Source organism: Parasteatoda tepidariorum, chromosome 5 (assembly GCF_982258835.1).
Source record: "Parasteatoda tepidariorum strain Cologne lab strain chromosome 5, Ptep-v5.0, whole genome shotgun sequence".
Lineage (NCBI taxonomy): Eukaryota > Metazoa > Arthropoda > Arachnida > Araneae > Theridiidae > Parasteatoda > Parasteatoda tepidariorum.
In genome coordinates, this window is record NC_141759.1 from 27,454,049 (window position 1) to 27,526,137 (window position 72,089).

Sequence of the window (72,089 nt, forward strand, 5' to 3'; positions counted from 1 at the left end):
AATATGACGTTGCAAGAGCATTGGATTTGATTGGACAACTAAAAATGGCGCGTTTTATGCTGACATGCTCTTAACAAATTCAACTCGAGATGAAGAATTTTCTCTTTTGTTTTGCTGTAGAAGAAAATCATCTGCTAGAAAGAATGTTTATTATTCTTTCATCAGTTTCTTTAAATGTAAACATAAAGACGTATATTTGTTATGGTTTTTAGATAGCATTTTTTTGTATTTCTTATTGCTTGTTAAATGATTATTCAATAAGTTTTGTTTTCCTCGTTAATCACGATTTAAGAAAGCAAGCTAAAAGAAGACTGAGCAATGTCGTTTCAAGAGTTGGCGATGTTGATATTAGTTAGCGCTAGAAGCTTGGCATCCATTTGGCGTGCACTTAGGTGCAAACAGGTTCTCTCCATACGGGTAATGGTTTTTTTCTTAATTTTGCAACAGATTGAAGGTATGTCATTCCATTAAGAACATTAATCTACGAAATTAAAGATAATCCATGCGCACAACATTACTGCATCAATTACAGACCTAGTTTTATATTTGTTATAATTATTTTTAATATTAATTTGATAGCTATTTGTGAAAAGAATTTTACTCATTTTTAATTTGGTTAAAAATGCATACATTACCATTGTGCACATATTGTTTCATAAAAAAACTCGCACGATAGTGCGGATTGGATCTTAACCCTTTCGCGCCGACTGTCACAAATACGTGACAACATAAAACCGTATCAATCAGGGTAAAAATATAATATCAAAATATAAAATCAAAATATAAATCAAAATATTTCTTTACCAGTTTGTTTGCGGGCGTAAATTATATATCTAAAAATTCAAAATTTTTCTTACTATTATTAAATATAATTAAAAAAAAATTTGGAAGTTAGTACCTGTGTATTAAACACAGAAAGTGACGAAGTTTCTAGAGCAGGGTTTCTTAACCTGTGGTTCATGGACCCCTTAGGGGTCCATGAGTCATAATTTAGGGGTCCGTTAACTTCTCCTAATTTTTAAAACGTTTGGATCAATAATATTTAAATAACGTTGACTTTTTTTCTAAACGGTGAAAATACATATTTGAAACTAGGTGATCGAGATACCCTAAATTCAGTGCGGACAGCACACAGCCCTCTAATATCCCTGTCATATTTTTAACAACCTCCACTAACCGGCATTCAGTTTGCACCATCAGGGGCAACCCCCTGATGACGTCCGCTGTGCTAGTTTTATCAACCCCTATCAAGCTACGTGCATTTGACACCTTGTCCAGGTTACTAGATCTAGAAGTTTTTACTAAGAAGAAAGCCCAGTTTTTGAAATCTGGAACATTAACCAAACTTGCATTTGGTATTTCGTGAAAACCTCTAGTTGAGGCATTACTCAAAGTTGCATATCGTATTGTCAAAAGCAAGAAACCGCTTAGTATTGGAGAGACGTTAATTAAGCTTTGTGCGCTGGATATGGTTGAATTAGTTTGTGGACTGGAACAAAGAAAAAAACTTGAGGATATTCCATTATCAAATGATGTGATACATTCAAGAATAGTTGAAATTTCTTTAATATCTTGAAACAGATCATCGATAAATTGAAAGCATCGACATTTCCCTTTAGTATGCTACTGGATGAAACTACAGACATCTCGAACTGTAATTAGCTTCTTGTTTTTGTTCGTTGCGTGTCTCACTGAGGAATTCTTATTTTGTGAGTCTCTTTTGCGAACTACAAAGTCAGTTAATGTTTTAGTAATGTTAAATGTTTTCTTTACGAAACACGACTTCGACTGGAAAGAAAAACTTCACTCTCTTTGTACAGATGCAGCACATGAGATGCTCTGCAATAAATCTCGTTTTGCCCTATTGGTAAAAAGTCTCCTAATAGACATGCACTAGCTACAAAAACTCTTCCAACCAGCTTAAAAGAAGTATTATCAATAGTTATTAAAACTGTGAATTTTATTAGAAGCACGAGGACAGGTTTTGAAACGAATTTTCATGTAGGGGACAGAAGTATCACTTTTTCTAGAAGAAAAAGATAACCCACTCTGCGAATATTTCAAAAAAAAAAAAAAAAAAAAAAAAAGAAGATATCTTTAACCATGTGAACAATATAAGTCTTTTAATTCAAGGGCCTGATATTACCATTATGGATGCACCTGAGAAATTACAAGCATTCTTTTTGAAAATGCCACTTTGAAAAAATAGAACTCAAAATGAGATATATGCAAACTTTCAAATGTTGGACGAAGTTCTTTCAGAAAATGCATCTCGGTAAGATAATTTATTACTGAATAACTTAAAAAATGGAATCTGAACACCTGGAGGTACCTCAAGTTTCCTGTAAAAAATATTTTATTTTGGATGAGATAAATATAAAAGATGAGTTGGGGATTCGTAATCCTTTTCTTTGTGATATTGACTGTATCGATGATATAAACCTTGCTAAAGATGAGCTTATTGATCTTAGAACAAAGTTCTAGCTAAAAATGGATTTCGATTCAAAAACACTCGGAGAGTTCTGGTCTTTTGTGAGAGAAGCCTACTAATTGCTTGTAAAGCGAGCTATGGCAACTATAATTCCGTTAGCTACAGTGTATCTTAACGAAGCCGGATTTTCCACACTTGTGACAATAAAAACATGTGATTGAATGTTGAACATGATATGCGCGTTGCTTTGTCGAAAACTATCCCTCAGTTCAATTTATTAATTAAGGAAAAGTAGCAACAACCTTCACATTAAAAATTTTAATTTTAAAAATTTTGTGCTCTTAAAATAATAAAATTAAATGTTTTCTAATAATTGATGTTGTTTTCACAATTATTTTTTCCCAGGGAGGGGGAGGGGGTCCGTGACTCCTCAAAAAATTTTAAAAAGGGTCCATTGTGAAAAAAGGTTAAGAAACATTGTTCTAGAGAGATAGTTGAAGCGGTAAAGTGAAATGCATGTCAAGTTATCCAAGATAAAGTTAGATTAAGTATTTAATTTTACCAGGGTTCTAAATATCGAAATGCAGCTATTTTATATTTAAAACGTAAAGAGAAATCCAGAGCATGGTTGAAGATTTTTCTTTTTGTTGCAATCTTCTTTCAAGGACTAGTTAGGCTTTAGGCTCTCATAAAAAGTTGCAAGTATATTGTAATTAGGTGTAGGAAAAACTCGTTGTAACAATTGCAATGCAAGAATATTAAAAATAAAATATTTGCTATCAAGAGAAAATGTGTTATTACTACACACGGAATAAATTAGAACTTTTTTACGAACTAATATAAAAAGGCACAGATTGATTTCCTTTTTAATTACAATTCACTTCTTCTGCAGTTTTTTCAATAATGGTTTGATACGAATTTTATCGATACGATTAACGTATCGATACGATTAACAGCTTGATCCGGTTTTTTTTTAAATTTTCAAGCTATTTTTGATCTGGAAATGACTACCCAGTGTGTTATTTATTATAATTATTTTACTAAAAAAATTTGTTTCATTCAATGTTTTCTTATCTTTAATTGGTGTATTTCTCGTGTGTGTAATCCGAATCAATTAAAAATGTAAATAAATAATTTTATTTTTCTTTTACATTCCATTTTTTTTCTACATAAAAAGAAAAAAAGTATAAGCTTGTATGCAAACTTTATATATGTTCTATTCAAAATAGCGTTTATATACATAAACACGCAAAAGTTATTGTTTTGATATATATATTTTTTTATATAATTCATATTTTTTAGCTTCCCGAAATAAATATTAAAAAAATAAACTTAATTTACATATTCTATTTTCCTCTGCTCTAGAAATTAGCTTTTCAGTACAATTAAAGTACAATTAAGTTTAATTTAAATATGTTAATTTTTCCTCTTCTAGTAATAATCTTCCCGTAATAAATAATAGAAAAGTAAGTATAATTGAAATATTTGAATTTCTCCAGTTCTTGAAATTTAACTTTCTGTAACAAATAGTAATAACAGAAAAAAAAGCTAAATAAAATATTTTAATTCTACCTACCCTAGAAATTAGCTTCCAGTAATAATTAATAAAAAAAGAAAGTTTAATTTAAATATTTTAATTTAGAAATTAGCTTCCCTTTATAAATAATGTATGAATTTAATATAAAAATTTGAGGTCCTGATTACGTCATATCGCTGAAAATATGTGCCGTAATCGGTCTATTGTGTTCTTTAAGGTTTCTTCCTTAATCACTTAAATATCACTTAAGTTTGTAATACAGGATTTCAGAGCTTTATTAATAAAAAATTTGGTTTAATTATGGCGATGTGCTTGTCGAAACTCTCAATTTTAGGATCTTTTTGGAGGTCTTTGTCCGAAAACTGCAGTTCTTGCCAACTGCTCCGGATTTGACAAGATATTTTAAAAAACAGTAGTAAATTGCAAACTAAAATTTGTAGATTTTTGGTTAATTTTCATAACTTTCTTAAAGGCTCAACTTGTTTTAACTGTAACAAAGTGACGTATTATATAAGTCGAATTTACTAAACCTAGAATCATACATTTAAAGACTATCACTCGAAAATATTTATGCGCTGTCCATGTTGGCATCTCTGCTAAATATATGTTTTTAAAATTATAATATGTTAGTAGTATATATGTGATAGTTACTGAAACAGTTTTTCAGCCAGTTAGTGGCCAGCCAGTAACTGGAAAATGTGGGGAGCTGGCCAAGCGGAACGCCTTGAGTGCCTCTAACTGGCTGAAAAACTGCTTCAGTAACCATCACATATATACTACTTATGTTATTGTAGAGAAAGTTATTTGCTTCTCCAAAACTGATTGTATTATTGAGCAATAGAACCGAATTTTGGACTTACATAAAACCACCATTTGGGGTCAATTTAAACATCATGATAAAATTATGTTGTTCCAAAGTAAATAATTTTTCAATTGATGAATATCGTTGAAAATACAAAATATAAGTGTTTTTGGAGATTAAATTATTTTTTTTCATTAGTTTAATAACAAAATAGTGCATTATTGTATTACCGATTATTCATTTGCAGGAGCGCAAGTCATACGAAAATAAACAAAAGATACGATTATAAACAACACTTCCCTATCAACAATTTTACCTTGGCCCTAGTAGGGCCCAAAATTGGCTCAACATGGATCCTATAAGAACATAAACCGAGGGAGCAATATTGCGATGCTTAGATTTTTTAATATTGGTTCTAGAATGGCCTATACAGGGCCTACAATGGCCAATATAGAACCTATATTGGCTAAATAGTGGATATGAAATATCGGGTGAATCTGACAATTCTACAGAGTGTCCCAAAACGACCCCATAAACTCTGCACAGCTAGATTCCTTGTTTGGAGTACATAAAAACTGCCCAAAGAAGCGTTCCTTTACGATTCATAGTTTACGAGAAAAATACGAAAAAAAGTATGACGTCACTGCCGGTGCAAGAAAAAACACTTTATTGAACATATAAACAGCTGTATACTTTATACTAGAGCCCTTGAATTAGACAGGCCGACTCATCATCTATTTTTGCTCCAAAGAGCTAACATAAGCACAATGCTAACATAACGTTAACTTGTGAACTTTTTTGCTCCAATATTGCTTGATAGGTCAGCTCTGATAGTATAGGAGCCTTACTTTACACAATTGAAATCAGATGGTCAAAGTGCCCGCCTTGCATGTCGAGGCAGGCTTGAGCACGCCGTGGATACGTCCAATAAAGTGTTTTTTTCTTGCATCGGCAGTGACGTCTTACTTTGTTTTTCGTATTTTTCTCGTAAACTACGGATCGTACAGGAACGCTTCTTTGGACAGTTTTTATGTACTCCAAACAAGGAATCTAGCTGTGCAGAGTTTATGCGGTCGTTTTGGGACACCCTGTATATAGGACAGATATTGGTTGTAAAGTGGTTTTAAAATATCGGGTGTATCGGAAAATTCTATATAGGGCCAATATCGAAAAAATAACTGCCGTTTGAGCCCTTATTGAGCTAAGATACGTGCATGTTGGCCCAATGAGGGCCTAAGTTATTTTGCTGCTGGAAAGACAGCTTAAAATCAATAAATTGGTTTTTAGCATCTCTCACAGCTATCAGTTATTCTGTCAATTGCGATCTTAAAAGGCGCGTTTCTTTTATTTTAGAGATTTAATTTTATTAATTGAGCGCTATCTGATGCGCAAAACACTAATTTATTGTTGAAAAGCACAAGCATTAATGTATTCCTCATAATTTATTCGTGGGAAGCACTAATTTATTTTTTTAAAAAAGAACCTGAATGAACTCGCAATGCATAATTAGGGTGACAGAAGCTTTCTCGAAAACAGCATTGAGGACAGCAATATCACAAACTTTGTAAAAGAAATGCAAGCCACCTGCAAGTTTCACATAATATAGAATCCTGCAAGTGCTTAGCATCTAGTGTGGTTGACCTATGACAAATTTCTTTCTATTCTAGAATAAAACAGTGCTTCGCTATACTGTCGTCTGCAAGCAAATTCATATGAATACCATTCAGAATTATGTCATTCTTTATCGTTTGCACGCAGCATCGTAAAAGAATAAGAAAAAAATTGGCAGCCGGGATGGCACAGGTTACTAAAAACGTAAAAGAAATGGTAGAAACTAAGCTCAGTTTAGTTTATTTATCTCATAAACTTTTTTGTCGTATGATTCACAATTCAAATTATTAATATTTAAAACAAAATTATTATTGAGAAAACTTTCAATAGTAAACTGAATGATTCTGCAAGAAAAAATTGTTTACATATATACCTTTTAATAAAAGTTTGAATTTTATTAATCACCCATCTTTGTATTTTTAGTCCCCTTTGACAGGAGAACAATAATACTTTTCATCACATGATGGTTTGTAACTGAAATGACTTCCAGGTCATGTAATTGTTAACATAAACTGGATTTTATGTATTTATTTTGAATAAAACACTTTACGTCAAATCTTATATTTTCTGCGTTAAATATAAAGATATGAATTAAGAGTGGTATTATCACAATATGAGGTATAGTTCGTTCACCAGGAGTTGGCACTTGACTCCACCTTCCAGGAAGAAGAATTCATTTCAGCGCGGAATAAGAGGCGAAGCGTCTCCGAGCTTGAAATTGAGACAACCCTGAATACGCGCCAAACTCAAACAGTGAATTCTTTTTCAGTCACTTCGCTTTGTCATCTGCCATTATACCTTTCGTTACTCTAGCTAATTCAATATATTTTAAATTTAGAAACTGCTGTCTTCCAGCAAAATGTCTCAAAAAGGACAAACTATTCACTCAAAAGAGAGAAATATCAAATTTATGACATATTTAATGTTAAAAAATGCACATGAAGTTTGCGAAATAATTATTTTTGTCATATGATCGCCAAATAGCAACCTTGCTCAGGATTGTTCACATTCTTCTCCCAAATATTTCGAAATAGTATCACCGGATACCACGTGATGAAGGCGGAGCCAAGTTCCAACTCCTGGCGAACGAACTATATATTTAGTAATTTATGTATTGTTTATTTCATATCTTTATTTCTAGGTCCACTTCCACGGTAACGACTTATCAAGCTTGCATAAATTCTATCCGCCGGAAATTCTGCCCAAGGAACTGGGAGGTCACTTAGGCGAAAAAGAATTCGAAGAATTCCGTACCTATATTCTAAGTAAAGAACCTTTCATAGAAAAATTGAATAAATACGTCTACAATGGACATGATTCATTTTAAGATGAAGAGGAAAACACAAGACGTAAAATTCGTCTTCAAGAAGAAAATCTAAAAAACTTGACTTTTTAAAATGACATTTGTTTTTTTAAAAAGTCAAGTTTTTTAATGACATTTGTTTTTTTAAAAAAGCAAACGTTTTACTGTACTCGATTAGAATCAAGCCCCTACCTACTTTATATTTTATACAAATTTACCATTTCATTTCCATAATATAGAAGTTTGAAAGTTACATTCAGGTAGAAAGTGAAAAGGCACAGAATGTGAGACACTGAAAAAGACACAAATGAGGCAGTGAAGAGGCACGAAACTGAATTGTAATGAAATTTTGAACATTTTTAGTCACCACATGTTGTAGTTTTAGCCGTTCTTGGCAACCCTCTCTCTGTAAATTTTACAAATAACCAACTGAATTGCGGAAATTAACTTGAACATAAAGTCTATAAAATTTGCAACAATCTCATAAAGCATTTGTCACCACTTATTAATTTTTTTAGACTGTGGCAAGTCTGCAAACATTATTAAATATAATTTTACGTTTTAACTTTACTACCACTTTTTTATTCAAGTAGAAAGTATTTGAATTTTTTATATTGAATTGTATGAAAATTATATTGTATTTGCAATATATAAGGGTTAAATAATGTTGTAAATTTGATTGTTTGTTGTTTAACCTCTTTGAGACGGGCGAGACATAATCAGAGTAGTAAAAGATACAACTGGTTGCCCAACTATTTTTATAGCAGTTTATTTGAGGGCGGGGTAATAATAGTTGGCTCTATTTAATTTGCCACTACTTATTCCAATTAAAAATTGTATAAATACACTTGTAACACACACAGATTGAATGTTTTAGATTTAAAGTTAAAGTAAAAATAGTTTGTCAAATTAGCTATGCCCGAACTTAAGCTATCGCTTTTTATTTTTTACTATCCTGATTCTAATACATTTGTGTCTTGTCTGTCCCGAAAAGGTTAACATAAATTAGTTGTTTTTTATATCGATTAATGAATTAAAATATTTGAAAATTCATTTCAATAGGTAATAAATGTAGTTTAAATCTATGGTTTTTAATCATGGAGGTTAAGACCCTGCAATTTTGTGACCAACGGCATATTTGGCATCAATGTGGTCCTTACTATTAATTAATGAGGTAAAATAGTATTTAAAAATTACATTATGTGTGTCTGTTTCTTTAGTACAACTTTATTTATTTGTCATTAATTACGAATTCATATTTATTTAATTTATATAAGCTGAATACGTTATGCATATTTACAAAATACTATACCTCGACTATTAATATATGTTATTTAATATGTCGGATTCATGATGCGAATTTAATAGTTAAATTCCTGTAATGAAATTTTTTTGATGTTTTGTTTATATGTTTTATTATCTGCTTGTACGTAGCAAAAACGTGTATGTTGGTTCATAATAAACTATTATATTAGTTAAAATTTTCATCATTACGTTATTTTTCTTTTTTTTATTGGTGAGTTCAACAAGAAAATTACAAATTACTGAAATGTTTAAACAATTGTAAATTTTAAGTAATCAATAATTTTAATTACTATTAACTTTTAGAATAATGAAAAAAATTTCAAGAACTAAGTTTTTCATATAGGCTTGGAGAAAAAATTAATTTCGCTTTTGTCTACCTAAAAACGTAGAAAACCTCAACGTAAAATATTCGACGCATAATTTCGGCACGGAAGATTTTCGATAGTGATCGAAGAAAATACGCAAGTGATGCGTCCCACGTTTTTCGTTTTAGGTCTGACAAAAAATAAAATTACGTTCCTTTTATTTTTTTTTTAGCTCACTTGAAACGTAATAGTTTTTTTTTTTTTTCAAATTTTTATTTTATTTTATTTTCCTCTTTTCAGTTTTGAGACTTTTTTTTACTTCTATGTTGGGACTTACTCAAATTTCAGTTGACCATATGTTTTGCTTGCCGTAGATCTTATTGATCTTATTTTCAAAAACAACCGACGTACTATTTTTTTCTTTCCCTAATATCATTAAACTGCAATTTTGTTTTACTATTGAAATATATAGTATACCATGTATTTAAGCTATAGAGTATCATGGGTGAAAGCCCTTATATAGCAAGACGGAAAAGAGAAAAACCTGGTACGTAAAACATTTCATTCCAGCATTTTTTTCGAAAAAAATGAAATATCTGTAACTATCAAGATTTCTTTTATAATTCTGGCATATATATAAAACTGCTTCTTTTCCAAGATAAAGTAGATACTGTTGAAAAATTAAAAAAAATATTAAGTAAACTCCTCCCCAAAACTAGCTATAACTGAAATGGTTTTACTACCAGCCTTTCATCTTTTCCGTCTCGCTTTCACCCCTGTAGAGTATGCACTAAGCATGCATTAAAATACTTAGTGTATTGAAATATATGCCAATATGAAAGCAAAATAATTTTTTTTTTTGAAGTCATATTTATTGATGAGTATTGCACTATTACGTATTCATTTCAACAGTAATGATCATATAAGACCGAACAGTAATCATGATAGACCTCGGTATCAATCAAATGGTTTTGAGTTAACACGTTCACGCCGAGGTGACCCACCGGTGGGTCACGCTAGAGCCCCTGAATTAGACAGGCCGACTTATCATTTATTGTTGGAGCAAAGAGCTAACATAAGCACAGCGAATAAATATTTTCAAGTGGTAGTTTATTAATTGTAATTCTTGGTTTCATAAGTTCGATTTAGTAGATTTTAATCCACCACTATTTCTAAACAATGCGTAGGCTTATATAATTCACCATTTTACATACCTGCCAACTCTTCCAAATTTTCCGAAAGATTTTATTTTCATATTTAAAGTGGTAGTAATTATATACTATTTTTTCTTTTATAATCATAGTTTTTAAACGATATTGATCACCACTATTCTTACAAAAATTAAGCACATATATTAATATGCGTTACTGTCATGGTTGTTAACTTAAGTTTTCTCAATTACAACGTATTTGTTTGCTTAAAATTGAAGTTTTTATTCCATTTTAATACCACTGGGAAAAATAATAATGAAAGGGATTAAAAGTTGGCAGGTATGATTTTATAGTGCTTATTGCATGCTTTACGTTTTTAAAAGCAGGCAAATATTGTCAAATATTTGCAAAATTTACTTTGTAGTTATTTACCGCTTTTTAAATTATTTTGGCATGTCCGCAGCATTTGGCATCTCTGTAATAACGTAACGAATACTGAAATAACGTTAACTTGCGAACTTGTTTGCTCCAATATTGCTTGATAGGTCAGCTCTGATAGTATAGGAGCCTTAGGTCACGCTAGATTGTCTCATCGGGCTGCGCACCGGAGTAAAAACTGGTAACAAATAAATTTCATTTTTTAGTTTTTTTTTTCCGGGAATAATAAAAATCCATAACTACCCATTGTTTTTAACGGATGCAATTTTTATATTGAATTGCTTCTTCGCCGTGATAAATTTCCTTACAGTGAATTGTTATTGATGAGAATAGATTAACTCCTCTCGAATATTATCTAATATTGAAATAGTTATTCTACCAGTATTTTCTCTTTTCCCGTCTCAGTATTTTCACTTTTCCCGGCTTGAACGTGTTAAAACATACCTTTTCTGCTGAGTTTACATTTAAAAAGAATCTACTTTCCATTTCTCTTAGTCTTAAGACCGTAAAAATATACTTTACACCAATTTTTCCACCACTTCTAATTCAGTATGTCATTTGTTATTGCCATACGCTCTGATGAAATACGTTTGAATTAAATTGGTGACATAATGCAGATTTCAGTGAATGTATAAAAAGATTATTCCTCCGTGGAGGTCACAAAACATATTCATTGGGTAAGTATTATCATTATACTTTCAGGAGTTTCAGTCCTGAAAATTAATCGCAACACCAAGTTTAATTAATTTAAAAGTTAGTTTCTGCAATACTTAAGGCTATTTTCCGGCTAATGTCTTTACAAGTCACTTTTGGCTAGTTACACTCAGTTACTGACTTGCGAAACTCAGTTTTTCACAATCTTAAGTACATAGATTCTTGTATTCGTATTCATAATCGTAGTTCTGAGAAATAGAATTTCAAAAGAAATCGTATATTTAAAATTTGATTTTTCTCAAATTCTTCTCAAGAACTAATCGACGGATTTTGTTGAAATTTTGTATTTTCCCTTAAAGCGTTACATCATTTTAAATTGTGTAAAGATTTGTGTACCTTGATATTCAGACATTTTTCGACAATGGTAAAATTAAATATTTCATGTATTTAATTTTCTTTGTATACTTGAACTTTATAACTAGTTGTAAAAATCTTTCGATTCACTTAAAAAATTAACGAGATCGATACTGCGAAACTAGAAAAAAGTAAAATTTACATTAAAGGTTCCGAAATATTCGGGCCATATTTCCCCGATTGCGGCTACTCCCAATATTTTGAGAGTCAGATATACATATCTGGCGAAAAAAATGGTATGCAGAGAATGTACGTTTTTGTGTCCTAGAATTTAAAGATCCAATCAAAAGTTATTCAGATTGACATGTTTATTTTTAGCCCAATGTACAATGCGTTAGTTAGTGCAGACGATGTTTCAAGCTACGAAATCAGACACAAAAACGTACATTCTCTGAATATACGTATTTTTTCCCCGACTGATTCGGATTTCTGACCCCCGAAATATAGGGGACAGCCGCAACCTGGGAAATATGGTCCCAATAGTCTGATCAGGAGAGAATTCAAAAGTTTGGACCCTTAATGTTAATTTTACTTTTTGTGTATTTCGCTATATCTCGAGAACTTCTTAAGCGAATTTTTTGAAAAGTTTTTGCACGCAATTATAAAGTTTGCTTATCCAAAGATGATTTCAAATTAAATTTTAGTAAATTTTTATTACTTTATTAAATGATAGTCGAAGCAATTTTAAATTTTAAGGTGTAATTTTTAAAGTATGAAATTTTACATGGCAAAATACGAAATTCGAGCAAAATCGATTGAATAGTTTCTGAGAAATCAAAATTTCTGACTTTTTTGAAATTCAATATCTTAGGAACTATTCAACTGATTTTGATTAAATTTTGTATATTGCCGTGTAAATATATTTTGTAAAATGATAAAAGAAATTGTCCAACCCTGCATTTCAAAATTCTTTCGACTATTATTAAATAAAATAATAAATATTTTCTAAAATTTATTTTCTCCATTTAATTATCTTTGGAGAAACGAATTATATAATTACGTGCAAAAAGTTTTTAATTCGCTTATAAAGTTCTTTTGATAGCGAAATACACAAAAAAGTACAATTAACATTAAGTGGTCAAAGCTTTTGACAGCTCTCCTGACCAAACTGTTGGGACCATATTTTCCAGATTGCGGTTATCCCCTATAATTTGGGGGTCAGAAATCCAAATCCGACGTTTTTGTGTCAGATTTTGTAACTTAAATTATCGTCTGCAGTAATTAACTAGCATATTTACGGTGATCCCCTCGAACCAATAAAACTGAGTCCAAGAGTGTGAAGATCCGATTATTAGATCAAAAGATATGCTAGGTGGTCCTTTTTTTTGGCACACTGAAAGTCTCCTTTTTATGTATTCAGTGTAAAATGTGTGCCTTGGTAGTTAAATGGTGCCACAAATAAATTTTGATAATCAAAGTCTGAGGATAAGAAAGCTATGATTTCATGAAATTTTGAATGTCCTTTGCCTGTGCACAAAGTTCGAACTAAGAAAAAAATTTTCGTACTAGTTACTGTGGAATAACTAAAATACAAAGTAACTGTTAATGCCGTGATACACTCTTTGCACAAAAAGTATTACCATATGTAAATTTATGCTTTTTTAAATACTAAAGGAAAGTTTTCAACCAATGGGTGTTTCCAGTTGCTAATGGTTATTAATCGAGCAGAAACTTTAACTCAGTCTACAAAGAACTTAAAACATTAAAAAAAAAAAGCATGGAAAGATATTTATTCGTAAACTCGAGAAACATAAACAAAGCAACGAGTGAAATTTTTTTATGCCAAAATGAGACTTACACACGTTTAAAATGAGAATGGGCTGGCCATATGGCTTAAAAAAACTTACAAATGCTAAACATACGTCTTAGGTTACATTTTTCATGGTTCAAATGACCAAGAAAGCATTTGCAAACATGGTGGTCAACAGAAATTAAAAGCAACAAGTGTGAATAGAAAACCAATGAATACAGGTGGAAATAATTTTAGGTAAATTACTTAAGACACAGTCGATTATTTTAAAACAGCATATTTGTCTGCTGTTCATAAATCAAATTATGTGTCATATATGTTTAAATACTAATGACAAAATAAAGACATAGTTTCTTGTGAAAAGGTATCTTACATCGTCTTAAGTCACCTTTGTATAAAAGTTCAGCAATCAAATTATTTATCATATCTGTTTATATAATAGCGACAAAATAAAAGACATAATTTCTTTTGAAACGGTACCTTATTTGAGCATATTTCCTGGTATTTGGTTTGACAAATTATTTTTTTATGATAAACTTTGTTCAAATATGGCTTCACAAGTCAAATATTTTCCTTAATAAATATTGATTTTAAATAAAGGCGATACATTTTTCAAATATTCAGACAAAATTTTCCGCTTTTTTGTTTAAAAATTTATTGACGTTCACTTTAATCAATCACATAATATTTTTTTTTTAATAATTTGTACGCGTTTAGCGAAATAATCAACAGAATTTAACAAAAATTATCATTAATTCTTTTATAAATGAGAGACATTTATAAAATGAAAAAAATACAACTTTGAAAAAAAAAATCTGTATTTTCTCTATCTTTAATAAGGAATGACATTTATTCATGATAATTTGAAGCGGTTCTTTTTGTCCATAATTTTTTTAAAATTTTTTTTAAATCGATAACCTTGAACTTGCGCTTTCTGGTAATTAGCTTTCCTTTCATTCAACTGGTTTGTGCCATGGTCAAAAGGTCAAGACTGTCAACATTGGAAAGAAATATATTTTAAGTACTTTGATCGCAAAGAGGAAGAAGAAAAATTCGAGAAAGAAGTTATAGCCCTCAGCTTCGTCTGTTTGAAAGACGTCAGTTGAAACAAGACTTTTTTTTTCTTTTTTATTCTTTTTCTTTAAAAAAGAAAATAATAAGACATTTTAAAAAAACACCTAAGCATCTTCAGGTTAAGGCTATCTGAGAAAAATAATTTGCCCCAATCTATTTCATCTTCAAAAGCTTCCAGAAAGAATTAAAATATTATATATATATACATATATATATATATATATATATATATATATATATATATATATATATATATATATATACATATATATATATACATATATATATATACATATATATATATATATATATATATATATATATATATATATATATATATATATATATATATATATATATATATATATATATATATATATATATATATATATATATATATATATATATATATATATATATATATATACATATATATATATACATATATATATATACATATATATATATATATATATATATATATATATATATATATATATATATATATATATATATATATATATATATATATATATATATATATATATATATATATATATATATATATATATATATATATATATATATATATATATATATATATATGGGTCATTCTCACGAAAACTGTCATTTTTCAGTTCATAAAATCCCAAAAAAGTAAAGTGAATAAAAAGCTCTGAAATTTTTTCTATTAATAGAAATATGTAATGGCATTATAAAGAAAGTATATATCTTATAAATTATACTTAATATTTAAATTAATTAATTTTCAAATAATTAATTTATAATTTATTAATTTATAATTTATTAATTTATAATAATTAATAATTAATTAATTAATTTAATAAATAAGTTAATTAATTTCACTATTTAAAAAGTGAGGGAATGACACTAATAGTGAGGGAATAATATTTTATTTTAATACATGTTTTTATCTAAGTTACATCTACCTAAAGTTTGAAAATGATAACATATTAAGTATATCTAATATTTTTTATAATTTAGTTTTATATATTTAATAGTTTTTACAGGTTTTGGAAATAAAATTGGCTGGCACGATTGAACAAAAAAATTTAATAATATACTCATCTTGAATCATTTCCTCACTTCAGCATCATTCCCTCACTTTATACACTAGTGAGGGAATGACAAATTTAATAAAATTTAAAAATAGCAGTTAGCCCTATTTAATTTCTGAAGTCAATGACATACAATTATATTCATACAAGAAAGCAACATATATTTATCCACTTTCTCGATGAATTTGTATTTTATTTTACTCTAAAAAATGACATGAGGGAATAGCAAATGTAAAAAATTTTACCTGATTTGATTCATTCAAATTTATTCCACAGCAAAGCTTCTTTAAGTTGAAAATGGAAACATACTGCAATTTTGTTCTATGATGCCAGTTGTTAACTGCTAAAGTTTTTATTGAAATATTTTTATTCTAAGAAGATTGCAGGTGATATGAACATTGTTGTGAGGGAATGATGCGAAACACTAGGGACAAAGTTTAAAATAGTGCTGTGTTAATATTTTTATCAGAAATTAAATTTAAAATTGATTTTCTGAATTCTATATTTCAATATTCTGAAATAAAAAACACGAATTTGTAAAAATTTTTATTTAATTTCAGAAACAATTTTTTCTTTCTTTAAATCAGCAGTGGGGACAAGTGAGGGAATGACATATTGGTATATTTTAATTACCTAAAAAAAATAAAAAATAAAAATTGCTAATTTTATTTTTATTCTTTTGTTAGCCTGCATTCAGAAGGACACTTTCCCTGAAATTTTTTTTTTTCGTAAGTTGTAAAACAAACATAAAATATACTGGGGACATGAAAATGACTGTTTTAGTGAGAATGACCCATATATATATATATATATATATATATATATATATATATATATATATATATATATATATATATATATATATATATATATATATATATATATATATATAATAAATAAATAAATACAAGAAAACACGAAGAAAGTTAAGCAAATCCGTGTTAAAATTATCTATTAAAATTTTTTTCTTTGATAATTTAAATAATTTTTCTATGTGCTAATCCATATCGTGCAAATCCGCGGCTAAAATTATTTGCTAAAACAGGCAATTTATGTTTCTCTTTTCTATTTTATTTGTTTTCTTAAATAAATATCTATCTTCTAAGACTATTTATGATCAATTTCTAAAATTATCCAGTATAATATTGCCTTGCGCACTTCCATTTCGGGCCCATCCTTGGTAACTAACAAATCAAAGCTCAGAATAACAAATCACTTCAGCAGTGCAGTAAGAACGACACTTTAAAACCCTCTTGTTACACTCAATTTGCGCTTTTGTTTTCATATTTTGTAATCTGGCAATCTTTCTGCGAAAACATTTTTAAATCATTCTTGAAATATTTTCTGCCCTTGTAAGTTGATCTGATTTTGCTACTCGCTTTATAGTCCCCTTTTTAATTTTTTTTTTCTTTTTCTTTTATTTTATTTTCTGTTTTTACATGTTACTTATTTTTAATTTTTGTGATCTATTTTATTTGTTGTTATTTTTATAAAAAAAAATTTGAGTGCTCCTCACACTATTGTATTAATATATTTTGCTTCGGCTTTATTGATACAATATCAGAAAGCACTCTGTTTTGCGGATATAATCGTGTGGGCTGAAGAAAAGATTATATCTTTTTTGTTCCCGGTTTTTTAAATAAAATTTCACCTTTTTTTTTTTAGCTGTTGTTTGTTATTTTTTTACTTATTTCCCCCCCCCCTTTTTTTTTCATTTGTCTATTATTTTTCTCTGTTTTTTTCTTCACTTTGAAGACACACACACACACACATATATATATATATATATATATATATATATATATATAATATATATATATATATAATATATATATATATATATATATATATATATATATATATATATATATATATATATATATAATATATATATATATATAATATATATATATATATATATATATATATATATATATATATATATATATATATATATATATATATATATATATATATATATATATAGATCGTGTCTAGACATTTACGTGTACAAAAATTTTTGAAACTTCTGTAATTGTAACCATATAATCAAAACTACGTCATTGTTAAACCTTTTTCAATGAAATTGCTCATTAGTTATTATCTGACATGTAAATGATTCCTCAAGCATGTATTGAGTACGTCAGTAGCAAACTATATATTTTTCTTTTTTTTTTTTAATAGAAGTGTTTGACTTAGTCACGAGTTTGCGCACGTTATAAGGAAATCTTCCCCTCCACCTCTCTAGAATTTTATTTATATCTTTCAATGGAAGATCTTATTTTTAGACCTAATCTGACAGTCATTTTATTCCCTTCAACTTCGTTTCTTATGTAACACGCTAGATTGTCTCATCTTGGCAGTGCATCGGAGTAAAAACTGGTAACAAATGAATTTCATTTTTTAGTTTTTTTCCGGGAATAATAAAAATCCATAACTACCAATTGTTTTTAACGGAAGCAATTTTTATATTGAATTCCTTTGTCGCCGTGATAAATTTTCCTACAGTGAATTGTTATGGTTGAGAATAGATTAACTCCTCCGAAATATTATCTAATATTGAAATAGTTCTTCTACCAGTATTTTCTCTTTTCCGTCCCACTTTCAGGAGCAAAACCCGGCTTGAACGTGTTAAACATAGATGTCGGAGATCTACGACCATGGCTGAAAGCCCATATATATCTAGACGGAAAAGAGTAAAAGCAGGTTACAAATAAATTTCATTTTTCAGTTTTTTTCCGGGAATAATAAAAATCCATAACTACCAATTGTTTTTAACGGATGCAATTTTTATATTGAATTGCTTCTTCGCAGTGATAAATTTTCTTACAGTGAATTGTTATTGTTGAGAATAGGTTAACTCCTCCCGAATATTATCTAATATTGAAATAGTTCTCCTACCAGTATTTTCTCTTTTCTGTCTCGTTTTCAGGCCTGTCTACTGCCAGGGCAGAGATGCCAACTGCTTCGGACACGCCAAAATAATTTTTAAAAAAACGGTATGTAACTGCAAAGTAAATTTTGCAAATATTTGACTGTCTTTGCTTGCTTTATAAGAGGTATAACATGACATAAGTACCATTAAGTGGTGAATCATAAAAGCCTACGAATTATTCAGAAATAGTGGTGGATAAATTGAATTTATTAAACCAAGAATCGCAATTGTTAAACTACCACTTTAAAATATATATTTGCCGTCCGGAGAAAAGTAGGCATCTCTGCCGGGGATGCCAAAGACGAACTAAAAATGTAAAAATTGGTAGAAACTCAATTTTTTTTAAATTTCTTAAATCTGTTTAATTATTCAATCGTAACGACCATCACGATTTACATTGAATATTATTGATATGTAAAGTGAAATTATTCTTGGCATTTGCCTACGTGAGTAAGTTGAATTAAATTTGCTTGAAAAAAGTTATTAGTTTTAATATATCTTTTAATAGATTTTCGATTTTTATTGGTCACCTTTTCTTACATTCTTAGTCGCCCATGGAATTCTATCCTGTACCATCGCTACGTACTTTCGACGAGAGGACTAAATTTTAAAAAAAACTGCTTAAAATGTCAAATCCAATTTCATTTTGCTATCACTAGACACAGCTGCCAACAATTACGATTTTCCGAATTCTCATTAATGTAATTGAATGTGATTGTGAGTTGGCAAATCAGGTTAGGTAGCAGCTTTGTGGAAGAGTGTAAAAGGTGGCAGGTATGTCAATCTTTAACATGGGTGAAAGCCCTTATATAGCAAGACGGAAAAGAGAAAAACCTGGTCCGTAAAACATTTCATTCCAGCATTTTTTTCGAAAAAAATGAAATATCTGTAACTATCAAGATTTCTTTTATAATTCTGGCATATATATAAAACTGCTTCTTTTCCAAGATAAAGTAGATATTGTTGAAAAATTTAAAAAAAGAATAAGTAAACTCCTCCCCAAAACTAGCTATAACTGAAATGGTTTTACTACCAGTCTTTCCTCTTTTCCGTCTCGCTTTCACCCCTGATCTTTAACAACAGCAGGGGTGAAAGCGAGACGGAAAAGAGGAAAGGCTGGTAGTAAAACCATTTCAGTTATAGCTAGTTTTGAGGAGGAGTTTACTTATTCTTTTTTTAAATTTTTCAACAATATCTACTTTATCTTGGAAAAGAAGCAGTTTTATATATATGCCAGAATTATAAAAGAAATCTTGATAGTTACAGATATTTCATTTTTTTCGAACAAAATGCTGGAATGAAATGTTTTACATACCAGGTTTTTCTCCTTTCCGTCTTGCTATATAAGGGCTTTCACCCATGAACAACAGATTATCATATGTTTTAGAAAAGAAGCAAGCATGCAATGTGTCAGCAGTCAATTTATCTCTTGAAAGTCATACAATAAAAATACCAAAGTATAAATTATGTACTTTTTTTACAGTTACAGCGATGCTAACTGCTCCGGATATCCAAAATATTTTTTAAAAATTGTTGATAATAAAATTTTTGAATTAAAACTTAAATTTTGGTTTACTTTCTTGTTACTTATTTTTTTCTCTTATTTTTTTTTCTTTTTGTTCTCGCAGGGTTTCGAAACACATTCAGCTTTTAAACCAGAACTATAAAAATTTAAAAATGACAATATTTTTTTTTTTTTAAGAAATTCAAGCAATTATTTTGTACTTCGATTGTTGACAAACACATATTTTTAATTATGTTTTTTATCAAAGAGGTTTCAATTGTAAAATAATAATAATAAATTATTAAAAAAAAATTTTTAATTTTTAGGGTTGCTAAAAACTGGGAAAATCACTGAGTACATAGTAGCTAAATTTTCTCAATCATACGAAAAAAATAATTAAATGTAGGTTCCACGTGAATATTCGAAAATATTCCCTATGTATTTACACCCATTCTCAAACTTCCTGAAATTTAACGTCGCAATACACCACTGTGCAACTCTAATTCAATGTATGATAAAACATTACATTTACTTTTTTTTTCCTGGTAAATGTAAATCTGAAAATATAAATGTTTTCTGATAAACTTAAAACATATTTTTTCTTAATTTTGCTACTACTTGGATAATTTTTACAGATCGGAGAACCCCTAACTTTTCTAAAAATATATTCAGAATTTTTTCCTCGGAATTTTTAACAACGGTTTGTTGTGTCTACCCTGCTAATAAGTTTTTTTTTTTCTTTCCTTTTAAGTTTTTATAATTTACTCACCTATGTAATACTGTCGCCATCTACTGAGTAACTTTCATAACATAAGCTGTTGAAGAATTTTGAAACACATTTTTATTCCGGTACTGTTTTTTAGAACTCCATCTTTATAAAGTTTGTTCATTTTTTTTCACTTATAAAAACCCTAGCTTGTATTTTTTCAAACTACGCTTTTGTGTAAAATGTGAAAACAAATGGTAGAAGTTTATAAACCTTTATTCAAAATACTTTTAACAGAACATATGCCTTCAATTCATTAGTGCTGTCATCTGTTTTTAAATTGGGGAACTAAGAACTCCATGAAAATGGCAGTTTAAAAATTCAATTACTAAAAATCATGAGCTATTACAATTCCTTTAAAATACCAAACGAATACACAATCTTCTCCACTTTTTTTATGGTTAACCTCATCGCTTCACTTTATATCACTTTTACAAATTTTTTTTTATCTCCTATAATAATAAGAAAACATTATTTGGTATACATTTGTTAATTTTTTAAAAAATAAATACATTAGAAAATAAAAACAATTTCAAAATGTTTAAGCATAGGCATAATAGAGTTGAAAAAATATTATTAATTTTTATTACGCATATCAAAGTCTTTATTTAAGTGGGTTTTTTTATCGTTAATAATTTTCGTAGAATAATTCCTGGCATAAGTATTTAAAGATTATAAGTTAAAATTAAAGATATTTATTATTTATTCTTAAATATAATGTATGTTTTGTGATACAGCCAGGGTAACGATGAAATTTTTTAAGCATTTCTCTCCCAGATTTTGAATTTTAAAATTCTTTTTTGTAACTGAAATAATAAAATAAAAAAAAACATTAAGTACCAAAAAAATAAAATTTAAAATAATAAGAAGCATATAATATTTTTTAAATTGAATTTCTTCAATTTAAATATAGTATATTTAAATTCACATTTCAAATTTAAAATCTTTATGTACCTGCACGAAAAAATAGACCTCATTTAAAACTTTAAGAATCTTATGAAAATTTAAGAATCATACATACGTAACCTTTATCTGACATTCTAAATTTCAATCATTTTTTATTAGTGATGTATACATGATTAAACCAAGTTTAATTTGTAATGGTAATCTCTTTATAAATTGATTCAAAGTTTAATAGAATCAAAATTAAATATTTTGTATACTGACTAAAATTTACTTGCCGAATTTCAAATTAATCGATTGATTCTATATAATAACAGATTTTATATAATCATTCAATAGTATACCACTAACTGAATAGCTAAATCTAAATGAATAACATTTAAAATATCCATATTAGTTACCTATATTTCATGTAAACAATAATAGATAATCCTATTATTATAACAGTGAACAACGTTGCAAGAAGGCCATATCCAACGTTAGCAGCTGAATTCTCTGAAAGAAAATAATTGAAGAATTAATATACGTAAAGTAAAACTGGTTCTTTCTAGTTAGTTAAATAAATTTTTAAACTTAAGATTTGTTTAAACTTTACTCAAAAAATAAATAAAATAAAAAGCTCGGCGTCTGTCTAAAGCAGCAGTCGCCATCTAACCCCCGGGCCCGGACGGTACCGGATAGTGGATGTTAAGTTCGTCGTACCGGGCAGCCAAAGAAACATTAAATTATTTCCATTTTATTTACTGTGGTCTATTTCTCTCGAGTTGGTACCATAGAGTTCAAACCATAGAGTTGGTACCAGTATTTCAACTATGGTTGGTACGTCTTACCGTAGACGAGAGGTTTACCGGGAGCTGAGACCCATCACCTAAAGCACCACGAATACCGCCCATGTAATCATATTTTCTTTTAAAGGCATGTTTAAATACAATTAATTTAAAATCATGAAATCAAATATATATATATATATATATATATATATATATATATATATATATATATATATACAGTACACTCTCTATTATCCGGTTTGCGGATTATCCGTGCTCATTCCGGAGTCAACAAAAAATTTAAAGAGAAAGATTTTCAAGATTAAAAAAATTTGATTCATGAAGTTATAACACTGCCCAATTTTTGGAAACAATATTCGTTATTGGATTGCAGTATATGGAATATCAGCAGCATGGTCAAAGGTAAAATCGTCTACGTTATCACGATCGTGGAGAAAGATGATACCTCCTGTTGAACAATCTTCTTCAGATATTCAAGAAGAATATGATAATGGTATTCTTGAACAAGCAAAAGAAATCGAAAAGAATTCTTGATGAAGAAAATTTAGAAGATTGGTTTCAGAGTGATGCTTGTGAGCCGCCTGGCTTCCAATATTTGGCAGATGAAGACATCGTTATGTTGTTATATCAAACAATGATGATAGTAACTAATGCAGAAGCTGTAGTAAATGAGGGAAATACAATTTCTCATTCTGTGGAAACTTTATTAGTTTATATGGGAGTATTTGATTACGGTGACATTAATGCGGTTCGTAAAATATGCGACAATATATGGCGCATTACACATTTTTTAAAAAGGAAAATTTCTAGTTTGATGCTATACAGCAAGCAAATGTCAGTAATTTTTATATTTTTTGTATTGATATGGATTTTTTATTTAATAAAATGAGTTTTCGGATTATCCGTGCTTTTCGATTGTCCGTGCAACCTGTCCCGGTGATTAACTCGGATAATCGGGAGTGCACTGTATATATATATATATATATATATATACAGTGCACTCCCGATTATTTTTATATATATATATACTTTTTATATATATATATATATATATATATATATATATATATATATATATATATATATATATATATTTATAATAATTCAATGAAAATCATCTAAGGAAGCACGCTGATTTCACCGGTTTCACTGGATTACATAATAGATTTGTTTTCAAAAATATTGAAGTGCTTCAACAAACTAGTAATAAGCAAATTTTTTTTCTAAAGTGACATTTTAAAATCAATATTTTCCTCAGCATTGTTTTCCGATATGTACTTCACAGGATTTCGGAATTCCCACTGGATAATAATTACATACTTATTGTCTATAAATTGGAGCTTGCGGTATTTTTCATTGAATTTGACCTCCCATTATGAAAATATGGCTCTGAAATCCATCTCTTCAATTTAGGTTTTTATTTATAATTCCCTAAAAGAATTTTTTTTTTACTTTAAAAATAAAGATTTGCAATATATTTTGAATAAGGTAGATTGCAACTTAAATACTTAAGTTTTAGTTTTTTTAAGTTTTGTTTAGTTTTATTTAGTATTAAAAAGTGAATTTAAAAAGCAATAAATAATTAAGTGATTAATTATTATGAATTAAAGTATTATCGAAGCTTAATAACTATTAAATTCCACGAACTATTAAGAGAAAACTCTACTAAGAAAATTTTTTGATTGAAGAGTATCAAACGCTAAAGATAAAAATTATTTGAAGTACTGAGAAACATTTAAATTTCCTGACTTTGATAACGGTACTTGCGAATTTTTAAAGGGAGCTTTTTTGCTAACATTGTGTGAGATATTACATAAAACGAAAAATATAAGCTTCTTTTTACAAAAATTGGAACATATTTAAAAGCTAAGGAAAAATTAATAGCTTAAATAAATAAATGTGGCAGAGAAATTAAAAGAATTTTAATGCATTATCCAATGAAGAATAAAACAAAGAAAAATTATAGACATATGAAAAAAAGAGGGGGGGGGAATAATAAGTAAAAAAATAACAAACAACAGTTTATATATATATATAAAAAAATAATAAAATAAAAAAAAAATTTAAAAAAAAGAAATTTTATTCAAAAAACCGGAAAAAAAGGATATAATCTTTTCTTCAGCCCACACGATTATATCCGCAAAACAGAGTGCTTACTGATATTGTATCAATAAAGCCAAAGCAAAATATATTAATACAATAGTGTGAGGAGCACTCAATTTTTTTTTATAAAAAGAACAATAAATAAAATAGATCACAAAAAGTAAAAATAACATGTAAAAACAAAAAATAAAATGAAATAAAAAGAAAAAACATTAAAAAGGGGCTATAAAGCGAGTAGCAAAATCAGATCAACTTACATGGACGAAAAATTTTTCAAGAATGGTTAAAAAATGTTTTCGCAGAAAGATTGCCAGATTACAAAATATGAAAACAAAAGCGCAAATTGAGTGTAACAAGAGGGTTTTAAAGTGTCGTTCTTACTGCACTGCTGAAGTGATTTGTAACTCTGGTATATATATATATATATATATATACATATATATATATATATATATTTATATATATATATATATATATATATATATATATATATATATATATATATATATATATATATATATATATATATATATATATATATATATATATATATATATATATATATATATATATATATATATATATATATATATATATATATATATATATATACTATGCTGTTCGAATTAATTGGGACAAATGAAAAAAAAGTGATTTATTGAAACTTGAGCTTTTAATCATTACATACTTTAAGTTACATTGATACATGTCTGTATTAATATGAAGTATGTCCTCCTTTAGCAGATACGACTTCCAGAACACGTTTTGGCATTGATTCAACTAGTGTAGCGCACATGTTCTTGACTTCATCGTCGTGGAACCATACTTGAATAGCACTTTTTATCATTTGTTCTGCTGTCGTGCAATTCATCTTGGCTAAGCGATTCTTTAGAATATGCCTCAGGTTCTCAATGGGATTTAGGTCTGGTGAATTACCAGGCCAATCAAGCACTTTTATTTTGTTTTCTCGCATAAAATTCTGGACCTGTTTGGAATTGTGACAAGGGGCCAAATCATGTTGAAATGTTCCGTCGAATGTTTCCATGAATGGAACAATCCTACTATGTAATATATCAATGTATTTGGCTGAATTCGTCATGCCTTTTAGAGGGACTAAGCTTCCAGTACTATTTGTTGTGAAGAAACCCCAAAACATTTGTTTAGATGGGTGTTTTACAGTCTGTTGGATATGATCTGGTCTCAGACTTTCGCCTTCACTTCGTCTAACTACACTTGATTTGTATCCCTGCACAAATAAATGTGTTTCATCACTGAAAACCACTTTCTTCCAGTCATTTACAGTCCATTTTTGGTATTTTCTGCCCATGCTAAACGTTTTTTCATCATTTTCTGAGTTAGAAATTGTTTTTTCCTTGGTCTTCTTGCCTTATGTCCAATTTCTAGAAGCCTATTTTGTACAGTTGAAGCATTCAGATCAACACCACAATCCAATAAATCCCTTCGGAGGTCTGTGCTCGTCTTTCAGGGATTAATTTTACTATTTCTTACTAGACTTTTATCAGTTCTTGGAGTAGTTTTCTGTTTGCGTCCACATATTCCTTTTCTTTTTGGAGAGGATGTTGGAGGAATGTTCTAAGAATTCTGGAAACACTAGATTTCCATACACCAACTGCTGTAGCGATGTCACTTACAGCCATAGAAGTGTGTTCATTAAGAGCGATAATTTTGGAGCTCTTCCTCGGACTAATATCCATCTCTTATAAGCACATAACTTGTGTTAGACTAAACTCAAAATTATAACCACCAGTTTCCACACTAAAATGCTCACAACTGAACTACAAATACTAAAAAACCAGTCAGACGAGTAAATTATAGTGAAGGTCTATCCGTCACCGTAGCTCAAGGCAGATATAACTGGTTTGAAGCGGTTCGGGACATCTTGCTTGTCCCAATTAATTCGAACACTATAGTATATATATATATATATATATATATAAAATATAAACAATTAATGTCCCCCTTCTTCGACCGGCTGCGGTAAAATTATCATACGTTGACCGGTTTGTGGTGATAAGAAAGTTGGGCAGCAGTGTAAAGGATTCATCCAGTTTCTAAGGGCTGTTTATTGACACAGAGATGCCAATTTGCTCTACTTCGTGAAAAAATATTTTCTACGGGTAACGAAATTTAAGTTACTTGTGGGCTGCACCCCCTGTTCGCTAACGCTCGCCAACCCCCGAAAATTGGTTCGCAATCTTATAAGGTTTGCTTCGCAAACCAAGCTCGCTTTGCTCGCTACTAACTTAGGTACATTGCAAATGCACAAAATTCTAAGAATTCAAAACAATAATTCAAATCCATAAAAAAACTTTTTTTTTAAAAAAAAATTACATCTTTTTAGTAAATACTACGTCCTTAAAATAAATTTGAATTCAAATAAATGACATGTAATTCGTTAAACCTATTAGAAATGTGCTATAGTATAATTCGTGATATAAATCAAAAATCGTCAAATAAATTCGTAAAAAATTCGTAGATTCGTGAAAAAAAGCGCTTTCGACAAAATACTAAAATAGAGATCTATCGACAAAGACTACTCACTTCTGCCTAGCTTAATAGTATGAGATTGCTGCAGCTGATGCTTTCCGGTTATTTCAGTTTTCGTTTTTAAAAGCGCTAAATGTTGAGCCACCTCAGCTAGATTTGGCATGTGACATTTTTAGCGGTAATCATTGGTCGATTCGCCGTGTAAGAGAAATAGTAACATAAACATAACAAAGCAAACGTTGCCACTGGCGGAAACGAAATACAGCGAAAATTTGGGAGCCACGTAAGAGAATTATTTGTAATAGATTTTTAATTTTGTATATTTCATTTTAAGTAATTTTTTCACAGCTACAAATCAAAGTTCAAAGTATCATATGAAATGTAACTTTATAGGAGTTACCTCGCGAAGACGCTTTTAAAAAGTAGGCATAATAATATTTAGACCATAAGTTTTATCTTTTAACCTCTTCAAGACGGGGGAGTCATATATGCATTCTCAGGGTGTCGATAATCAGGGTAAAAAAAATGAAACTGGTAGCCAAACTATAGCAGATTATTTGTGGACGGGGTAATAATAGTTCGCTTTATTTAATTACTTAGTTCGAATTAAAAATTGTATAGTTACACTTTTAACACACAAGGATTGGATGTGTTAGATTTAAAGGGAAAACAAAAATAAGTCTGTCAAATTAGCTATGCCCAAACTTAAGTTACAGCTTTTAATTTTTTACCATCTTGCTTCTGATTCCATACGAATACATTTATGACTCGCCTGAAAAGGTTAAATCACTCTCAATTCATTAAAACTTTGCAGAAAGCATAGCAGTTGACATTCAATTTTACATTCAAATTCGAATGATATAAAAAAAGGTACATACCCTCACCAAGTACATATTACAAATGCTCAATGTGTACACCCTTAGTTACACGACACCAAGCACATATCTCTGTTGTAATCCAGTACTGATCATTTGCCCAAATGTATGTTTCTATCATCTTCCGTCACAACAGCAGAGATACATTAACTTTCACACAGTGTTGTTGGCCTTGAGGGTGCAGATATTTGCTAAACATATGTAACTTTTCAGGTCTACTAGTCATACTACGTCATATATTAGGGCTGTTTGTGCTAAGGCTCCTATACTATGAGAGCTGAACTATCCGCCATTATGGAGCAGAAAAAGTTTGCAAGTTACGTTATGTTGGTATAAGCGTGAGAGTTTGAAGGCTATTTGGATACCTAAAATTATTGATATGGGTGGTTGTGCTGCAGTAAATTGTACAAACAGTTAAAAAGAAAAAAAAAGGCATTTGAATGTCCAGATATCCTTCAAATTCGAAAAGAAGAAAGAGATGGATAATAAATTTCAGAAGATACAACTGGCAGCTTGGAATCGGAGCTCGCTTATGTGAGGTAATAACTCATTGATTTATAACTTACTAGATTTATTTACTTCTATATGAAGTATATAAATGATATTAAGTTGTTAGAAATTCTTTTTGAATTCTTGTTTACGTCAAATATTCGTAAATATAAGTGAATACCTTTCAGGGTTATTCGAATGGTACAGTTTTAACTATGTACCAAATTTAATAATTTTCATTGAAAATTGCATTTATTAAGTACATTTTTATATAAAATATGACTTTTAAACAACATTTATTAACTTATTCAACAATTTTAAGTTTTTACCTGCAATAAAACGAATAAATAAATGCAAGAGATTGGCTCAATAAGAATTTCGTCATAAAATATTTTTGCAGGTTCATTTTGAAAAATCTCAACTAGAAATAAATAGAAAGCATGGTAACAATAAATTAAGAAATAATGATATTCCAACAATTTTCGATGCTTCAAATTTAGTGCCAAAATTACTTTTATATCATTTATAAAAGAGATTGAGGTAATTGACATATAGCACCTACATATTTTTTTTATTTAAAACTTTTAACCGGTCATAAAATTTATAGTGAAAAACTGTTCTGTAAAAAAAATTATTGCTTAAAAACAATGCGAGTTAGGAAATAAATAATTTTTAATTTTTAGCAGTGTGTAACATTTTTTGATAAAGTGTTGCCACACTGTGCAGGAAGGGGTTAATTAAAATGTATCGAAAATTGCATCTTACTTTGGCATTCCAAATCACTTTTGTGTCCTCCGCGTGCAAGATAACCAGCCTCACACCTGCATTCATAACTTCCAGGTATATTCACACATTGAGTCCCTTTGTTTCTGCAAGGCTTTTGGAAAGCACACTCATCTATGTCTAAGAAAATGAAACAGTTATAAGGTTGCCACAGGCTTTTAAAAATGCAAAATGCTGTGACTAATAAAATTCAAAGTTTTCATTTAAAGAAATTAAGATTTGTAACTTTATATAACTTTCTTTTTTCCCGTTCACTACTGATAGGTTAACACAAAGAATGTTCTAATAATAATTAAAATTAATAATTTAATGAATAATTAATTAATAATTTAAAATGTAAGTACATGTGGTAGTTAAGATTGACTAATTAAAGAGATAATGAATGAATAAAATAATTAGTTTTTACCACATTTGTAGTCTCCTGTGGAATCCGCGCAGTTAGAACATTTTAGAATACGTTATTCAGTGAGATGTTTGCTTGATTTAACTTGGAAATAACAGAAATAATTTTAATAAGAATAGCTGTAATGTTTATTTATTCATTTAATTTTTTCTTTTTTTTCTGTATTTATTTATTTATATATTTATTTTTTGGGGGAGCACAACAACAGTATATGAGCTGTCCACTTCGTTTCACTGGACTCAAAATTACAAAGAATTCCTGCTATAGGGATTTAGAGGACACTGGTCTAATGCCCCGCACCACAGTTCTGAAAGTAGTACATAACTTATATTTCTCCGCATTTATTCTTTAAAAATAAATTACTAGCTCATTTTTCTTAGAAAATAACATCAAAGCTATTAAAACCTGATAACTACTATAATTTGAAAGTGTTTCCTAAAATGATACAAAAGGAATATGGCTGCAACCATAAATTTTATTTTGATATTTTTTTGCAAAATTAAAAAAATATTGGAAGAGAAATTATTTTTAAAAAAATATTTGTGTGTGTGTTTTCTTATTTATTATTATTTTTTTTTTATGAAATGCCTTACACCTGTTGGCTTTCGAATCATAGGGTTTAAAACGACTCGGACCAATCCTAAGCCTATTACTTGCGTTATACATAAGTTAGGAATTTCGAGAAAGATATTAACTGGTAAGATTTTCATGGAAATGCAAATACACACATTTTGAACTTACCTTCACATCCATTGTCTGTGTGTCTGTATCCATCAGCACAGGCGCAAAAGGCACCACCAGGTATGTTTTTACATACTTCTGAAGAAAGGCACGTTGCGATCCCTTCTTCACATTCATTGATCTCTGCAATTCAAAAAAAGAAAAGAAAAAAAAAACAACTGTGTAACTAAATTATGAAACCATTAACCCACTTCCAGTTAACAACTCGCGAAAACTCATCGTTTTACCATAATGCAAAAAAGTACCTTAATATAAAAATTGGTAAAAAATTATCGCTTAGGGTTACATACCCTCCAACTTATGAGGATTTTGAAAATAATTCTTTCTAGTGGTAGCGAACCAAAGTAGAAATTTTTAAAGCAAATGGATCTCTCATAAAACTTTTATCAGAACTTAAGAATCTAGCCATATGGCATGCACTTTTATAAGTAATAGTGGACAAGTTACGCTAAAATTAATTTTTTTTAAATATTAAGACATTAATTTTGCTACCGTCAGAAAAGAAGATTTCTGAAACTACGGAAATTCCGTAGCAGTTGGAGGGTATGAGAGTAAGTTATTAATTTCTTGTAAGTCTACCACCTTAGACAATGCACAACGAATTAAAAAGCCAGAGATAGGTACTTATCACAGCGTTTTAGAAGGAATAAGGTCTCGATTTTTAATTACATTTTGCAAATAATGTTTCAATTTGCCTCACTCCATTCTTTGCTGACATAGGGTTTGCTTAACTGTAAGTAATTACGTAAGAAGTTTGCTGTTACTCTTCTAGAAAATAGTAGAGAATTGACGCTTTGGCTGATAATTTAATTTCTAACTGCTTGAGTTTTAAAAAATACCGCAAGTGCATAATTTCGAATAAAACTATGACTACTTATATACCGCTAATAAGTTTTGGTGAACAATAAGTTTTGGTAATTGGCTTACCAGTCCATTTATTGAAAAAAGTGCCAGAGTAGTTCGTAGCTGTGATAATATTTCTCCATTAAGAGCCATATTATTTTAAACTAAGATAAGACAAAAATTATCGTATTTTTACTTTCAGTTAATTATAACCTTTTTCTAATGTCAAGTAAACCTAACATTTTGATACTGTTACAAACTTTACTTAGGATATTTTTCTAATTTACTCAACAATAAATGTAGGCCATATTTTATTTTCTGAGATGCTTATCTGATTGACTGTGAATTACTGCGAAAGTGAATTACTTAAAAAAAATTTGCGTTGTTGCGTAGCTGGCGTAACTAGTGGTACAATAAAGGTCAACACACAAGATTAAACTCACAAAATTATTATCCAGCATACCTTTAATATTAAATGTTAGATTTATCAAAAGAAAAATGTATTGAAAGTTACAAAAACAAAACAGACCACCCTGACTAACTTTTGATCTAATGATCGCATCTTCACGTCCTAGCACTCAATCTTATTGGTTCGAGTGAGTGACCTCAAATATTCTAACTAATTAGGGCAAACGATAGTTTAAGTTACGAAATCAGACATAAAAACGTGCTTTCTCTGAATGAGCAAAAGATATCGTAACGATGTGCATCAATGTGCATTGATGATAGTAAATTATTAAAATATTTCATGCTGCATGTTAAACATTATATACATATTAATGTAACATTATATGTTATATACATATTCGTATATATATATATATATATATATATATATATATATATATATATATATATATATATATATATATATATATATATATATATATATATATATATATATATATATATATATATATATATATATATATATATATATATATATATATATATATATATATATATATATATATATATATATATATATATATATATATATATATACTGCTCTCTTAGATTAGAATAGTTATAATGTAAAATTTGTTATATTATTTTGAACAAAAGACGACAGTATTACCTGTGCAAAATCCATTTACATCTCTGTATCCCGAAGGACATGAACAATTTTTTGTACCATCAACATTCAAAGCACACATTGAGTTATCTCCGCAGTAACAATCTATAAATGTCATGGAAACAATACGTTAGACGAAGTGAAACATTTGTAACATGTACGATATATATATATATATATATATATTAAGCATTGCACTTACATTGACATATGCCCATCGAATTCTCTGAATAACCAGTATTACATTCACATGTCAGTTTTTTGCCAGAGTCATCATACACGCATTTACCATGCTTTCCACAATTACATTCTGCAAAAATAAGAACATAAGTAATAAAATTTTTAACCAATTTTAAGAGCCGACAATAACAGTATTAGGGAGTGTCATCATAACACGAGAACCCTCATTTTCATCAAGAGTCTGATCGTTTACACTGTAAGCCTTACAGTCTATGAAGCTGGGTGTCTACGATTCACAGCTAAGATGAATGTCTGAAAATTTACTGAAGAGTTCTTTCTTAATACACAACTAGAAAGCGATGGAGCTGCTCAGCTGTTTCGTTTTCAATGTAAATACTTTCCTCATAAGTCTGCTTTGTGTTTGTCCGAGGAATGAGTAAAACGTCCTCGCACGCTTCAGAACTTGTTTTGGTTCAAGTTCAGAGTAGATATGGAGAGAAAAAAAACTTACGTTTCAGCTTTAAGTTCGGTTAACTACGCTAGTTACGTCCCGAAATTAAAAGTTGATAAGTTGAGCGTTCTATCACTCTTTACTTCTCACTTAAGAAAAGAAAAAGTTTTTTAACTTACGTTTCTGCTTAACCATAGACCAGTGTTTCCCAAACTTATGACTTTTGTGTACCCTTTCTAAATTTTTCGTAATGCTGTGTACCACTAATAAAAAAATGAGTGTATTTTTTACTATAAAAAAAAATTGCACAAAAGTTAAAAATCACAACTGGCTGTTGACACCACTAATTATTAACTGCAAACTCCGCAAAAAATAGCAAATAGAAAAATACGTAATCGTAAGTTTTCATGGCTAGCTTTGTTTTTAAATAAGTTTGTTTGAAATTTTCGTTTATTGCAAGATATTTCGCATAAGGACGCGTACCCTCGCTAAACTGTTCCCGTACCCCTGGGGGTACGCATACCACACTTTGGGAAACACTGACATAGACGAAATGTCTCGTTATTACATTAATCACTCTGTAACGTGTAGGTTCTTGTCCCGCTGAAACTTTGAATGCATCAATGTGATGTTTCTCATAAAATTTGACTATCTGTTACTCGATGAAGGCTTATAAACTTTACTTTGAGGCTGACATACAAGTCCGCATATGTATGTGCTTGCTAAATAACCAATTAAGTCCAATTTAAGTCCGATTTCAGTGAACCTTTAAGTTAGTATAGAACTACATGTCAGTGATATCGCTAGCATCAGTATCGTAGAGCTGTTATGAACGACTTGTTCACAAAATATTCCTCTACATTTTTAAGCAGAGAGCCAAAACCATAATCAAAAGTGCTGGATTTTTTTTTTTTTTTTTTGTCTGTAATTTTTGTGTAGGTTGTTAACTTGTTGGTTTTCAGTTGTTTTTTACAATTCTTCAATTATAAATTGTAATTCAGTAGTTTGTACTTTACAATAGTCTTTCTGAAATCTTACTACTGTTGTAAAATCGTTGTCGAAGTCATTCAATTAATCCTAAAAAATTGTCTTTTTTGAAATATTTAAAAAAAAAAGTAGAATTCAGAAAAGCTTACTTTAACATAATTAATTTTAAATTCATAAATAAGGATTCATTTTGAAATCCCTTTCCGGCAAACGGAGATAAAGCTGCTGATTTTGCAATGTAATATCTAAGATGTATATTTGAAGATTCAACTATCATATATTATTGTCGGTTTCATTGTTGATTTAATCTGATTAAAAAATTTCCTGTTCTTGAAATAGAAAAGGAAACTGTTTCTGATTACATGATGCGAAAGTGAGGAGGTTTTTTAAAGTGTTCGTAAGACGGCGAGTACAAAAAGTCTCTACAACCGGTTAGCACAGCGGTGACTTATATCTCTCATCTAAAGGTGGTCACTTAGATTGGAATCACTTTTATAGATCACTTGAAAACCGTGATGTCTTAGGAGATAGAGCACTCGCCTCCCGATGAGGTGACCTGGGTTCGAATCCCAGCGAGGTCTGATCGATACGAATTCCGAATTCAGCTCGTACCGATTACGGTGCTGACGTAAAATTCTCTCAGTGGTTGACTGACACGGGTTAAAGTCCCCTTGCCGTCAGGCTAACCTTAGGAGGTTTTCGTGGTTTCCCTGACCATATAACACAAATGCGGGTTAGTTCCTTCAAATAGTCCTACACGGAGGTAGATGTCTCTCAATACTTGATACAGGAGTTCCCTTGTCTTCTGGATAGGGTTCAAAATTACAAAGCTACGGAGTTGAGCATTGGAAGTGGGAAAATCAATATTGGGTCGGCTGTACAACGACGGTTATAAAATATAAAATAAAATAGATCATTTCAGCTAATTAAAACATTTCCCATCATTCCATTACGCAAAAGTTAGCAACATTGTTACCCCAAGATTTGAAAATAATTAGAAAAGAGTCAGTGAAAAAAAAAAAAAATTCGCAGCAATATAAAATGTGTTGTTACTGTTCTACCTTACACTTATTTAACTTTTGGTTCAAAAGCGTTACTTGTTTTTAAAAACATGGCAGATGTTTGAAAAAAAAAGTTTTTAAATTTATTTACTAAAGAGTGTACAGCAAAAACGGATACAATTTAAAATAATATTACAATTCAAAATTCTTGAACCACAACCGAAGATAATACAATTTAAAAAATTATGTAAAAACAATTTTAAATTAACTGTCTACTCGTTTTAAAGATACTTAATTAGCCAGGTTAAAAAAAAAAATTGTTTTAAAACGAACGTTTTTAAAATTTCAAGATTTAGTTATTTCATTCTATAATGTTTCACCATTCCTACATTTCAAAATACATTTATTATACGATATTAAACATAAAAAATATAGTTTACTAGAAATAATAAAGTAATTTCAAAAATGCGATTTTTTTTTTATAAATAATTAAAAAATGTTTATTTTAAATTTTGGAAAACACTGTCGCTTTCTAAAAATGATACCAGAAATATAAAAATCAAACTTGGAGATAAATTCTTTGTGACGAGCTAATTTGTAAGGAAAAAGTTTCAAACAAAATGTTGAAAACGAAATAATATAGTGATACCTACCAATGCAAGATCCATTGTTTAATTGATAATTATCAGGACAACTACAAATTGGCTTTCCATCTCGTAATTCACAGAAAATATTCTCTCCGCAATCACATTCTGTTTATGCAATAAAAACATTTCACAATTAAATAAAAAATAATCTGGGATAGTTTTATTAGGGAGTACTAATGTTGTACATAAAAGTTTATATACAAAATGTACAAAAAATAAAAAACTGAAAGATATGAAGATACAGATTAAAATAAATATCCATTTTTTTAAAATTATATGCGATTAAAAAAAAATACGAAGAATAACGTAGTAAACGGAGTCTTTGAGGAGTTGATCTCAAATAATTTGAAATCATTCCTGTAAATAATTTATAATAAAAGAGCCTATTGCTTCAAAGTAATTTTTAAAAAAAATATCTGAGTTTCTTATGCATTATTTTGAATGAAAAATGTAGAATATATTAAATCTACAAAAAAGTTCCGTTCGCGAAAGAACATGCCTTAGTTCACAGTAATTTAAAGGGTTATTTTATAGAAGAAAGTGCGAGGGTATTACCCTTAAACTTAATACAGCGATGTCAACTTGCTCCATTTTGTTAAATAGTATTTTCTAGTGGTAGCGAAATTCAAGTTATTTTTAGTTTAGTATTTTTCCTTTTAAGTAATTTTTTCACCACTAAATATCAAAAATTAAAAGTATCATATAAAATGCAACATTCGAGATTCAATATAATGGCTACTCTATCATAAAGTAAGTTTGACTGTCCGTCTCTAACGAATTTTATTATATAATTTGCTACCATTTTTTTAAAAGTATTCCAGAAAGCACAGAAGTTGGTATCCCTATTAATAGTAGTACTCTAGTTTAACACGTTGAATGCCACGCTAATTTTGCATGGCTTGCCCGTCTGCACAAACGGCTGATAGGTACATACTAAATTTGCGAAGATTTAACACACTTCGCTAGTTCTTTTAACGGATTAGCATGGCATAGCTTAAAAAGTGCTGAATTATTTAAACCTTCGAATTGTTTAGAAATAGTGGTGAATAAAAATCCATTAAATTGAATTTATTTATTAAACCAAGAATCACAATTAATAAACTACCATTTATATATATATATATATATATATATATATATATATATCAAGACAAAAGATTTTTTTTTTCGTGGATAAGACGATCTTGATCGAGACGCGAAGAGGTCGTAGAACTTTCGGATTTTCATTGGTGTCTTTTGAGTGAGTAATACCTATTTCATACTCTTGCAATCATGTATGTTTTCTAATTCTGAATTAACTTAAGAATATAAGTAGATGCAAGTTAAGTTAAATGATTCTGCCCGATATAGTAGCCTTCAATTTACGTTAACATCACTGCTGAAGTTAATATTCGAAATCACGCAACAATGGCTACGTATCACCACCACGGACGTGGCGGAAAGCGGCTGACCGAAAGACCTGCACGTGGTTCAACGACGGATGAGGAATGCTCGGATTTTGAAACCAAAATGGCTGAAAAGTTAGCAGACATGGGAAGGAGAATTAAAGAAGATGAAAGGAAAAATAAAGAACTACTTGAGAAACTAAATCATTTGGAGCAGTCTCTCATGCCTGTGCCAAATAGGCCCGAAATACCGACAACACCAATTGATGTCATTGATATGGAAACTTATGAAGGCGGGCAACTTACGGAACAGACGGGGAATGAGTCAACCATAGATTCAGAAAGCTCAACCAAAAATATTGCAGAACCCCCTTTGAAGAAGAAGAAAAAGAAAAATAATGTCAGGAAAGCTGAAGCAAATCTAATCATGACCACAAATAGTAAACATTTTTCACCGATAGATACCGCCACCTCCTTACAACCATCTGAATCTATATCTGATACTGACTTAGCTCCACCCAAGGAGGATTCCAGTTCAACTGTAGATCCACCCACAACTCCAGCAAAAGTTCAACCAATTAAGCATATAAAAGTTCTTATTCGTGGCCTTCCAGTTGGATTCTATACTGATCATATTTCCCAGGAACTGGCAAAGTCAGACATCATAACGCAAAAGATAATTCAGTTTAAGAGAAAAGTGGGTGGGACCTACAGGCTCCTCCCACTTTTTCTCACAGAAACAGATGCTAATCGACAAATTTTCTCTATCACCAATATGCAAAGTATCCCAGTCAGTATTGAAAGGTTCCGAGGCCGGAAAAATCCAATCCAGGGTTACAACTGCCAAGAATTTGGACACAGTCAAAGATCATGTAATTCACCATCAAGATAGGTTAAGTCCGCAGCCAAACACCGATCATACGAGTGCCAAAAAGATAAAAATACACCACCTAAGCGCAGCAACTGCGGAGACTCTCATACAGCCAACTACACGGGGTGCAGAGCCCGTCCCCGCAGGAGGGGAACACGTGCCATACCACCAACAACAAAAGGACTTGCTCAAAGGTTGGTTACAATAATTAAAGAATTGTAAGAACTTTTAAAAAATCAAGAAGTGCTTCAACTGCTTCAGAGGATTGTGGGGGAAGCAACTCTTGCACAGAAACATCTTTTTTGACTTGATTTGAACTTCTATTTGAACTCTTATTTTTATTCAGAACTCTAATTTTCCATACAGATTATTAAAATAAATACTGCATACTGTCCTTTCAAATTAAAGTTGATCTTACTAGATGGCGCCACTAAGGCTTGTCAAAATTTATGTAAAATCTTCAAGCCTATGAATCACGACTTTTGTATATATATAATCATCATTTATTAATGCGCATATTCAATTTTCTGTACATATTTATGACAATTAATGTAAATATCTCCGTTCAAGTTGTAATTTTTTCTAATCAAGGTTATATTTTCTGTACATTTTTTCATGGCAATTACTGTAAATATCTCTGTTCAAGTTTGTATTTTCTCTAATCATGGTAATATTATTGTAAAGTTAACACAACGACTGCTTATATTCAAAATGTTTTTAACTCATTTTTGTAGTTTCATGATGAATGGGATAGGGGACGCTGCGCGGCCCAGGTGCCCAGTTGTTTTTAAATAAAGTAAAAGTAAATATATATATATATATATATATATATATATATATATAATAATAATAATAATAATAATAATAATAATTATAATTTTATTGGCTCTGCAGTCAAATTTAAGCAAATAAATTTAATAATTTACTTGCACTTAGTAGCGCTTCAATCGCTGCCCATGAACCAATTATATCCAAGCACCTATTTTATGATTTTAGGGTTCCCGTAATACTTTTAGCAGTGGTAGTAATTTAGGATACAGCTACAAGATATTTCTTATTGCCGGACAGGTGGCAGAGCGATTAGCGCTCCTGACTGCGAAGCGAATGGCTGCGGGATCGAATCCCGCTCTGGGCATGGATGTTTCTCTCTCTTGTGTTGTCCTCTGTTGTGTGTGATGTGTGAATGTAGCCCACCCTATAAACGGGTTTGTGGCGTGGGTAATGTTGCTCGCCTCCGTGACTTTGGTTCACAGGTGCCCACTGGGTAACGTGAAATGAGTAACAATTTCGGCATCTTCCAGGGCGAAGAATAATGTTCAGTGCCTGCCATTTGAAAAAAAAAGATATTTCTTATTTTAACACTTCACTTTATCGTTAGGTAGTTTAGAAATTCGAATTTTCATGCATATATACTTCCTTTGGAAAACAGCTTTTAGTAGTGCTTACACAGAAATTAAAATATCGACATTTGTTTTATTTTCTTTACAACTTTTAGAAATTTTCAAGACCCGAGGGAACCCTGTATATTTATAATGGTGCTTATTCTTTAGCGAATAGAATTTTCCAGAAGACCCATTAACTAACGTTGAAATAAGAGACGCTGAAGTAAGAAAATATAAAATTAAATAACTGTTAATTTAATCTTTTTAATTAACTAAAAAAATAAACCATGAAAAATTTTTAACAGTTTTGACATGCAAAAAAAAAAACTTCTAAAACGTTTGCTGCAAAAAAAGAGATTTTCATAGTTAGCATAGAAATGTTTCCATTATTTCAATCAACCCCTGTAATATTTTATCAACCTTTATTACAAGGTGGTCTGTAATATCTAATATATATAATTCTCTTACGTGGCTCCCAAATTTTGGCTGTATTTCTTTTCCGCCAGTGGCAACGTTTGCTTTGTTTTGTTTACGTTACTATTTCTCTTACACGGCGAATCGACCAATGATTGCCGCTAAAAATGCCACATGCCAAATCTAGCTGAGGTGGCTCAACATATAGCGCTTTTAAGAACGGAAACTGAAATAACCAAAGAGCATCAGCTGCGCCAATCTCATACTATTAAGCTAGGCAGAAGTAAGTAGTATTTTTCGATAGATCTCTATTTTAGTATTTTGTCGAAAGCGCTTTTTTTCACGAATATTACGAATTTATTTGACGATTTTTGATTTATCTCACGAATTATACTATAGCACATTTCTAATAGGTTTAACGAATTACATGCCATTTATTTGAATTCAAATTTATTCTAATGACTTAGTATTTACTGAAAGTTGTTATATGGATTTGAATGATTGTTTTGAATTCTTAGAATTTTGTGCATTTGCAATGTACCTAAGTTAGTAGCGAGCGAAGCGAGCTTGGTTTGCTAAGCAAACCAAATAAGATTGCGTAGCAATTTTCGGGGGTTAGCGAGCAGGGGGCGCAGCTCTCTAGTTTTAAATATTACTTTTAAGATTTTGTCTTACTGTGGCATTCATTTTTGTATTGTTTCGCTCCTTTCAAGCAAGTACATCTGACGAACCCATTCCATGAATATTCGCATTTTTTAGATAGTTCACCACAGTTACAATCTGAAAGACATTAAAATAATAAATTATTATTATCGTCTTTAAAACAATGGATGATGCATAATACTTTTTGGAAAAAAGAAGTATATAATGCATTTTTTTTAAAAAAAATGCCATTTAATGTAATTTTTGTGTCATTAATTCTATCAGGAAATAATTCTACAGTTGTTTTAACTATCAAATAATCCTTTGCTACAAAATTTTGTATTACAAATTAAAATTTATAATTTTAAATCATGACTAAATTATTTATTCTAAAGAATAGTGTATTATTCAATTGACTGTTTAGTAATAAATGTTTCTAATTGCACTTCTTTAACTGCTTCAAAAATCTTGTTTACTTTCATTACTCAAATTCTCTTTGTGGTATACCTATCTCTACGGATATGGGACAATTTGACGCTATCGCAATTTAGGCAAAATTTTGAGTAAACATGCAAGCATCACATCAATAAAAAATCGGAATATACCGACAATACTTCAATCCGTTATTCGATATCGTTATTTCAAATGAAACAAGTGATACACAACTGTTGCCGATAAGCAATAATAGAAAGAACAAAAGCAGAATGTCAATTGATGTCGAAGTGTCAGATTTTAAAGGTTTCAGTTGCTTAGTTCGAGTATTGAAAAATAAAATAATACTAGAATTTTTCATAAATAAATATCTCTTATTCTCATTTGCTTTCTATATAAAGTGATGCCAACTACTCCGGACACGCCGAAATAGTTTGAAAAACGGTAAATAAGTACTAAGAAAAATTTTGGAAATATAAAGTGGTGAATTATATAAGCCTATAAATTATTTAGCATTATTATTTGGTGGATAAAAATGTACTATATTGAATTTATTAAACCAAGAATCACAATTGATAGACTACCACTTTAAAACATATATTTGTTGTCCAGAGCAAGTTGGTATATCTGTAAGTGCTGTTATAGTATGTATTCGTTCATGCGTCAAATTGACGTGTGTTCGTAGGGATAGGTATATAACAAACGTCCGTAAACCTAGTGTTAAAAGCTCTGATGGGTAGATCTGAATATTTAAATTTTCAGTTAGTACCCTGTGGTCGGTAGACTCGAATAGCTTAGTAGCCACTTTCTCTTCAAACCAAACAGTTCGGGGACAGATATCGATAGGTCCGGACCTTTTCCTTTAACCCCTTGGGGACGGGTGATTCAGAAAAGCATTCGTACAAAATCAGAATCAAGTTGCAATTAAATAAAAAACGGTAACTTAAATGTAGTCGTTACTAATTTGACAGACTTACTTTGCTTTTATTTTACTTATTGTTAGTTTAATCATCTATATAATCAACGTTAATTCAAAGTATAACTAAATAGTTTTATTTTGAACAAAGTAATGGTGAATTAAATAAATCAAAAAATTATAACTCCGCCCACAAATAAACTGCTAAAGAAATACTTTGATTACCAGTTTTATCTTCTTACCCTGATTGATACGGTTTTTTGCTGTCACGTATTTGTGACAGTCGGCGCGAAAGGGTTAATGGCCACTTTTTGCAAAGTTTCATTTTGTTTGGACTAAATCCTCTTATAAATTATCTACGGCTATAAAATGGCTACGGCTATAAATGAATCTACGGCTATAAATGAATTATTACTATTTCATTAAAACGGGTTTTTTTTCACATCACTGAAAAGGTGCTTCTTTGAAACAATGTTCTGGAACTGGTTAATCTGTACAGGAGAGCAACGGTGGCTCAAGGGACAGAGCGTTCACCTTCCAATGCGACGAACCGAGATCGAATCCCAATCGATACGAATCCCGCATCCGACTTACAGCGACCACATTGCTGACGTGAAATATTCTCATTGGTACACGGATGAGTCCCCTTGCCACCAGGCTAACCGTGGGAGGATCTCGTGGTCTTCCTGTCCATGTAACGCAATTACTAGTTAGCTCCACCAAAAAGTACTCCACGAAGGCAAATTTCTCCCAATACTCTATCCAGGAGTTTCCTTGTCTTCTGAATTGGATTCAAAATTACAAGGCTACGGAGTTAAACATTAGTAGTTGTAAACCCATAAGATTTGGTCGGCTGTTCAACGGCTGCTATTAAAAAAAGTATCTAGGGAGGCAAAATACATTTAATATATACATTACAACTTTGAAATATTCGAACTATTAAAGAACTATCTTTCCACATGAATCTCTTTCCCTCAAATTGATTAATTTTAAGGAATCAAAATATTGAATGGAGACATTGAACATTTTAATGACAATTCTGTTTTCCAGAGACTGTCTGCGTTGATGTACTTCGTTAAACGATCTTCATTAAACGATCTTCAAAAATAGTAACAATAAATAAAAAAAATAAATAAAAATCATGGCAAAAATTGACCGGCTGCTTATTTAAGCCGCCACTTTTATTGGCGACTCGTCACATGGCGAGTGACGAGCGATTATTCTCACATCTACTGTTGAGTAAAGAATTTCGCCACATGCTTCAAGGCTATATTTATTTCAAATTGTTCTTTTTAATATTAATAAAGCACCTTCGATTTATTTTAAAATAAAGCAATCATGCATTCTTTTGTCTTACACAAATAATTGTTACGCAATTTTGTCTGGAATTTTTTTAATTCACAAAGGATTAATGTAATGGTTTGGAATATTGCAAAACATATTAATCTATTAATTATACGGTTTCTTTTGCACATTTATAATTAATTCTTCAGATTTAAAAGACTATTTTTTTCACTATTTATGTAGCTTTACTATTATATTCTACTGTTTTCTTTTCAGTTTACCACTTGTTTAGCTATTTACTGTAAGACATTGCGTAATTCTACATACTTACACTCGCAAATCTGTGTTTTTGGATTATATACATAGTTTTCCTTGCAGAAGCACGTTTTCACACCGCCGTAGAAATCACATTTTGTCCACGTTTCAGGCTTTCCACAGTTGCATTCTGAAATAATTTTTCGCATTTTAATAAATAATATTATATTACTGATTTATTGCGAGACTCAGATGAATCGCATTTTTAATCTTATCATTCAATATCATGAACAGGTTAAAAAAATTTAAGTTTTAGGAATTTTGACCAAAATATTTATTGGATTATGTATCGACAAAAAAATTTAATTAATAACTTTACCTGATTATAATCAGCAGTATTTGCCATCGAAGGCGGCACCAACTAATTCATTCACAAGTAATATAGTGTCGAACTTAAACAGTGAACGTTTTTAAGTTTTGATAATATCTAGGATGACGATATTTGTGAAGGGACCGGGATAGCTTGGTTGGTAGGGCACTGGGCCCATGCCAAGAGTTCGTAGGTTCGATCCCAGTCAGCTTGTTTGTCGACCCTGATTGGTTTCTGAATCGAAAAACCTCATGATTTAAGCACGATAACATCACTTACAATTGTCCAATTCAGTAGAGCTGAATTGCTAATGGTACTTTTCCCATTCATTGAGTAAAGTAGATTCTTGAAGTATAGCAATGTAATACTGGAATTTAGGCAAAAATACAAGTAAAGTCTGCTTAACAAACTCTATTTACACACCGGTGGATCGTATAAAACGTTGAATAAAAAGACTATATAAGTAAAAAAGTACATATTCTAAACAAGATACGTTTTCTTTTTTCCGGAGGTAAAATGCATGTAATGGTGCGTAAATGTATAAAGTGTTTTTCGTTCAGCATTTTATTTAGAATTAAAAATAGTATAAAGATAAAAAAACAGTGCTAATACAGCTGTGAATGTCGAACGTTAAATCGAAAAAAAACAATCTTAACATTTCTTTCGACATTTGACGCATAAAAATTGGTCAAAATTCATACTCAATCCAAAATATAAGGTATAAAAGTGTTAGATTTGAATTATGTTGCCTAAAAATGAATTAATTGATTTCAAAGTTTTCTTTCACCTTATGATGAAGCTTACTTCTTGATGAAGGGATAAAGGGCCACTTCGGAATAACGCACCCCGGCCTACTGCCACGACAGGGACTGATACGGAACGATGTCAAGCTATACATTTTCACTTCAATTGTTTCAATTGCAACTTGAGTATCAATTTCTATTTAAAAATTTCTAAGTCCGTGTTAAGCGTTCCTTGAAAAGTCTTATAACATTACGATTCAAATGTATCAATGCAGTAGCATATTATCTTATTAAGGAGTTTTAATAGAAATAATATATCATTCAACTAGGTCCAGCTGTAAAGACAATAGGAAGCTTAAAGATAATTTGGACAAAATTTAAAAAATAAAATCGAATATTGGTATTTTAATAAATCAATGACTTAAGCTGTACTCTTTTTCTTTAAAAGAAAATAAAAGAAAAAACAATAGCAATTTTTAAATTTTAGTCAATAGTACAGAGATAGAACTAATTTTAATACTTCTGAAGGAGCCATGATGGCTCAAGGGATAGAGGGTTCACCCCCCAATGAGGTGAGCCTGGTACGATCCCTGCGAGGGCTGGTAGAAACGAATTCGGCAGCCATCCGCATCCGCCTTGCACCGAAAACAGTACTGACGCAAAATATCCTCAGAGGTAGACGAATCATGAAGCCCGGTGGCTGAGTGGTAGTTCTTCGCGCTCCCGTCCCACAAGTCCTGGGTTCGATCTTCGGGCCGGGCAAGGTTTACTCAGCCTTTCATCCCTTTAGTTTGTCGATAAATGAGTACCAACCATGCTTGGGAACTAAACACTGGAAGTTCCGTTTTCGGCTGACCACCTGTTCGGAACATCTGCTCCTGTACCCCAGAAACCAAGGTCAAGAAAACTGAGATGGGCACAGTAGGCCTTGGCCCTCTACGGTCAGTCATGCCACTGAGTTTAGTTTTAGGTAGACGAATCATGGATTAGGGTCCCCTTGCCGTCAGGTTAACTCTGGGAACTTTCAGTGGCTTTCCTCTCCATGTTAAGCAAATGCAGGTTGACTCCATCAAAAAGAGCTCCATGAACTCAAATTTCTTCCAATATTCGATCCAGGAGTTCTGTTGTCTTTTGGATTGGATTCAAAATTACAAGGCTATGGAGTTGAACATTTGTAGTCGCAAACCCCAAAAAATTGGGTCGGCTGTTCAACGACGATTGTAAAATACTTCCGCAGCCTATGCTGAAATGTCCGAAATGTTACGGTCCTTAGCGTGATTTTGCCCTACTAATCTTAAATTATGATCAAAACTCAACACGGAAAAAACTATGACAACATCGAGGTTGACTCTTGAAAATAGTTAAAATTGAAATGATAGTACGTCAGTGCGGGCAATAACTAAAAGATGAATAAAATTGGTTAGTGTATTGTTTAAAACTAATGAAAGTGTTACAATTGGTGAAGGAGTTAAAAAATAAGAACATTTAAATGCAGTTGTGCTACTCACTACGCTTGGTTATCATTAAAGTTTATATGATGTAAAAGTTAATTTTGAAAGGTATCCAAGCTATTCGCCAAAAGGCAGCTAATTTGATAGTAAAATGGTAAAAGAGTTGTGTTTACCTTTGCAAGTATTACTTTTATCTTCATATACTTCACCTTTTTTTGGACATTCACAATAAGCGTTTAATTTTTTGACATCATACTTGCACTTGGCAGGAGCATCAGATTTGCAGCAACAATAGAGTCCTCTAACTTTAGCATACTCTTCATACAAATAGGAGTTCCAGCAAGTCACGTGTATTTTTTCGCAAAATGTTCCTCTCGTTCTTGGAGGGCATGTGCAAATTCCATTATGGCACGTTCCTCCATTTTCGCATATTTTTGATTCATTGCATATTTCTAAAATGGAAAGAAAAATGAATTAAAATGATTAAATGAGAATTAAAAAGTCTTGAAAATAGCTAAGAAGCAACTAAGTGTTAATAACTTCTTTAATTTTCAATAAATTACAATGGGGGACAATTTTATTTTTATTTTCTGTAGTATGAAATTCTTAAACGGATCTTATAAATTATAGCCTGACTTATTTCAAATCTGCACTTATCTCTCAACATATTACAGATTTTATTTAATTTGCTGATTTCAGAAGTTTTGTATGATATTTTAAAATTCCCTCAAGTGATTACTACTTCTCTGACACGCAGGGAGTGGTAGGAAGAAGGCTATAACACATTTCAGCATATGATACGATACGTTAAGGACATATTGCTTTGCCTTCAGTGCTATTAAGAGGAAAGGAGTTTTCAAGTTGTATATCTATGAACATAAACCTATACGCTATTTATAAGCTTGTACATTCAGACAAAATATTAAACTAAATAATACTAAATAAACTAAGTAAACTAAGTAATACTAAATAAATTGAGTAAACTAAGTAAGACTAAATAAATATAAAATATATTTTTGAAAAAATCAGTAGCGGAATAAAATAAATTCAGATTTGAAACCCCCACACCAGAACTGGGTAATATCTGGTATTTGTAAAATGGAAACGGAAAATTTGTTTCCCAGTGTTATTAGTAATGTATTTTCACAGTGCTTTTTCACGATTCCTTTCGGGCAAGGAAAAGAAATTTGATTTAGCCGATTATAAGAGAAAACAGTTTATAAATTATATTCTATTTTTAGGAAATTAACAGCAATTACTGTGTAATGCTCTTTAAATATAATTTATTTAAATTTTTTCAATCAAAATGCGATCACCACTATAAGTTGGGAAAACATTACAGAATTTATGTTTCAAAATTTTTTTGTCTTAAAACTTTTTAAAATAACAAATAATTGCAAAAAAAAAGGAAGCGATAGAATAAAAAGATGCTTTGAGTCTACCATTAAGATTAGTTCCTTTAATCTAGCTGCCAGGGCTCGAAAAAATTCAAATTTTTGCATTTCCTGAAGGTTTCCTGATATTATTCCACAGAATACACGCCCGAACATCTTAATAAAAAGTATTTACAGGGGAAAAGAAATACGCAGATAAGCTAAATTTTTATTTCAATTTAATAAAAAACTAAATTGAATGGAGTTTATTGACGGAACTAACAGATGTTATTACCGAATAATTCCTCTAAAGTTCCAGACGGTAGTTGACAGTAGTTTTTCAATTTGTCAGTTATAAAAAAATCTTTCTAAATATTTTAAATTATTTTATTTCATGTAATCTTGCAAGTAACTTTTTTCCTAAAAATACTTATAGTCCTAACTACTTAGAAATTTAGGATGTATTTTTCCAATTAAAATGCTTAACCAAAGAATAGAAAGTAATAAAGCATTTCACCGAGGAATAGAAAGAATTACCTGTGCATACTTCATTTATTCCAGGAACATATCCGTCTTCGCAAGTACAGACTTTCAAGCCATTTATAAATTCAGTTTTTGTTGAGTGGTTACCGCAAAGATTCTCTGGAGAAAAAAAAATCTTATTCTAATATGACAATAAAAGCGAAGCAATACATAAATAAAGTTCTTGATCGTAAATAGATTCATCCATAAGACGTTTTTGTTTATATGCCGTCATTATATCTGTTCACATCTTAGATTGCTTCGAACTTTCATGGAAAGGCATCTATATTTCCCCCCTAATGGTCATTGGATTCACAGAACTGGTCCAACGCCTCCTATAACTGAAAGCCTCCACACGGTTTTTTATAGATAGTCTGATCAGACCACTGTGAAGGATATCCACTTACAGAACGAGTCACTTAATACAAAATCTAATTGAAATAAGAAAATGGTAGCAAATATATGACTAAAAATTTGTTTTATTTATGAATATTAATGGTTTGCCTTATTCATTTGTCAACCACTACAGATTCAATTCTCAAATATATATGATGAATTTCCCTCAATTACTTTTATGAAACTGCCAAATAAAATCAAAACACTAGGACTAGGACTTTTATGAAAGGATACCTCGAAGGGAGGCGAGGCAGTCTGCCACAAAACCTCTTCTCTCTCTCTCAAACTTGTTTGTTCAATCTCACTACTTCATTTTAATTTTCTCTCAGTAAAAGATACTGAACCCCAACTTTCACCTTTCAGTTGCGCTTCGGCGATTTATTATTTATTTCCACTCAGATGAATTAGTTGGAGCCCTTAGCGGGGCTGATGCTAAGATAACCAACACATATGAGATATGAGACTTTTATGAAAGGTTTTGGGTTCATGCGCACAACTGGTTCACTTTTTAAATAGTCTGCTCGGACTACTTATAAAAAAACCGTGTGGAGGCTTTTGATGTAGGAGGTGATGACTGGTCTGACCAGACTGGAGATTAGTAACAACAACAGTTCTTGTTCGTTATAAGGAAATGTTTCATTATATGAAGATCACCCAACAACTCAAATGCTTGATGAATTGTAGCACCACAAATTTGTAAAAGATACTGTGAAAACTCATTTCAACATAGAAATAGTGCTTGCAATTACAGATTATGCCCAACAATTCTCCGTGAGAACTTACCACTAGGTACAAAAATGGTTAGGCAATGAAAAAGACTCCTTGCAAATGGGCAACGCCTCCTATAACTGAAAGCCTCCTAACGGTGTCTTACAGATTGTCCGATCAGACAACTATGAAGGTATACCCGTTTTCGAAAGAGCCATTTGTTAGAAAATTTAGCAAAAATAAGAAAGTAGAAGCAAACATATAAGTGAAAAAAAATTTTGATTTATGAATATAATTAGTTTTATTTATGAATATGATTAGTTTTATTTATGAATATGATTAGTTTTATTTATGAATATGATTAATTTTGATTTGCTCGTTAAGCGCTACAAATTCAATTCTCAAATATATATAATAAATTTTTCTCAAATACTTTTTAAACAGTAATTGGGTATATGCGCACAACTGGTTAGCCTTTTAAAAAGTCTGCGCAGACTACTTGCGTGAAGGTTCTTTGATGTGAGAGGTGATGCAATTTATATGGATGCAGAGTCTTTTTCCTGTGAAAAGACTGCATCCAACCGGAAACAAGAATCCTTCAGCATTCTTTCTCGAATGCATTTTCTTACAAATAGTTTGCATAAATGCACGTGATTGCAGAAAGGGAAGTCTTAAAAGTTGTTCTAATCTTTGAAAACATTGTAAGGGTTGCCCTGCCAAAATACAAAAAAAAAAATCGTTTTGGAAAATGAGGGTAAAGAATAGGGTGCTGTATCACACGATGAAAAAATTTATTGGATTGCATCACCTGAAGAACATATGGGTTGTGATGGATTGCAAGCAATAGGATATTATTTATGGAATAGTGCAACTTAATGACAGTCAAAGCAATGAGGAACATCTCCAAGGCTCTTCAAAACATATAAAAATTTGAGTCATTAAAAGTAAACAAGGTATGTAAGGTCGATTAGCTTTCAATATTTGGACATAGCTTATAATGCATGTTTAAGAAAATGGACACAACTCGACATTCGCGATTAAAACACAGTTCGAAAAGTGCGTTCAGGAAAAAAGGAGACTGATCAGCAAAATGCGTGTTCAAGAAAATGAATGCAACTCAAAATGCTTGAGTAAAAAAAAAAAAAAATAGATAAAATTCGCGTTTAAGAAAAAAATATATTGCTGTTAAACTCATTAATGTCCAGTCGCAAAACATGATCTTTAAAAGAAAAACACTTATATGAATAAGTTGAGCATTTATTTGTTGAGTGCAAGTTGATACTTTTCTCTACTATTTATCACTTTAGCACCTTCTACTACTTAGCACTACCTGAAAAATCATTGCGCAATCAAATAACTTCAGATCGAATTACAAATATTTTCATTATTATCTCGCGGTAAGGATATCTATTTTAGTTTCTGTAAAACAAATTAAAAAAACTAGTCACTTGGTTCACTTTTTAAATAGTCTGCGCGGACTACTTCTAAAAGACCGTGTGGAGGCTTTTTGTTGTAGGAGGTTATGGTTCTACGCACTAAAAGCACTTTTAAATAAAAATTCAAAGCTAAACCTAGCAAATAAAAGAACAATATACCTACAAGCTATCCGACCAATTCTTACCTACGCTAGCCCCGCCCTAACCACTATCAGTGATAATTTAAAGAAAATATTGTCATACACAGAAGGAAAATTTTTAAGATACATGACTGGTGCCCCAATAGCTATCAGCAACAGACTGCTAAGGAAGGATCTACTAAAGGAGAAGAAATTAACTGCTTCATTGCCAAACTCAACTTTAAATTCTCTAGTAACGCTAGAAACTGTACGGCCTCGAACTTCAATCGTTTGCTAGACATCAGCTTAACCAGTTAACGCCCAGCGTCATATATTTAGGACAGTTCCTTTTTTTCAAAAACATTCATTGAGGTGGGAAACTTTTTCCAGCATTTTCATTTATCTGGGTGAATTAAGAGATTCTCACATACCACAATGATTTAGTTATTTCTGATTAGATCTGGAATTATAAGGAGCAAGTACTTTTAGATCTATCAAGGCCTTTTGAATGCCCTAACAGTAAAAAAAAAAACAATTAATTTCGAAAATATATTATACCACTTTTTCCATAAAACCACTTTTTGTATCATTTCAATGTATAAATTCGGGACAAAACGGGTTAATAGACGACAACATTAAATATAGCCCGGTAACCGCATTCCTCACGTCAGATTGTATCATAGCAAAATATTACAAATGATAATATCACTCTCTTCCTTTTTTTATTACCAGTATAAGCTTATTTCTTCATGACTTATGAGCACAGAACAATCCAGTATAAGATGCCGAGGTATAATATCAGTAAAATACCGAGGTACCCTACATATCCAGCAGATCGAAATACAAATATTTTCATTATTATCTCATGCAAGGATATCTCATACCTGCCAACTTTTAATCTTTTCCATTATCATTTTTCCCAGTGGTATTAAAATGGAAATAAAACTTCAATTTTAAGCAAGCAAATACGTTGAATTTGAGAAACCTTAAGTTGACAACCATAATAGTAACGCATATTAATATATGTGCTTAATTTTTGTAAGAATAGTGGTGATCAAAATCATTTAAAAATTAAGTTTATAAAAGAAAAAAAAGTATATATCTACTACCACTTTAAATATAAAAATAAAATCTTCGGGAAAATCTGGAAGAGTTGGCAGATATGATATCTATTTTAGTTTCTGTAAAACAAATTAGAAAAACTAGTCACATGAGATACCAATTTTTATTTTTTCAAACAATGTAACCATCCTTATGTAAGGTACAAATGGGTTAAGATAATAGACACCGCATTTGATCCCGTTTATGAAACAGCTACTTCAGCAATTGCATTTTAAAAAGATTAACTACAGATGCAGATAAATATGCAACTCACAAATCTATAAGTTGCCCAAAGTAAAATGAAATAGACAAGACTTCATAACTTTAATATAAAGTTTTAATAATAATGTAGTAAAAGGCAATCCAATTGTTTCAAAAGAATCACTTAGAGATGCCACTTTGCTCCGCTTTTTTTAAAAAAAAATTCCATTTGATAACGAAATTTAAGTAATTTTTTAAAGTTCTTTGCAACCACTTCATATTATAAATTCAAATTATTATATAAACAGCTACTTCAGCAAATTTAGTAAATAATTAATTGCATACTCTTTACTAGTGCTACGATTCCACCAACAGGCGTTGTGATTGTAGCTAATACATACCCTCCAACTGCTACGGAATTTCCGTAGTTTCAGAAATCTTCTTTTCAAGCGGTAGCAAAATTAATGTCTTCATATTTAAAAAAAATTAATTTTAACGTAACTTGTCCACTATTACTTATAAAAGTGCAGGCCATATGGCTAGATTCTTAAGATCTGATAAAAGTTTTATGAGAGATCCATTTGCTTTAAAAATTTCTACTTTGGTTCGCTACAACTAGAAAGAATTATTTTCAAAATCCTCATAAGTTGGAGGGTATGCTAATAGCTCAAAATTGTATTACTATTCTATATCGTGCTTGTATTACCCGTTTTTTTAACTGTGTTCAAAACGCATGATGAAAATTTATGAGGCCCTGAAAGTCTTGAGCAATAATGTGACTCTGTAATTATTACGTGGTGACTAAAAAAGTAAGCGTAATTATTCTTTACGTTTTAATATTTTTAATTCGTTACCAATTTATTAAAACTTTTGCAGAAAGCGAAGTAATTCGCATCCATGTTAATATCATACCAACCAACAACTACGGTATTTGCGTAGATTTAAAAGATATTTTTCTTATTTATATTAACCTCTTCGAGACGGGCGAGTCATATATGCATTCTCAGGGTGTCACATTCTCGGTAAAAAGGATAAAACTGGTAGCCAAGCCATTTTTATAGCAGTTCATTAGTGAGCGGGGTAATAATAGTTTTCTTTATTTATGTCACCAAGACTTAGTTCAAATTAAAAATTATATAGTTGAGCTTTTAACAAACATCAATTGGATTGTATTAGATTTAAAGTGAACGCAGAAATAAGGTGTTCGAAGTAGCAATGCCCAAGCTTAAGCTACCGATTTTATTTTTTTTTCCATCCTGTTTCCGATTAGATATGAATGTATTTATGACTCATCAGCCCCGAAAAAGTTAAAGGTAATGTCTCAATCTTTTAAAAAAATTTGACCATCACAAAAAGCAGTTTTGATCATCACTGATTCCGTAACTATGTAAATAATTTTAAAAAATTATTTAAATAATCTAACAAGAAATCAAATTTCCTTTTCTTAAATTCTGATAAAAAAAGTTCATAAAAGTGCTGTTTGCAATTTAAAAAGAAAATTTGAATTAGTTTTCGAGCACAGGAAAAAGTATTTGATCAAAAGTTTATTTTATATTACGTGTTTAAGATGTTTAGGGTATGCAGGTCTGAAAGTCAATATGTACCAAGACGGAAAACAGCAAAAACTGGTTATCACAGAGATGCCAACTTACTCCGGGCAGCAAATATATATTTTAAAGTGGTAGTTTATCAATTGTGATTCTTTGTTTAATAAATTCAATTTAGTAGATTTTCATACACCACTATTTCTAAATAATTAGTAAACTTATATAATTCACCACTTTAAGTTAATTGTGTCATGCAATACCCGTTAAAAAGCAAGCAAATATAGTCAAATATTTGCAAAATTTACTTTGCGGCTATTTACCGTTTTTTTTTAATTATTTTGGCGTGTCCGGAGCAGTTGGCATCTCTGGTTATCAGTAAAACTGACATTTTTTTCGAGAAAGATCAAATTTCTGTTACTACCAAGATTATTTTACAATTACACCATACAGATAAAACTGTTAAGATTTTGTTCAATAGCTAAGACGAGAGTTAAAAATCAACAAAATAGATGAGCACATAGCTGAACTATGTGCAAGTTTCTTCAGAGAAGCACTCTCTTGTCATACGTGCAATTACTTTAAAAATTTTGATTTTGAGCTCATCAAAGACAACATAAAATATAGCCCCAGGCAAACGCCTTTTTCCTATCCGACGGAGTTTTGTCCCGTAAATTTTGTAAATACTTGTAAATAATTTTTGCGCATTTATTATGTATTTCTCCTTTTCTCTAAGGCTATGTGGCTACTGTGCACCTGAGAAGCTCGGGGGTAATACCTCGAGGGGAGGCGAGGCAGTCTGCTACAAAACCTTTTCTCTCTCTTAAACTGATGGTTTGTTCAATCTCACTACTTTATTTTAATTTTCTCTCAGTAAAAGATACTGAACCCCAACTTTCACCTTTCAGTTGCGCTTCGGCGATTTATTATTTATTTCCATTCAGATGAATTAGTTAGAGCTCCTAGCGGGGCTGATGCTAAGATAACCATCACATATGAGTATGAGTTGTTCAATAATTAAAAAAAAAGAAATGGCTTTGCTCCTCTTGAAAGCGAGCAATTAAGGCAATTTTTTTTTTAAGTTTCAGCTTTCTCCTTCCAAAGTTTTTGGAAAAATTCTTATAGTGGTAGCCAACTTTATGCGTTAATCCTTCTTTCATAAAATTGATTTTAAGTAATTTTTCATACCACGAGCTTGAAAATCATTCGAAAACTTAGATTAAAAGCTTTGTATTCCAACCTTCTCGTTGGAAAACTTGTAAAATGTTGACGAAATTACCAAAATTTCATTAAGCTTTAGTTTTTTATTGTCTATCACTCATTAAAATATTTTTTTTCTTCTTTTTTTTTAAAAAAAAGCGTAGTGGTTGGCAACCTTGATATGGTAATTACTAAGTAAATAAAATGTATTAAGTTACGAAATGTATCTCTAAAATGCATTTTCTCTGAATAAACTAATCTTTTTGTGCCAAATTCGGATTCTAAACCTTTAAAACAAGAAAAGGACTGTAATCCGAAAAATATAGTCACAATAGTTTTTCCTGGTAAGTGCTCAAAAGCTTGATCCCCTTCAAGGTAATTTCAATTTAACTTTGTGCGCATACTACTACTTTTGCATAGGAAACTACTTCAGTGAAAAAAAAATTTCAAAGCTTTTATATTTAAAAATAATTTTCGGTCAGATAAAATTTTATATTTAACGACAGAGAACTATTTATTCCGGACACAGAACAAAATAAATCGCACTTTTTTAAAGAACAAACTAATGTATGCAATTAAATTGGAATCTGACGTCGTTTATTTACTTAAATAACCTAGAGCACTTTTTTAATTAGTTTAAGATGTAATATTTTAAAAGTTAACAGTTCTTTTTATAAGATTGCCACGAGTCCTATAAATTTATAATAATGGTACTAAATAACGAATTTAGATTTTCAAAAACTACTTCATCGTGTAGCATTTTGAATAAAAAGAGTCAAATATACCCAGTGAAAAGTCAAATATACTCAGTCACTCCGATCTAGATATTCGAGACTTTGCCCCGTAATGATATTGCTTAGGGGTTAAAAAAGTTTTAAAAATAAATACGAAATCCATCGATTGCTTGCTATTTAGGGTTAAACATTGGTTGAAAAGAAGCATTTTTTGCCGTATACTTTTCTTAAACACGTATTTTGAGCTGTGTCCACTGCTTTGTGCTGAGCTGTTTCAATTTTCTTCACTGCCCCTTTCGAGCTGTGTATACTTTCTTAAACACGTATTTTGAGCTGTGTCCACTGCTTTGTGCTGAGCTGTTTCAATTTTCTTCACTGCCCCTTTCGAGCTGTGTCCACTTTCTTAAATATGTTTTTTGAGCTACTTCAATTTTCTTAAACATCCATTTTGGAGCTGTTTCTATTTTTCTTTAACATACTTTTTGGACTGTTTCAGTTTTCTTAAACACTCTTTTTGAGCTGCATGTATTTAATAACTTAGTTCGGAAATCACTTTTTTTTCCTTCTTACCCTGAAAATGTCACTTGATTCATCCATTTTGCTCTTATAGTGTCATTTTGGTTGAAGTAGCTGTTCTGCACGCGCCGCACCTAGACTCGCTAAATATTGGACATAAGTAACTTTTGTTTCCTTCTCTCTTTTAATTTCTCCGTGAATCATAGTCACCGGGTTTCACCTACACCAAATCACGGTCTGACCACCTATCGAATGTGGTGCCATCGATCGCGATATCTATACCTAATGTCTTCTTCCCTTAATTTGAAGTTTCGTGAGAGCACTTAGTGTTACCTGTACTCCTATGGGGTCGGGTGAGGGTTAAGCTACGCTTACAGTGTTATTTATCGTTCGTTCGTTGTAGTGGAACTGGGAGTCTGAGGCCCTACGGCCCTTTTCCCATTCATCTTGAAGTTAAACTTAGAAACATGCATGACAAAATTAAAGTTTGGGGAGCAAATGGAGTTCTTGAGAAAAGAAAAAGGGCACTTTACCATTATTAGGCAATGACAAAATTGTAAGTAATAAAAATGTACATGAAAAAGGTAAAATTAAAGTACAATGGAAAAATAAACACAAATGAATATTTACAGTTTGGAAATACATACAAAAGGGGGGCGAGTTAAAGGATTGTGAGGATGTTTGTATATGTGTAAGTAAATGTGGCTCTTTTAAGTAGAGACCCGGCCGTCAGTGAGTGTTTGTGTTGTTAAATGTTAGTATGATATCAGAAGTGTAGAAGTGTGCAATGGGTCGAATTTTTGCATCCTCTTTGAGATTTATGCAGTTGAAAATATCATTAAAATTTGCGGTATTGCAGGTGGCGGCTTTAATAAAGAAGTTTCTATTTAATTTGTTGAAATGATGGTCAAGGCGGTCAATGTTAAGATCTCTATGAATGGCGTTGTTGCGGATGAACCATCTGGCTCCCGTGAGTTTTCTCAAGGTGTTGTTTATCGTGTTTTATTTTTTTAAAAAAAGAAGTTACTTTTTACAGATAAAGGTGGTAGCACAATTATTTCATTATTCAGCTACTAAGCGTAAGCATAAGTGTTTCTCATCATTATTTGAATATTAACACGGTAAATAACTTCAAACTTTATTTGCAAACATGAGAGAGATCTTGCCAGTTTTTTTAGAAAGTTAAGCAAGGCATATCCAGAGATGCCAACTGCTCCGGACACACCAAAATAATTAAAAAAAACGGTAGATAATTACAAGCAAATTTTGCAAATATATGACTATTATTGCTTGCTCTTAAAAAGGTGCAGCAAGACATTAGTACAATAAAGTGGTGAATAATATAAACACACGAATTATTAAGTGGTGGATAAAAATCCACTAAACAGAATTTGTTAAACCAAGAATTACAATTGATAAACTACCACTTTAATATATATATTTGCTGCCCGGAGCAAGTTGGCATCTCTGAATATCTGAAAAAAGTGGTGATTTATATAACATTACAAATTGTTTAGAAATAGTGGTATATAAAAATCTACTGAATGGAATTTATTAAACCAGGAATCACAATTAATAAACTACCACTTGAAAATATTTACTCACTGTAGGGAGAAAGTTGGCATCTGGGGATCACTAAATATAGTATAAACTATGAATTTTGGCTTATTAATTTTTAGTGGTCGCATCTGTTTTTTTTTAACCACTGAAAAGATATTTTTAACGAATATAATGATCTAATATAATAAAAGTAATTTAATAATTTTTCCCTTTGTTTTAAATTTTTAGCGTCAGAATTTTAAACATTTTTATACATTTAATTAAAAAAATTTGGCGAATTAATATACCTATCTTCTTATTTTCTTTGTGTACGGCTACAAAAAAATGAAAACAACTTACCATCTGCTTCTAGGACAGCATTAGAAATATCATAATTACATTCCTTTATTGAGTTTTCATTTTTAATTTCTATATCTGTATATCTATTTTTCATATTTAGTTCTTTTCCATAGTTTTTTGAAATGTACACCACAACCATGTATAAAACAATGTAAAATATCTTGCAAGAAATCATGTTTTTCAAAAAAATAAAGCTCTAGTTAGATGTATATTTTCGAAACTGAAGTGGGGAAGTTGGACTAAAGGTGTTCATCAAAATGCAGTGTTTAATAGAAAGACTGCAATCAAAGAACAAAGGGTTTTATCAGAATGAGTTTTTATCTCGGTTTATATCTTTAAATAGAAGATAAAAAAAACTGTTATTGAAAATATTTTAGTGTTCTTACCGAGAATGTTTTTTTTTTTTAAATTCAGTTTATTTAGTCTTTTATTTTTAGACTCCTCCGGGAATTTTATCCTCCCCCCCCCCAGCTGTTTATTATTTTTTTATTATTATTTTTCTTTTCCTCCGTTTTTTCATATGTCTTTAATTTTCCTTTGTTTCATCTTATTTTTGAATTTACCTTATGAGTTCTGTTTACTTGCAGCTTATATATATACACTGCTCAAAAAAATTAGGGGAGCACATATAATTTCAAAATGAAGATAAAACAAAGGAAAATTACAGACATATGAAAAAAGGGAGGAAAAGAAAAAAAATAATAAAAAAATAACAAACAACTGGGGGGGGGGGGATAAATTTTTTTAAAAAATCCGGAAAATAAAAGATATAATCTTTGCATCAGCCCACACGATTATATCCGCAAAAAAGAGTGCTTGCGGATATAATCATGTGGGCTGATGCGAAGATTACATCTTTTATTTTCCGGATTTTTTAAAAAACGTTATCCTCTTTTATCCCCCAGTTGTTTGTTATTTTATTATTATTATTTTTCTTTTCCTCCCTTTTTTCATATGTCTGTAATTTTCCTTTGTTTCATCTTCATTTTGAATTTATCTTATGAGTTCTGTTTACTTGCAGCTTATGCGCAATAAATGAAACTTATTGTTTTTCTTAATTTTCTTCGTGTTTTTTTGTATTTATTTTGCTCTATACATTACTTTCTTAAATATCATAAAATTAAACAACAGCCCATAGACTCGACTCGAAACTAACGGAACAGCTGAACGTTTAAGACTAACCATTGTAACACGTTTAAAGTGTAAAATTAGTGATTCTTCTAAAAAGCTTCTTTGGCCTAAATTATTAAAAGAAGTAACTGAAGAATATAATCTAACTGCACGTTCGGTAACTAAATTTCCACCAGCTTGTTTAATATTTGGCACTGTCTCATTTAATTATCCTTTATTAGAAGAAATTTATCCACCAATAGAAGAAGCTAGAAAAATTGCTATTGAAGGAACAAAACAATATCATGAAAAAAATAAAATTTATTATGATGCAAGATTCACTAATATCGAATTTTCTCCAAATTATACTGTAATGTATGAAGATTTTAATCATCCCAATACTCGGAAACTTACACCAACTTTTTCCAGTCCACACATAATTCTTGAAAATATTTCTGATGTTAATTATAAAATAAATAAAAAGAATACTCATAATAAACAAAATACAGAAATAGTGTATCAAAATTGCGAATGTATCTTCTGACACAAACTGAAATTATCTCATGAATAATAAACAAAGGTAATAATTTAAATAATATTGTGGTTTAATAATAGAAATAATTATATTTTATATTAAACTAGGAGGCTCCCCCCCCCTGCTCGCTAACGCTCGCCAACCCCCGAGAATTGCTACGCAATCCTATGTGGTTCACGCCGTGAACCATGGCTCGCTGCGCTCGCTCGCCAATGAACACAATGTTCTAGCACAAAGACATAATATATTATCATCAAAGACATAGTATTTTATCATCAAAGACACAGTATTGTACTTATGTAGAAGAATTCTACCAATGTTCTTATTGGCTTTTAAAAAAGTATATTAGCTATTTAGATTGTACATGGTGAAAAAATCAAAACATTAGCTAAATAAGAAACATATTAGCAAAATAAATTATCAAATATTGCTTCACTAATATTCTGCATTTTAAAGCGTGAAAATTCAATGCATAAATAAACGCGATATATAAAAAAAATTCAATGCATTCAATACAAACACTTAAACGTTTTTTAGACGTTTAGGTAGCTCCCAGTAGAAAAATATCAATTCAACAGCGGCCTTTTAAAGCATTCTCACTTCAATTAATTAATTAATTCCTAATTGGGTATAATATAGCCTACGTCACAGGTTGTGTTGTTCCTACTAAATTTAACCCATGAACGGCATTTTCTGCGAGCCTAACTTCAAGCCACAAATAAACAAACGAAGTGTTCGATCGTTTAAATAGCTGCTCGCCAGATTTTATTGCATTATAAAGAAAAGTTATTGAAACTAAATACAACTAAATAAACAACAACAACTAAAACAAATAACAACAACTACTAATAACAATAATTAAATAAACAACAACTAAATTCCATTCGTTTAGCATTGCGTCATATGTTGTTCCTACTAAATCGAAGTAGTTGTGTTTTTTTCATATTATACCCAATTGAGTTTAAATTAAATATTGTCATGTTTTTAGTGCATGAATTTGAATTGAACAACCTGATAATGCTCACTCTGGTTATTGTTATCTGGTTGCTCACTACGTGCTCTTGCGCGCCGAATCCAATCAATTAAAAATGAAAACTGTTGCCAGCGCGAGAAAAGAAATATCATCGGTTTTATTGATACATACATACATACGTACGTATTAGCGTTTTATATAATACTAGGAGGCTCCGCCCCCTGCTCGCTAATGCTCGCCAACCCCCGAGAATCGCTACGCAATCCTATGTGGTTCATGCCGTGAACCATGGCTCGCTGTGCTCGCTCGCCAATGAACACAATGTTCTAGCACAAAGACATATTATATTATCATCAAAGACATAGTATTTTATCATCAAAGACATAGTATTTTATCATCAAAGACATAGTATTTTATCATCAAAGACATAGTATTGTACTTATGTAGAAGAATTCTATCAATGTTCCTATTGGCTTTTAAAAAAGTATATTAGCTATTTAGATTGTACATGGTGAAAAAATCAAAACATTAGCTAAATGAGGAACATAACATATTAGCAAAATAAATTATCTAATATTGCAGTTACTCACCTAAATTCAACTAAATGTGTATAATAAATTAGTTAATGCTAGAAATTCTGAAAGTTTTAGAAAGAAAATTTATTATTTAAAAATATAAACTTTAAACCCTAACTTTTCCTTGTGAGATAATAACCCTCAAAAAGTCTTTCATTTTCAAGAACACAAAAATTTGTTTTATCGCCAAATGAAATATTTTTTGGTGATCAGTATTATTGAAATCAATTTCTATATTAATTAACATTTGTGATAAAGTACACAACATTTTAGAACAAAATAAGGAGGTTTTACATACAATAAATTAAAATGCATGGCTGTTAGCATTACCCGAGAAATACCATGTGGAGGTCGCCATGCTGCATTTCTAATCGGGGAGTTTTGATTTTGACAGATATTATACTCTTCGACATCTACTGTTACATCTTGAACAGTTATTATTGCACTTGATCTCTGCAATCTACGTTTTCCATAACATTCCTCAACACTTTCTTGGGCTCTTCGAACACGTTTTCTTTCATTACGTTTAAAAGCCCCAGCAGCTTCACTAATATTCTGCATTTTAAAGCGTGAAAATTCAATGCATAAATAAACGCGAAATATAAAAAATTCGATGCATTCAATACAAACACGTAGACGTTTTTTAGACGTTTAGGTAGTTCCCAGTAGAAAAATATCAATTCAACAGCGGCCTTTTAGAGCATTCTCACTTCAATTAATTAATTAATTCCTAATTGAGTTTAAATTAAATATTATCATGTTTTTAGGGCATGAATCTGAATTGAACAACCTGATAATGCTCACTCTGGTTATTGTTTCCGTTTTTAAAAGCGCTATATGTTGAGCCACCTCTTCTAGATTTGCCATGTGACATTTTCAGCAGCAATCATTGGTCGATTTTCTAACGTTGCCATTCGGGGAGTAATGAGGCTTTTTTTTGGTGCCGTGTAAAAGAAATATATATATAGATAGATTTAATGCTGTAATGGTTTTTCATTGTTAAATGTAAAATTAAAAATAAGCATGGTTAATAAACATGGTTCAGGAGAATATGTGTCCCCTTTTTCTCCTAGATAATTCGACCTTTCAAATTCAGCGTTTACCCATATCTTAAAAAAAAAAAGAAAAAAAAATTTGTGCCCCTAAAAATACTGAAGTCTTAAACTTCAGAATATAATATACAAACGAAGTATATAATACTAAAGTCAAATTTCAGATTGAAATTTCTTTTAACAAAAAGTGTCAATTTATCTTTTTGTATCTCATATCACTTGTATTTTCTTATTTTTATCTTTCATGTTTTTGAATATTTGCATTTTTAAAATGTTTATAAAATTTTCTCATTTAGATTGAAGAGTTGACTTAATTTTTGTTATGAGGAATAATTTTTCTTGTTGAATAAATTCATTGTGATTTCCAAACAAATGACTTAGAACTAAAAAAAAAATGAAGTCATAAAATTTATTAACACGTTGAGCGCCGCGTCAGTCATCGATGGCTGACACTGGAATTACATTTAGGCTGCGTCAATCACCGGTGGCTGACACTGAAATTACATTTAGGCCGCGTCAACCACCGGTGGCTGACACTGAAATTACATTTAGGCCGCGTCAACCACCGATGGCTGACACTGAAATTGCATTTAGGCTGCGTCTACCACCACTTGCTGACACTGACCTTGCACATAGGCGGTGAAAAACAGCTGGCTGACAGCGCATAACATGATATCGAACAATAAAATTTACATTCTTTTATACAATTGCAGAAAATTTATACAAAATTTACTTAATTATTGTGATTCTTGGTTTAATAAATTCAATTTAATAGATTTTTACCCACCATTATTTTTAAACAATTCGTAAGAATATATAATTCACCACTTTTTACATGCATGTCATGTCAAACCTTTTAAAAACTAGCAAAATCTGTCTATATTTGCAAATTTAGGTTGTAGTTATTTGCAATGTGGCCAGACGAGGAAGCCATGTAAAATTAGCGTGGCATTCAACGTGTTAAAAATGAAAATCAAACTCTTAAATCTGCTGGTAGCGCTACTGCAGATTTTTTTCCTCGAGCACTTTGTGTTACATTTTTAACATTTGTACAAATGTGTATTTTTAATAATTCATATTACTTTTACACATCGTTATTATTACAAATTTTATTCTTTTCATTTTAATTGTGCTTCTATCACAGGGAAAATTTTGCAAATAGATATCCTGTACCTGCTACATTTGACTCTTTTCGAGAAAGGATTCCCCACGGATAGAGGAATGTCATTTCATTTGAGATTAAAAGCTTCATTAAACTTTAGTAGACATTTAACTTCGTCGAGACGGGCGAGTCACATACACTCTATAACAAAAAACTAGACGCACCAAGAAGCAATCATCCGATTGCTTTGAAATTTCGTATGCATGAATGTTTTGAACAGATATGGCTGGAATGATGCCGACTGGAGACGTATAGTCTTTAGCGACGAATCCCGCTTCCAACTGTGTCCTGACGATCAGCGAAGACGTGTTTGGAGACGCACAAGGCAGAGGGGGGATCCTGCCTTCACTATTGCACTCCACACCGGCCCTCAACGAGGCATTATGGTCTGGGGTGCCATTTCCTTTGACAGTCGGACCCCTTTGGTCGTCATTAGAGGTACACATACTGCACAGCGGTACGTCGACGACATCCTAAGACCTGTTCTGCTACCGTTCTTTTTGCAGCGCCCTGGGCTGGTTTTTTAGCAGGATAATGCCAGACCACATACGGCACGTTTTGCTATGAACTGTCTGCAAGCTTGTCAAACTCTTCATTGGCCTGCCAGATCACCAGATCTCTCTCCCATCGAGCATGTCTGGTATATGATGGGAAGGCGATCGCATCTGGCTTTTTTTTTTCTTTTCTCCAAGCTTTGGACATGTACCTAGGTCATTATGGCCCCTTACCATATAGCCCAAAGCTTGGCTACTGGTCCGGCTCCACTCCAGCCTAGGAACGAGCCCATTCAGCAAGAATTTATTAAGAATTTAGATCAGTACAAAGTCACAATATTTTAAAAAATACAAAGATTAAATATGGTGCAAGTTAATAACACATAATAACAAAAATAATAAAAGAAGTATAAAAGGAAAAAAAACTTAAAGGCCATAAACTATTTGTTATTGCCTTAACTAAATAAACAATTTTGAAAAAGATCCCCCCCCCTTCTCTTTTTCTTTGCTTTTTTGTATACAGAAACTGAGGTTGAATACTATATCAAAAAAGTTTAAGAGGTTATAAACACTATCAAGATTACTTAAAAAGTCCGATTTGATTAAAATTTTAATAAGGAGTCATTTTCTGCTAGAAAGTTCATTACGTTAATTAATTTAGATTTTAATGTTTTATTTGTAAGAAAGTTTTTTTGCCAAATATATAAATTATTAATGTTTGGAAGGCGTGTATGCCAAGATATTGTGTAAAGACAAGTTGATAAATAATGCTCTGGTGTACCTGGATGACCATAGGTACAAAGGTTTGTATCCGAGATTTGCAGGTAATGAAAAAAAGAAGGGAAGGGACCGTGACCTGTTAGGAACCAGATGACTTGTTTAATTGGAATTGATTTGAAGAAGTTGACATTATTGATGATGCTAAACAGACGTCGTCCTCTATCGGAATTATTCCATTGGTTTTGCCAATTACTTGATAAAGATTTTTTAAGAGATTGTTTTAGGTGTGAAACAGGGAGAGGAAAGGAGTAATTTTTAATGTTTTCTGTTGCTTTTTTGGCCAATTCATCCGCTCTCTCATTACCTTCTCTATTGTTATGCGCTTTAATCCAAGAGATTTGAATGGCGGTGTCCATTAGTGCATGTTGAATGTCTTTGGTTATGAGGTTGGTTGATCCTGCGTCTTTAATTGATGTTATTGAGGCTTTAGAATCTGACCAGATTATGTATTTTATTTGTCTATTAAAGTTTAAGTTATTTTTGATGTGTTTTACACATTCTAATATTGCCAATTGTTCGGCTTGGAAAATAGAATTGTTAATATCCAAGGTGAAAGTTTTTGAATGAGCTTTGTTAAGAAATGCGAATGCAGTGCCTGTTTTAGTTTTGGAACCGTCAGTGAAGTAGTTAGTTTCTTTTCTAAAATCGTAGTTACCTTGTTCAGTTAAAGAGATTTTGTTTTTAATATAATAAGATGGGTGATAAATTGGCCTTTTTAATTTATTTTCATAGTCCTGATGATTATAACTTATATGATTGAAGATTGCATTTTTTTTTATTTGAGTTAATGTTGTTGAGCATGACAAGAGCATAATCTGGTCTGGAAGAGGGGGAATATTTGTTAAAACATGAAGAGCTGCGGTGGGGGTAGAGTGGTAAGCTCTGGTAATATTCAAAAGGAATTTGCGTTGAATCGAAATTAATGTTCTAGATATACGAGGTGAGATGTTTTTTGCCCAAATATTGCAACCGTGTGCCAGAGAAGGGATTATTACTGTGTTATAAATGAGTTTTCTTGCTTTTTGATTTATTCCCCAAGATTTATTATTGATTTTGTAAAGAGATTTGAGAAGAGAGTTTGCTTTTTCTTTGAGGATATTGACATGAGGACCCCAATTTAATTTCTTATCGATTACAACTCCAAGGTACCTAAAATGATTTGTTTGCTTAATTTTTTCGTTGTTAATTTTGAAGATTGCTCCCCTTTTGGTGTTGTAAAAATGTATATAGGCTGTTTTATCAATTGAAAGAGTTAAAGAATTGTTGGTGAGCCAATTGTGAATACGATTTAGAGTTAGATTCGATACTTGTTCTAATTGCCTCCTAGAGTTGGCATATGAAAGAATTATCAAGTCGTCTGCAAAGGCTTGTATTATGGAATCTTCAAACTGAATTTTCAAAAGGTTATTAATTACTAAATTCCACGCAGTCGGTCCTATGCAAGACCCTTGGGGACAGACTTTTTTAATTGTTTTTGTTACATATCCCTGATTTGTTGCTAAGATGGCTTGCCTGTTCATATTGATGCTCTCTATTATAAAACAAAGATTGGATGGGATTTGGTACATTGATAATTCTCTATTAATTAGATCGTACTGGATATTGTCAAACGCCCCTTTGATGTCGAGCGAGATTGCGGCGACGTGTTTGTGATTATTTTTTAGATGAGTTAGGTTATCTTTGAAATTTTCTAGTGCAATATTGACTGATTTACCAAATCTAAAACCGTATTGTAAATCAGACAGTGCGTTGAGTTTCTCTAAATGAAAAGTTAGTCTCTTAATGATTAATTTCTCTAAGAATTTGCCCAAGCAAGGGAGTAAGGTTATAGGACGATAAGAGGTCAAGACATTGGGATTTTTGCCTTTTTTAAGAAAAAGTATAACTTGCCCTTTTTTGAAATGGTCAGGGAAGACTTCTAGGGTGAGGCATTTGTTGAAAAAATTTAGGATGAGTGGACCGAAAAATATGAATAAGTTTTTTACTATTATATAATCAATGCCATCTATGCCTGGTGCTTTTTTGTTGTTTAGTGTATTAAGTAGACGTTGAAGTTCGTTGTGGTTGAAGGGAGGATCTGGACTTTTATTTTGATAGTTGTATTTATTTTGTTGGATGACATTGTCATCCGGAAAAAGATTTTGAAGAACATTCTTGGCCTCTTCTATTGGACAGTTCGTGTCATAAATCTGAGTTAAGATGGTCGGATAGGAGTTAGTTTCAAAGGAAGATTTATAATGAGCTCCATGGGGGTTTTTAGTACTTTCACAGAGATATTGCCAACTGTCGTACTTTGCTTTGATAATTAGTTTTTTGTATTGTGCTCTTTTTTGCTTGTAAATAGTTTTGTATTTTTTTATTTCTTCATCAATATTTGATCTCTGAAAACGTCTTTTAATTGCTTGTAATTCTTTTTTGTGGATTGAAAGCTGTGCTGTCCACCAAGAAGTGTTTGTAGGATGATTGAAAAGTTTAAGTTTGTAGGAGTTTTTGCAGCTTAAGAAAATTTTACTTATGAGATTATTTGTGAAAATGTTAAGATCCATAGGATTTTGTACGTTGTTTAGCTCAATGTTTAGATCTGGAATGAAGTTCAAGAAATGTTTTTTAAATTTATTATGATTTCCAAACTTAGTTTTAAACCTTGTGAAAGAGGAGAACGTATACTTGTTATTAATTTGTAATAAGATATATTTGTGGTCTGAATTACTTTCTATATCCAGTACATTCCAATTAAAAAAAGTTAAAATATCTAGGTTATTAGTAAGAGTAAGATCTGGAAAAGATGAGCATAAAGTTGTTACGAAAGTCGGTAATGCTGGTTGTGAATTTAAAATTTTCAAGTTGTTGGATATAATAAAATCTAATAATACATCTCCTCTTGCGTTGTTGTTTGAATAACCCCAAAAACTGTGATGCGAATTGAAGTCTCCACAAATTATTGTTGGGTAATTGTAGAAGTTTTTATTACTGTAGTAAATTAGATCTTTCATTAGATTCAAGTCTGTATCTGTTGGAGAATTATAAAATGAGATTAGAATCAAGGGGGAATTATTTGAAGAGTTTATTGAAATCGAAACTGAATCCTGAAGAGAATCTATCTGTAGAGGGCTTATTGATTTATTGGGTATAAAAATGCCAGATTTTCCGTTTACTGATGAAAATAATTTCCAGGAACTTGGATATCCAATTATGGAGTCTTTTGGTTTGTATGGTTCCTGAAAACAGATTATGTCAATGTCATGATCAACAACAGTTTTTTGCAATAAAAAAATGGCGGCTTTGCTCCTTTGAAGATTTATTTGTAATATATTAAGTTTATAAAGATCGGTAGAGATTGTGAATTGTTTAATTTCATTAACGTATGGATTATCCATTAACTAAATTTAAAAAGGAATTCACAAATAATATAAACATTATAAAAAAAAAAAAAAAAAAAAAAAAAAAAAAGCAGTACTGAAACATATTTTGAAGAAAAAGTGAAAAAAATATTATTGACTTATGATGAGAGAAAAGAAAAGTATAATAGAATGGGAATAGCATTTTGAGTTATGAAAATATGTGAGAAGTTATAAGGAGATGTAAAATATTAAGGCTCAAGGGAGAAATTGGAAAAGGAAAAAATAGAGTTAGAATAATAAAGAAAAAAGAAAAAGAAAATGAAAGTAAAGCTAAAAACATAATTTGCTTGAAAGAACAAGAGATAAGATTGTACTTCTGAAAATATGAACTTTTAAAGAAAAGAATGTTAGAAGGAAAGGATTTCATCTCTTCCAGAGGATTAAATATAAATATGAACTTAGAAAATGGACTTAAAATATCAAGAAAGGTAAAAGAAAAGAATTTTTAAGGAGATTGCAGTTAATTAAACTTTAAAGTCTAAAAAGAGAGAGTTTTTGTTGTTGACAAACTAATACAGATAATTACTAGATTTGTATTTCCGATGCTGTTGAACTTCGTGGATGTAAGTGGGGCATGCTGAGCTGGAGGCTTTATGGTTACAGTTGAAGTTCTGGTGATGATTTTTGTTGCTGAAGAAGCAGTTTATGCAGAATTCTGTATCTCGCGTGCATTGATGTATAGAGTGACCTTCATGACCGCATTTCTCACAGTATTTGGTATCATTGCAGTTGCTTTCATGATGTCCAAAATTTTGGCAGTTGCGACATCTGTGGATTGTCGTCGATGGGAGACTAGAATTTTCTTTCCGAAGTTGTTGTAGTTTTTGGAGGTAGGTAGGGCAAGTGGCACTGGAAGCTTTGTGGTTGCAATCTATGTTTAGGTTGTGCTTGTCGTTGCTTTCATGACAATTGATGCAGTAATCGAAATGTTCTTGACATTGTTGGATAGAGTGGCCCACATAGCCACATTTCTCGCACATTTCTTCGTTGGGGCAGTCATCCTGATGATGTTCTAAACGTTGACATTTGCGACATCTTAAGAGAATAAGCCTTTTTTTTTATTATACATTTGAACATTCCAATGAAGATGGTGTGTTGTTTGAGCAGATTTAATGATAGTAGTCTGCTAGCTTTGAGAACTATGTGTCTTTTGTTTGCGTTCTGTCTGTGCTGAATATCTTTTACATATGTTAGATTGCCAGAAGTTTCATCGAAGTTTGTTGAGTCTTTGATTATCAATAGGATCTCTTCGTTAGTGAAAGATTGAGGTGCATTCAACAGAATCAACGAGTATTGTCTTTGCTCTTTACTTTTGACTGGAAAACCTGAGGTCTGGAGGCTTGAGTAAGCTTGTTCTCTATTTTGTACGTTATGGAATTTAAGTTCAAGGTAGTTTTTGTTTTTGTATACACGCTTGACTTTGAGTTTAGGTTGATTTTTCTGTAGTTCTTCTAGCATTGAGTCTGTGGTTATTTCTGGTGTCTCTTCAATGATTAGTGGGGTTGGTGATTTCGGATTGTTATTCGTGAATATATTCATTGTTTCCAAAGTTTTTAGTCTGTTGTCAATGGTTTGTAATTTGTCTTCTATTATGGTTACTATATCTGGAATTTCTGCGTTTGGATGTTGATAACTGTCGTGTTCGATTTTCTGCAACCTTTTGTCTATATTTGATAATTTTTCCACTATCGAGATTAATAAGGACGATATTTGATTTGGATCTGTCGTGACATTAGATGATGGAACATTATCTCTAGGAATAAGGTTAGTCGTTGTCGATGCTATGTTAGGAAGATCGTGTGTTGTTTGAGGGCATGTAGTATTCATCAATGTCCTTAGGTTGTTCAAGGCGTTTTTGCATTCATTACGAGTTTCAAATGGAAGGTCATATTTGGTTTGAGTTTTCCGTTCTATGAGTGTTTCCAATAAAATGATGTTGTCAATAAATGCTTGGTTCGATGATGGAGGTATGGAACAATGCTCTTGTTCTGGCTCAGGTGGTGATTCATCTGTTGAGTCGAGGTTTTGAGATTGTTGTTGGAAAAGTTTCATGATCGCTCCTGTTGGATTGTTTCCAGTTTGATGGTTTTGAAGTTGGTTAATTAGTCTAGATAAACTTGGTATTTTTGATGCGTTTTTCGTTGTAGTAGATGTCGATTGTTGAGTGCTCTCCTTATCGAGATGGGATTTTCTTTGTGACATTTGTGACGTAGTATGTGAGCGTGTAGATTTTGCTGGTGTAGAGTTTATATCGAATTCTGGTGTGTTGTCTATGATTTAGTTGATTGAGGAAAGATGAGTTCAATGGCAATAAAGAAGTGCCAGAAGTTTAAGTAATTTATTTACTAAAGAGAGGCTGTGGTGAGTCCACTCCGGGTCCCGTGAAAGAAACCATGTGTATTACGTTGAGTTTGTTGGAAGTGAATTGGAAATTAGGATGTTTGTTAAAGGTTGAATATTTAGTTGTGACCACAATATGACGTCCCATTGATTTGAGTGTAACCATCGTCAGTATTAGAAAAGAAGAAATTATTTAAAGAAGTTGTAGAATATTGAAGGAGAATGAATTGAGTTTTTTGATGGTTATTTTGATATAATCAAGAAAGTAATTTAATGGCGATAAAAGAAGTACCAGGAGGTGTTTTGGGTTTGGGGGTGTGAAAAAGTGTTAGTTTGGGTTATTTTTTATTTATTTTTCTTTTTTTGGGGGGGGAGTGGGGGGTTAAGTGGGGGGGGGAATGAGGGTGAAGTTATATCGGTGGGGGTTTTTGGTTAATTCTTAAGAGTGGCAAAATTAAAAAAGTGAGTTGATCTATTTTTGGCAAGAAGACAAGTGCCGATTTGCATTATGATAGATATTCTGATAAGTAGTATTTTTTTTATTATTTTTTTTGGGGGGGAGTGGGGGGTGAGATGGGGGGTGGGGGGTTTGAGGGTGAAGTAATAACCATGAGGGTTTTTGGTTTATTCCTTAAAATAGCAATAATTAAAAAATATGTTGTTCTATTTTTGACGAGAAAACAAGTACCGGATTACATTAAGTTAAAGATTTTGATAGTTAGATTTACAGATTTTGATCGGTAGAGTTTTTTTTTTGGGGGGGGGTGAAGTGGGGGTGGGGGGGTGAGGGTGAAGTTATATCCGTGAGGGTTTTTGGTTTATTCCTTAAAATAGCAATAATTAAAAAAATGTTGTTCTATTTTGGCGAGAAAACCGGGTGAGGGGTTTGGGGGTGAAGTTATGTCAGTGAGGGTTTTTATTTATTCCTAAAAATAGCAATAATTAAAAAAAAATGTTGTACTGTTTTTGGCGAGAAAACTAGTACCGGTTTACATTAAGTTTAAGATATAAAAATGAGTTGAATAAATGTTTGCGGCGATGTCCTGCTCCTACATTTTCATCTTACCTAATGCGAAAGGGCACTTGCACTTCAACTTGGAGTGACGCATTTAAAAACCAGTTTTCCGCCAGCAACCAGGCTACTCCCATTTTTCCTCGTGCACTAGTACGTGATGCACGGCTCTCCGATAACTTTAATGTCATTCAGTTTTAGCTGTATTTATTTGTGATTTTAATAATGTTCTAATTAAATTTATTCCTTAAGTTTTAGTTGGTAATCTGTTCCTTTTAATGCTTGGAAAAACATGATTTACCACACTGGTGACCCATCCACGTGCTTTTGAACATGCTCTTCAGCTCAATCCACGTACATTTAACGTGAGAAGTCGGCAGTGTAAAGCATCATCACTTTTTCTCAAATCATCAACGTGGCCAAATCGTTTTTCATGCCACGCCATCTTGTGCAGCTGCCCGTTTGTGCTTTTATTTCTACGTGTGCTTCCGTTTCGTGCATGATCTCCTGCAATATACTCCAACACAATGGACTTTTCTCTAGATAACATCATGTTAACTTGGATTTAATTAATTTTAATGTGATGTATCGAGTTGTCGCCGTTGCCTTTATTTCAATTTACAAGTAAGTTATTTTGTATTATCCCACGCTGTTACTCAGATTTATTTATGATATTCCCTAAGTTATATGTCGCCAATATTTTGCTTCTGCTGCATTCGTATTAGTTTCATAAAGTTAGCTTACTAAATTATTTCCGTTGTTTAAATTATCGTATCGTATCTATAACGTGCACTCGCATACCCCATGCTGTTGCACTTGTATTTTTATCATACTATTCTATTAAATTTTTATCTAATTATTTTTCGTATTTTACTCGTATAATTCTCTTTGTGATTAATTATTTTACTCATTTGTACTAAGT

General features: G+C 31.0%; 2 protein-coding genes across 2 annotated transcripts in view; one reads left to right on the forward strand and one right to left on the reverse strand.

Moving 5' to 3' along the window:
- Positions 1 to 7,765, forward strand: part of LOC107454710 (alpha-tocopherol transfer protein-like) — a 131,820-nt gene extending 124,055 nt beyond the window's left edge. Inside the window, exon 5 of the mRNA XM_087163579.1 lies at positions 7,523 to 7,765. Within this exon, the coding sequence (XP_087019705.1) occupies positions 7,523 to 7,708 (186 nt within the window). The 3' untranslated portion in view covers positions 7,709 to 7,765. The remainder of the gene's footprint in view (positions 1 to 7,522) is intronic.
- A 13,494-nt stretch (positions 7,766 to 21,259) lies between these two features.
- LOC107447437 (uncharacterized) lies at positions 21,260 to 58,041 on the reverse strand. The gene is made up of 12 exons (XM_087163581.1): positions 57,734 to 58,041; positions 47,895 to 47,999; positions 46,158 to 46,436; positions 43,497 to 43,610; positions 40,567 to 40,671; positions 35,846 to 35,944; positions 32,776 to 32,883; positions 32,577 to 32,678; positions 30,656 to 30,778; positions 29,494 to 29,631; positions 22,364 to 22,457; positions 21,260 to 21,511 (listed from the first exon to the last, which is right to left on the reverse strand). Exons 1-12 carry the CDS (start codon positions 57,906 to 57,908, stop codon positions 21,505 to 21,507), a joined length of 1,449 nt encoding a protein of 482 aa, XP_087019707.1. The 5' UTR covers positions 57,909 to 58,041; the 3' UTR covers positions 21,260 to 21,504.
- Positions 58,042 to 72,089: the final 14,048 nt, after the last annotated feature.

Excerpts from the sequence above, each read along its gene's own strand:
- LOC107447437 (XM_087163581.1), bottom strand. The coding sequence starts at position 57,908 with ATGATTTCTTGCAAGATATTTTACATTGTTTTATACATGGTTGTGGTG. Across the intron at positions 43,611-46,157 it reads TAAAAGTAATACTTGCAAAG|AATGCAACTGTGGAAAGCCT; the intron begins GTAAACACAACT and ends AAATTATTTCAG. Across the intron at positions 30,779-32,576 it reads TGTAAATGGATTTTGCACAG|AGATCAATGAATGTGAAGAA; the intron begins GTAATACTGTCG and ends TTTGAATTGCAG.